At 39.2% G+C, this 72,089-nt stretch overlaps 1 protein-coding gene across 1 annotated transcript; it reads right to left on the bottom strand.

Annotated features, from left to right (window-relative positions):
• Positions 1-44,563: 44,563 nt before the first annotated feature.
• LOC104412394 (AF4/FMR2 family member 3-like) lies at positions 44,564-50,491 on the bottom strand (the record flags this gene model as incomplete). The annotated part of the gene is made up of 2 exons (XM_010023112.1): positions 44,564-45,367; positions 50,371-50,491. Coding segments are annotated over 2 exons (925 nt in total), but the record flags the coding sequence as incomplete, so codon positions are not given.
• Between the last annotated feature and the right edge of the window lie 21,598 nt (positions 50,492-72,089).

The raw sequence follows: 72,089 nt of genomic DNA, 5'->3' as shown, positions 1-72,089 counted from the left end.
AGATCTGAGCAAAGAGCACTAATAAATGCTCTTGGCTCTACTGAGCCAGTCAAGAGGCAGTATGGTATCCGCTGGCACTGTGTGCTTCATTTGGACCATGGGGGGATGGAGGGAGGTAGGAGGGTAGGATCCTTGTCACAAGGATCCTTGGATGAAGACTGCACAGGAAGCGTGGGAGGAAAACAAGGGAAGAAAGTCAGAAAGACAGGTCCAGTGCTGAGGCTCTTCACTCACTGCAAAAGTGGGGAAGGAGACACAAGAGCAGGAGGGTAGAGAAGACTTCTGTGGGGCTTCCTGAAGTCACCTCAATGAGCAAATGAGCATGGACAAAATCAGGACCCCAGCATCCAGTGTCTAACACTGCTGCTTGTCTTGTTAAGCATGTCTCTTTTATTTAGGCAGTTAAGAAAATAAAGCTGTTTTAGAAAAGATACTAGACATTTTCAGCCAGAAGCAATTATCCAAACCATGTCAAAAGTTGGTCTAGACTCAGTTACAGATGATCAAGGACAACATGGTACTTCACAAGTTCAAAAGCTTTGATTAATATTTGCAGCTACTATGCAGCTACAATGCAATACAAGTCTAGCCTTAGGGCTTTTGTGTTTCTTTAAAGCATTAGCCATTAATAGGCTAAGTTTACCACTGGGATATAGAGCACTGGCCCAGCAATGCAGCTCGAATGTATTTATTTTCCAATCTATGGTTTTCAAGTACAGTGTATCATTTCTACAAGGCTTTAACGAGAGCCAAGAGGTGTACATTATAAGTAACAAATTCTTATTTCTAAAGGAGCTCGGTTCAGATCATAGTGATTTATTAGCTTTCCTCAGCTCTTACTTGTATTTTGCTACAGAGATCAGAAATTTAGATTCAGACCTAAAATTCATAAGATAGCATCAAGAACCTTGTTTTCAAAGTTAAGATTTCTTAAATCTTAAATTTATGAATGTTCCATCCTGCTTAAGGTCAATCATTCTAAGACATAGTGAGTATCTGGCAGCCACTCTGGACTGCCTCATTAAAATGAAAGCATTTGACTTCTTCTAAAAGAAGAAAAAAAACCCCCACAACAAAACAAAAAAACACAACCAGTTTTAAGAGCACACATATTCAGTGAAAAAACAGAAGGAAAGACAATTGTCTAAATAAGCAACTCTTAGCAAGATGTTTATTGTCAGTAACAACACAAATAACAAGAACGTAGTATTTGTTGCCAGTCAGTGGAACAGGGACTGTCCTTTCCAGCATAAGACTAACACAGTGTCCACCTATCTGTAACCCGTAAGTTGGATGTAAAGTATGACCAGTTCTAAGATCCATGAAGCTTCATGAGTAAGTCCAGTATGCTGAATCCCAACACAGCCAGCTTGCAAACATACAGAAAAGGCTGTCAGTTAGGGTTATGATAAATGGCCTAACATGATCACCAGATCATTTCAGAGATCAGTTCTTGTGCTGAATGGTACAGGACTGAAAGGTAGTAGAAAAATCAGAATAAAGAGGACAGAATATAGAAAGAACTGCCTACTATTTGAACAATTTACAAAGCAGATATTTTCTGGAGGTAGTATTGAAGAAGTCTTGTCACAGATAACAAAAATCATTATTTCTGACCTATAGAAGCACTATAAAAGAATATTTTTTAAAATAAAACACTTAAAACCAAAATTTGAATATTAGAAATATAATGCCAAAATGTGTTCTGAATATTAAAGCTGTGTTAAAAACCCTAAAAAACTTCCTTTTTTACCAAGTGAACTGAAAAAGAAAAAAAAATATTAAATTGAATAGAATACTAACAAATAGCGTATGTTGTTGTGACAGAAATATCAATATACTATTCACAAGTGTAATTTATTTTATCCTTGCCCGATCCATTTTTTGTGGTTGTTATGTTAGTATGGCTAGATTTTAACATGAAAAAATTAACTGAAACGTAGAGAGGGGCATTTTGAGCTTATGTCTCTTTCTACATCTCCTTGATAGAAGAGTCCATTTCTGCTTATTCATGGCTCTCTTCTCTCACATAGACCTGCTTGTTCTCGCTGGAAAAATCTGAGGACAGTAAGAGCAGAGTGACTCAAGTTCACATGATCTGATAATTTTTTTCTTCCTCTAATGGAAAAGACAGACATTAACTCATCCCTCTCTTTACATAGATTTATTATGTTCAATAATTGTCTGTTATTATTACTGTACATTGTAATCTATTTCTAATGAATCCCTCTTGGTTATGGTGAATCAAGTCTTGCATAATAAATTCTAATCTGTTAGTCATTACCTTTGTTAATATTTTACAGTCTACATTTATTACTAAGATTAAGAAATACAGTACAGTGCTTGGTATTTTTGCTATTTTTAAGTGCTATCTCTTCTAATTAGTGATCGCTTTGAATTTGCCTTTGCCTTCTAAAGATTAGTACCAACTACACTGGAAACATCAATGTTTTCAGTCTTTTTTTGGAGTCTTCTGCTGAGAAACACAAATTACAGAATTCCCATGTATTTTTTAGAATGGGTGTTTCTTCATGTGCCGTATCAGCTCATCTGATTGATGTTGCCGGGGTTCAAGCCTGCAAGCAGATGCATGGGACTGGAGCTGACAGGAGCAAAGTGGCTGCACACTATCACATCTGGGCATTCTCCAGTGATTTCTCTTTCTTAGTTCTGGAAGATAGAAATTTCTTTGGGGGAAGTAGTAAATCTTCTCCAGCTGTAAAGCTGCTTCCCGTCTACTAGTTAGAAGGTTTTGAAGTGCACTCTCCATTCCCCTATTTGTAATACGTTTTACAGTTACAAATGTCTTGGCATAGAGGTAATAACCGGGGAGCTATTATCAGGTCTTGTAATCTCATTACAAAACAGCCATTACTGGCTGGATGAGAGTTAGCCATGGAAGAATCCACACTCTGTGTTAAAACACTGAGGGATACAGTGCTCAGCTCCCATTTAATTAGATGCATGGTAAGAATTTGTTTAATGTCACGCCCGTGAGCATTACTGCAGTGAAGTGAGGGAAGGGGCCATTTCAGTTGGCTGAATAATTCCTGAACAGCACTATGTGCCTGAAGAATCCCCTCAAGTGCTTCATTGCACATCCTTATGTGGTGGTGAGCATCTCTGAACAAGCTGCTATGAGGGTTGCTTTTGGTAGAATAGACCAACAGTGCTTTTGCCAGAGCTGTTTATGCCTTCTGCAGTCTTTGTTCAGGCAAAAGGTTGAGGGTGGACAAGCAATGCCCACTTTTAGTCCCCCTAAAAATGCTTATTGGCATTTGGCAATTAGATTTGGCAATTAGAGCTGGTTGGTAAACTTTTGATGATAAGCGATGGAAAATGCTGATTTGTTCAAGCTTTTAATGGGAACATATTGGGTTCAATTAAGTGTTTTTGGAAAGGTTCCTTAGGGAACAATGGACTTGTGATAAAAAACTGTAAGCCTTTGCTGTAGATGAATAATGAGGTACTTATCCAAGGCCCAACTCTGCTTTATTGGGCAGAATCTGAAGTTTTATATATTGGGCAAATACCTGGTGTGATTTGATAATGTGTACTAGAGAAAGCATTCTGCCTCAAGGAAGGCAAGGATCTCTCTATCACAGAAATCTTCAAAAAGTCTCAATATGAATCTGTACCATCATCCTGCCATAGTATTTGAAGAACAGCATGAATGCTCCCTGTCCACCTCTAGGAGCGTTTTAATGATTCCTGTAGTCCATCCATAATTTCTGCTGGATACAATTTTGTGGCATTTGTCAATGCTTTTTATGCTGCTGGAAATAATGTTTTATTTATATTTTCCTAATCTTTCAGAAGAGAGAGTTTTAAGCAGTGTCCATTGCTCTATCTAATATACTGTGTAGAGCAGCTTTCCTTTCAGCAGTTCTAAAATGTTCTTTAATATGTGTTTAGTATATAAACTTTTCTATTATTCCCAGTGTGTTCTTCATAACTGCTGCCCAATGAGCTTTATTAAACCAGTGTGAGAAGGATTATATTGAATAGCTAACTCCTTAGCAGCATCTTCTCTGCTGGCGTGTGGAGTTTCTGTCCAAGTTTACATACTGCATTGCAAACATTCACAGCAAAGTGGAAGGAAGCAGGAATCATGAGCAGAGATAGCTGGGAAACACCAGATGTCTTTCAACATGCAAAATATCCATCCCCAAAATCTGACATGTCAACACTGGTTTACCATGGTATATCAATGAAGAGGAATTAATGAGTGAGATGACTCAGGCCCCTTCCTCCACTTCATTGGTGACTCTGACACCTGATTTATCTGCAAAATTCAATGTGGTGAACTTAATCATCACCAAAGGGAACAGAAAACACCTGGCAGAGGGATGACAACCTCAAGAAGTTGTGTGCAGCTGCCTTTTCCTGCAGTGTAGTATGGGCAAATATGCCAGAAAGGTTAGCTTTGAAAGCAGCACACAGGAAAATCTGCACTGCAGCCATTTAAGCTCCAAAACTCCTCCAGCTGAAGGAGTTTTCTGTTCTATGAATGTATGATACCCAGGTTATGAAGCTCCAAGACTGATTAAGGAGTCTGGATACTTCCATAACGTAAATGTTTACTTGGAAAAAAACAGTCACAGCTGCTGCACTAACGGAAAAAGATCAACCAAATAAACTAGGAAAAACCAAACAAGAAAGATAATAGATAGTAATGTGTGCATTACTGCCAACAGGTTTTCCCTAACTGTAGAGCCTTCTCTGAAACTTGAGAATCATTCATAAGGTCACAAGTCTCCCAGACTTGCTAAGAAACATGCTTGGTAATCGCAATTCAAATGGTGGTATCTTCTTTTAAGGACAGAAAATTCCAGTAAATGATTCCGCACTTGTTATCAGTTCTTTGGTGCTATCCTCATTTCACAGGAAAACTGACAAACATATGAAGGGCACAAAGATTCAATGACAATTCATAAATTAAAATGTATCAATTTTTGAAAGAGCAAATTAAATACAAATTTCATATTCATGAAGGGAGCATTAACAGAGAGACAGAACTCTATGGAGAAAGGGAGGGAGGAGGACAGAAGCACTACCCCAGTCAGAAAAAGTGAAAAAATATAAAATGCTAGAGCTGTATAGTTTCTGAGACAGGGTATACACCTGATTGAGAGTGGGATTTAGGAAAGAGACTTCAGAGGAAGACAGAGGCTTCCTCCTCCCTTTGAAGTGGGGAAGAAAGGCAGAAAAGGAAAGGGAGAAAGATTAGAGAAAATGAAAGAAAAATGAAGAAGTAGAGATCAGAACTAAAGACCAGCAAAATTCATTCCCAAGGAAAAGAGAAATAAAAGGAGAAGGAGGCAGAAAGCCAACAAAGAGGAGAAAGTGAAAATAAAGGAACAAGAGGGAAAAAGTCACTCATACATGTGCTTACTCAAAGCCATTGAAAATACAGTTCTAAAGTCATGAGAAATACCTACTAGGAGACATCAGATATGTGTCTCTGTAGGAGAAAATTGGGAGATTGGCTTGCAGTTGTGAGATGAGCATGAGGGATATCATTGATAGCCATGGGAAAGAGGACAGCATATACGTTTCTATAGTCTTCTGAGATGAGTCTCACATTTCGCCCTCTGTGAGAATAATGCACTCTCTGGCTGCATATATGGACATAAGAAGAGTATGCAGATGTGTGCACACATGCACACACAAAGTATAGCATTTAGAAATGCTTGGATTGGTTCCAAGATAGTTGAACAAAATGAGGCTAATAAAATATAATTAAACATTAATTACAGTAACTATCAAAAATAATTGACTTGTACAAAGCACAGCACTCCTATTAAAAAGGGACTTAAGGGTAATAAAAAACATATACTATTCTGTATAATAATTGCTATGAAGCCATTAAATTTATAGGCAACTGTTAAAATTCTTTTGTGACTATTTAAACGTGTGAGCACTAGACAAATTTGGTCCAAAATTGTCTACTATAAGGCAGTCTTGTTATTAATAAAGAGTAAACATTACCATTTAAAAATCAAACCAAAGGTGCACTGCTGCTTGAAGTAAATTTGAAGTAAAGCTGGCTGGAGCTGTCATAAAAATGCTGCTGCATATGTCCCAACAAGTCATCCTTCTTCCATCAGCTTTTCTTTCTGAAAATCTCTTGAGCATGCGAAAGCCAGATCTGGCAGATGACAGCAGGAGAGTTGAGATCTTCAGCTGGTGTGAAGCTGCATCACTTCCTTCCTCATGCTTTGCTGATTTTTAATAGTGAAGCAAAGAACTACCCTCAGAGCAGGCAGAACTGAGGGAGAGACACAGTCTGTTTGAACGAAGGTCACAGTAAGTGAAAGCAAACCTCAGTAGAAAGTAGAGCTTATTTCATCAGCAAGTGGGGCTGAAGAGGAGCAGTAGACTGAAATGGTTCATGCCAAGAACCTACCTACTTGCATTTCAGGGTGTTCCAGACTAGTGCTTAGTCTGTTCTTTAGAGTGCTCATTAGGGTCTGGAGTGCATTAGGTGTGTTTCTGGAATGAATTTTTGGGTTACTTTCATCTGAAAAGAATCTAGTTTGCACACTCTAACGCTGCTCTGCGAGGTGAACTGAACTCTGGTAAGTGGGGATGACCAAAAGATCGACTTCAGATGCAAGCCCTGATCCAAAATCAGGTACTAATGTTGATGCACCTGAAAAACAGCTTTATGATTTTTTTTTATTTTAACTTTTATTTTTAAGGTGCAGGATAGGTGTTTCATTCCCTTGTGAAGAGCTTGTTCTCCTAGCTTGCCTTCAAGAAAAATAAAAGTTGAGCATTTACACAGAGTCTTCTTGAGTTTGGGGCAGTGCTAATGGCAGGACACATTCAGAAAGAGCAACGATAATGATGAAGATTTCATGAGTCCATTTTGCAAATAAAAATAACAACAACACACTGCACAGTACTTCTGCGTGTTCTCACTCTGGGAATCCCTATTCACCCCATATGCATTGCCTTCTCTCCTCCTTTGCTCTGGCTGCAGCCAAAATGTACTAGTTATCTGGCTGTTCATTTCTCATCTTTCTCATATATTCTATTTACTTGGAAAAGTTTTGTTCTAGTCCACATAGAATAAAAAAGTTGGAATGGAAACAGATAAAATGCAGAGCACAAAATTTATTTTCCTGAACCTACCCTTAATCAAGGAAAGGATAATTGTTGAAAATTTTAGAAAAAGGAAAAGAATACATTTTATATGTTTCTTAGGCTCTACTTCTCTATTGTTAGTGTGTTGGCAACAGCTTGATAAGTTAGTGGTTTCACTCATTTTGAGAAAATGTTGGCATTCTTACATAAAATGACTACTAAAAAGGAGTCAAATTTTTAAGGCAGATGAAATATATCATTGTGAGTTGGTGGAGATGCCATGACATGAAACATATTTGGCATATGGAGCCTTCACAAGAAAAAAGTGTAGCAAGGTAAAGTCAATTGAAACTGGGATGGAAGGACACTGCCATCTAAGAAATTGTCATTACTTAAAGACATTATTGCTATGTTCAATTTACTAATTGATGCAATCAATTAACAATCAAACTTGTATCTACCAACCATCTCTGCTTTTAGGACATACATGTCATCCATTTATTCATTCAAAGAAAAATGCGCCATCCCAGGAACCAGGTGAAGGGGCTAAAAGGATCCTGGTTTCGATTTTGTCTCTTGGCCTTAGTGCTAAATCCTATCATATCATATCATGACAAGAAAGTAAAGTCTTTTTTATTTCAGCTATTCTCCCCAGATTGTCCATGTCATACTATGCTTTCTGGGTATATACCAGGTTGGGCTGCTCCTATGCTATAAATATTTCTCTTACATAACCAATTAATCAGCTAAAAAGTCAAAGAAAGCAACTATTTTTAGTATAATATTGCTAGTCATGCTTCTGGAGTGTTATTTTTTGCTTTTAAATAAAAGGACTTCTCCATTCTGCAGTTCTTTCCCATCAATGTGTGGGACTGTGCCAATTCAAGCAACATTTCTGTATAAAGAACACTGATTAATGATCCAAAATTCCAGGCAAGCTTTATTGTCTCAGTGCTGCTACTCAAATGGCTTGCAAAGTTTCTGCTAAAAGATTTAAGCTATTCATATATAATATCTGAAGTATTTTTCATCTTTTGACTCTTTCAGCCCAAAATGAATGAATCAAAGAATTTTGAAGAAAGATGATAATGTTAGGCAAACCCCCCTCATTTTAATTGAGAAATGCTTTAAAAGCAAATTTTTACCAGCTTTTATTCTTACTGGATACAGACTTGGCTTTTAAAATGTTTTCTGCCAACTAATCAGAGACAAGAACTATTTCAAAGTTGCCTATAAAGCCAATCCTCAATTAGTTTAATCTGGAATGATACAGTTTTGATTCAAATTGAGGCTTTAATTCTGAATTTTTAAAATAGTTTTCAACATTACAAATACAAAGTGTACCCCCAAATCCTGTATTTAAATCAAATCAATGTTGTGAATTCTGAACTCAAAAGCTGCAGGAACTAGCGTGTTTTCTTTGCTGATGGTGGGAAGACAGAGTGATAGAGCAAAACGAGTTTGAAAAATCTGAAACCCAGAACAACAAATTTAATGTTAGATGGCTTAAGTTCATGTAGTTCACCTAGTTTCAAAGCAGAACACTCCTCTTGAACATATTACATTTCTACCTAAAAAAAATCTTGTGGAGTTGCAATCTCTGGGCCAGTTAGTGCTGGATCTAGTTGACCACTAGTGGAGTCTGGTACTACCTGAGGACCCTGACATCCCTTCGCCTTCTGACTCTCATTCTAGATAAGCCTGAGCACTGTAGATTCTGTGTTATATCTGTGAGGGCACCTTGCTATCTTACATTTCAAATTGATTCAGGGATACCTCCATGGGAGTACATTTCACCCCACTGTAAGTGAACTTACGGATGTTCATAGCATGGAGCTGAGCATAGATAGAAAAGCTAAGCCCTGGATGACACAACAGGTCCCCTCTGGTCCCCAGAGTATGGGTTCTGAATCCAGGATCTTTTGGGTTTACACCAAAAATATAAGGGTGCTTCATACCTCTGGGAGACAGATGCTAACAGGAAGGATAAGAGCATTCTCTCTCTCCTTACAAAGGTGCACAGGACAGAACCCAACAAAACTAGCCCTACCAATGGGCAATATCTCCTCATTAATAATGTCCACATGTATTGAATCACCACAACATGAGCATTTTTTTTTCCCCCAAATTCAGTTGATTTGTCCTCTAGGATATAGATAATTCTTGAGCAAAGGTCTGTTTCTACAGAACATTGTGGTCCAGAAGTTATTGCAGCCTTTCTTCATTCAGTAAATGAGTCTCAGATTAAATGTGCACCTGTATCATTCCCAAAAGTTTATCTACCACGACTTCTGTTTTTTATTAAACATTGAGCAATATGGTTTAGTGCGAGGTGTCCCTGCCCATGGCAGGGGAGTTGGAACTGGATGATCTGAAGGTCCTGTCCAACCCTAACTGCTCTATGGTTCTATTATCATATACAACCAACTGAAGAGAATTTTTCTATTTTTATTTATATGTAAAACTGGATTTAGATAGGGGAGATTAAGTACACTGGGGAAAAAAGAACAATGGATGATGATGGTGATGACAAGGGCAAAATAATTGTTTGCAGCCACAGCACAGTATTTGAAAAGCAGGAGCTCACCAAAGGTAGCTTGCAGTTTTAAAGGATCAAATAGCTCCCGTTAGGTTAAGGGTAACTTTTATACAAAGCAAGATGTGAGTGGCAATGGATTGTTCTGTCTGGCTGCCAAGATTTATTGAAGATAAAGGCAGGAAGCTAAATCATTTTCAGGGGAAATCCACCTCAGGATCGGGGAAGTTCTTGCTGTGTCTGATGTGTTCTTTACATCAGAAGGACAAGAGACGAGCCGGTCTTTGAAGAAGAGAGCAGTCTGCACAATACCAAGGAAGACAAGCAGTGGGACACTATGATAGTCCTGTCAAAACCAGAGTTTTCCTGCTAATATAAATTCCATCTGGCATACTGGGCATGTATGGCCTCTCATCCTGCCACAACCACCTGAGGCAGCTCAAAGACTATCATGCCAGGCAATACACAATTTCGTAATTAGTTTTATGGAAAAACCCAACAATCAGAAATTCTCTGTCTCTTTGGTAGCAGTTGTGATTCTTTTCCCAGGAAACTAGAGACAAATATCACTTTCAGCTACATTAAATTCTTAAAAGAAGTGAGGAAACTCCACAGAGTGCAATGAAAATGTTTTCAAAATGCAAATAAGGGGTGACATACACAGAGAAGAAGGGGAAAGCTTTTTCCCAGGGAACATCAACTCCATTATTGAATGTAATCCCAACAATTTTATAATAAACCCATTTCCTTGAATAATTCCTCTTCTTTTTGAACGATCCTTTAAAAACAGCTATAGATCACAGAAGGGCTATATTAACAGTTAAATTCTCTATGTGATGAACCTATTTGTATTATTGAAATAAGTTTAAAATGTGTATACTTCCCACAAAAACAGGGCAATAATAAAAATCTGGTAATGTGAGCAAAGCCTTGTATATTTGTCTTAATCTCATCAAATTTAAGCCTGCTGAATACAAGTCCTTCTCTTCAAAAAACACAAAAAAAGCAAGGGAGGGTTTTTTAATTCCACTATTGACAAGAAAATTATTTCTTCAAAACTAATTTATATGACATTGCTGCTTATAGTGAGGCAAGATGAGTGCATGTTAAATTTCACCAGTGTGGTAAAAGTGATGTCAAGAAATAAGAAAAAATACCATCATCATGTTCACTTAATGGATAAAACATGAAGTGAGCAGCAGCGCGGAGAGAAGCACCCTGGAGGCTGTTTGGTTTGTCACAACGTGCACATGCAGTAATCCCTGACAGTCCTTCTTAGCAAAGAGTTGTGTTTTTCTTTTTTTTTCCCCTTGCTTTTTGCTAATGCAGGGCAAAGCTGTGGTGATTGCTGCTTACTAATGCATTAGACTTTTAACAGTGTAAACATGAAGGCAGTAATTCAGAGAACACTAAACTTGAAAGACGTAGCAGATGTGTAAAGTTAATTTGATTTACAGCATAATCAGGAGCAGAGTTCTCTTGCTTTTCCTTCCAATGTAAATCTAAGCCCAGAAAAATCAAATTTCTGCCTTCCCACAAACCCAGGCAGCTTCTACTCCCTTGTCTTTTGTGTAAAAAGAGCCAAATTTCACCCAGACCTTGATGTTCTTTGTGGGAATCAGTAATTTTTTTTCCCCAACTTTTCTACACTACACTGCCATTATCATTGTCTTCATTTGTTAACTTTGAGAGCATTTCAATATTTCAGGCATTTCCCAAACAAAAAGCAGATGCTACCTGGATTTGAGACTTAAAAATTGAAGGCAGAAAGACAAGAAGAGGTGAGGTAGCAGGTAACACAATATAAGCACACACTTGAAAAAAGCCAAAAATAATTTCATTCATGCTATAGCCACAATCAGTCAGCTCCTTTTCTCATGTCAGATGACATCATTACAATAAAGAGCTCTGATTCTGCTTCTTTCATGATTGTTGGTCATTTTCAAGCTTGATAGCTCAGGTGTCCTCCTCCTTTGCTACATGAGGTGGTCTCCATTCTCCACCCCAAACATTTCTCAATGGCGTCAGAAGGGCATAGATACTGCACGTGATTTTTACATTCAGAGGGTTGTGTTTGGCCTTCACAGAGGTTCAGGGTCTGGTGGGGTGGGATGGGATGTGGAGACTGAATAGAGAGAGGGAGAAATGCTTGAGGTGAGGCATGGAGACAGCCTCTTGTAGCAAAGGAAAAGGGGGCCTGAGCTATCCAGTTTGAATTTAGCTGACTGCTGTGAGGGCAAGCACTCACAGAGCTGCAAACTAAGGCTGAGTCTGAAGCATTTCCAAGGAGAAAATTTCAAAACCACTCAGCTCTTTCCCAGTATTCTGGAGAGAAGGCACGGGTGGAATATGTGGAGCTACCATGCATCCACCAAGGGGTGCCTGAAGCATATTGCCCAGGACGAGCCTTGTCTTGTTGGGTATGGATTGATCAAAAGACGAGCTGGTGCCACTGATCCTAGATAACATGAATCCAATGTCAACAGACAGCTGAAGGTCCTGAAATAAAAAAATCACTGCCTTTCCAATCTTCTGTAAAGCATGTACGATATAGAAATACATTGCCTGGCATTTCTGCTCTCCCCCTTCACTAACCCAATATGCCTTTGCCCCAGGTAAATTATCCACCTGCATTAATTTAAGCTTCTGTGAATCAGATAGCACAGGTACAGTGAGCATACTCACACACATCCCCTCAGATATTGCTGAGATTGTTTCAAGGGTCAGCTTCCAAAACTTCTACAGGCAACACTTTGTGACCATTCTCAGTACAAAACTTCACCCATCTTCTATTGCGCTTAATGCAAGAGGTATGCAGAAATAGAAATAAAGAAAAGAAAAATGTGCATCTGCACATGTGCCTGGTAATAATTAGACAGGTATCAAAAGGGCTAAGCCTGGAGGATTTTATCGCAGTCAGATGCTTACAATATGGCGTAGACCTCTCTCTACAAAATAAAAACACTCGACAGTGAAGACACTAAAATAGAAGGCTGCAAACCAGAATGTTTGTCTATTTCAGAAGCATCATCTTGGAGGACAATGACTGCTCCAAGGAGACTGTGAGGAGGACACTGCTGGCACCACCCCCCCAGAGAACATGAAGCCTACGCGGAGAGACAAGGGACTCAATTGAGATGCAAAAATAAAACAGTTCTGCATACATGCTCTCCATCCTGCTCTGTGCAACAGAGATGTGAACCTTTGAGAAAGCTGCTAGGCAAGGACTCCCAGCCTCTGAAATTAATTGATTACAGGAAGTCAAGGAGATGGCATGAGAAATGAGAAGATGACAGAGAGGTTCCGTGTGAAGAAGAGTCCCTGTCACAGGACTCAGGAGGAAGCATGAGCTGTTGGGCATGCTGGGCAGACGAAGGACAAGCACTTGCAAAAAAGACCATGCCCTCTGGCGAGAAAGGTTTGGTCTGTTAAGTGGTGAGATGACATGGCAGAACCTCTAGGCACTGCTTTTAAGACACCACGTGCCAAAACTGGAGCCAGAGACTTCCTAAATGAAACGCAGGAGCTCAGTGCAATGCTCATTAGGCTGTGACAGCGCAATCAACTTCAATGGCTCTCTGGGCCAACTACAAAACACTTCATTGACCTGCCAGGCACCTACCACCCTCTTCAGGAAGCTGTCTGGAGATCCTGGCCCACAGGCAGGTAGGACTGATGTGACTGAGCCCTCTACCTGGCTGTGGTGGGGTATCGCAAAAGGAGTCCACTCCCCTTGTCTGCACTGCCTAGGTGAACCATGGGACATTTGCCAGCCTGGGAGCCACATGCAAACTGCTCTGGAGCTGCATGCATCTCAGGGGCTGCAATCAGCTGACTGGGGTGACACAAAGCAGGAAGGTGAGTCCAAAACCTGACAGCAGGTATACCCTGTATCAACTCAGCTACAGAGAAACTGCCCCCGGTCGCTTAAATTGTCCAGCCCAGATGGTGACTGGTTAGGCCAGCAGGGTTTGCTCTGCCAGGCAATGGTGCTGTTGGGGATGGCTTGCAGCAAAGTGAGACCACCCCTCCTGCAGAAGGGGGATGGCAAGGCTGGGGATGTGCCACCCCATCCACATCATTCCAAGAGGAAGGCAAGCCTGACGCATAACGAGCTGCACCTTCTCACCACAGCTCCCAGGTATGCACAGCCATCCCAAGCGACAGACGGTTCCTTGCATGTGCACACTCACACACAGATGCACACAGAGGCACAATTACATGATTTCAGTGACTCATTTTCATTTCACTCATTTTCCAGCCCGAAGAGAAATGAGATCTCCTGCACTGCCGTAGATGTGGCATTTCATTTATCAGGGTTTTTTTTCCAAAAGGAAGACTTGTCATATAAACAAAATGAGTGTGTGTGTGTGTCATTTTACTGCTTCTGGATGCCTGGTGAGAGAAACACAGCAGAACGCACGCTATTTATCAAAGTCCTGATGGGGAGGAAGGTATTTTTGTTACATCCCCTAAATATCCTCCATTTCTGCAACTCAGTGACAGCAAACATTGTTTGACAGAGATCTTTCCCGTTTCTAATCTAGCCTTTTTCTAAAAAAAAACAAACCAAAAAACAACAAAGCCCCAAACCATGGGTGAGATTTTCAGGAGCCCTCTTGTTGAATTCAACCTCCCTCTGCTCACATTTGACTCAGTGGGAAATGAGGCCAGTGCTGAACCTTTTAAAACTCTTGCCATGTATTTACATTATTCTTTTACAGGTTTACTTTAAATAATCACCATATATAACACACACTGTATATATGCAAAGCACACTTGCCTTTCCTGGCACTGAACTTTACAGATAAATGATCCTCCAAAACACTTGCCTTTGTAAGCAGAGCAAATGTCTGATGCATGGGGATTGTCTCCATTTCATGAAGAAAGGAAGTAAAAGAAAGGAACTGGACAGAAACCACACTGTACTGTGGAAAAGGTGATGAGGAAATGAAACAGATGGTCTGAAGGGTATTGATGAATCTGGCTCATCTATAGCATACAATGTTTTTGGAAAACACTACGCAAACTAATATGCATTAGGAGTCTCAGTGAAATTACCTCTTTAAACCACAGGTATCTGACACAGACATAAGTATGTTTCAGATGACATTAGTTCACTTAAGAGGAAGCTGTTAGAAGTACATTCATATTTGATAATAACTATGGAGCCAGTTTTATACACAGCAGCTGGAACAAGGCAACTCAAATTAATAATGTACATACAGCTACAGCTCAGGGACTATCTGAAGAGGGTCCATGTTTTCATAGTTCTGAAAAGGAGCACAACAAATTTTTGAAATGTCAAAACTTACTGCAAACTGGAAACTCATGGTTTCACCCAGTGCTGCCTTCAACCAGATACACAAGTCTGGTACTTCAACTAGGTACACAGTCTGACTTGCAATGGGGATTTCGGCTGTGCTCTTGAGAAACGATTTGAGATTTCCAGACCTCCTTCTGCCAGTGCACTTAAGATATCACTCCTTAAAAGGCCAAGCTAATCACACCAATTGCAATGAACACAAATGCTGTCACGTAAGAAGTCAATAAGCCACCTGCAATTGCTTTGTTGCAACATATCAGTATACCTGTACCGTTATTCAGAAGTGGTAATGACTGTCATATCCGGCTTTAATATTATTACCAAAGTACACTCTTACACACACTGTAAAAAAAATCACATCAACTCTATGTCTGCCCAGAAAACGACCCAAAGAAAGATGTTCAGTTTGCAACCCCCTCAAGTTTCTTGACATACCTATATTTTTTGAACACTCTCAAGTTCCTTTGACCTTCAGATGCTGTATATTGATTGCTCAGTGAAGTTAAACCTGCTCCTCTCATCATCCTCCACCCATGCTCATCCCCTGGCAGAGCTTCTATCATCTCTTGTCATTAGCTACACGGGCAACTCTTGAAAGTAAACCCTCTCCTCTGTTGTGCAGCTTATCTCTACATTATTATTAACTGAATGCAAACATAGATAAAGAAGGGATTTTTATAGATGTCCTGTTAACAGAAGCTACTTATTCACTGAGTGCAAGCTTTCTTAAAACAAGCTCTGAAGGGATCATTTCCCTTACCTCTCTCTGCTGAAGTGCTGCTAATACTGCTAATTCTAACTAGATGATTTTACCATTGCTTGTCGTGGTTCAAACCCAGCCGGCAACTTGGAACCACGCAGCCGCTCGCTCACTCCCCCCCTTTTCCTTCCTCCCCCCGCTCCCGGAGGGACGGGGAGGAGAATCGAAGGAATGTAACTCCCACGAGTTGAGATAACAGCTCTCCAGTAACTAAGGTATAATACAAACCACTACTGCTACCAATAATAATGATAAGAGGAATAACAAGGGAAAAGGACACAACCGCTCACCACCCGCTGACCGATACCCAGCCCGACCCGAGCAGCGATCTGGGCCTTCCGGGTAACTCCCCCCAGTTTATATACTGGGCATGACGTGCTGTGGTATGGAATACCCCTTTGGCCAGTTTGGGTCAGGTGTCCTGCCTCTGCTTCCTCCTGGCTTCCCCTCCTCTCTGGCAAAGCATGAGACTGAGAAAGTCCTTGGTCAGAGTAAACATTACTTAGCAACAACTAAAAACATCGGTGTTATCAGCGTTGTTCCCAGACTGAAAGTCAAAAACACAGCACTGCACCAGCTACTAAGAAGGAGAAAAAATGACTGCTGTAGCTGAACCCAGGACATTGCTGAATCCAGCACAAGTCTCATCTACTTTTGCAGGGGGATTAAACAGGTTTAAAATTATGTTTAAAAGGCTTTCTCACAACTCTGCTCAGGGAAGGGTAGATTTTATCCACTTTGGTTTTTTTTCAGCCTTGTTTACGTATATATTCACAGGTTTGGATCTTGTCAAGGTTACTAGATAGCCTTCGACAATTTTGTAGCATTCACTCTTTCTGCAAAACATTACGTGGGGCAATATATCTTGCAAAGCCAGATGCTATCTCAATATTCTTCTCTCTGTCTTAATTTAAATGCAGTTTTGACTGAGGCTGGTCTACGTGTTATTAATTGTAAATAAACATTTTGTTCCCTCCTTTGGATTTTTTTTTTCTTTGAAACTAGATGCTTCTTTTGTTTTCTATTTATGAAACATTTTACAGAAAATGATTACTTCATGTATGAGTCTTCGGTGGCACATAGAGCTTCTGCAGATACTATTTTAATTAGGTTGCTTGGTTCCATTTCATTTTTAAATGGCTGTGGCAGGGACCTTGTGTTGTGATCTGCTGAATGGGAGGGAATGTCTGCTGAGGATTCTTCCCTTCTAGAAGTAGTGTATTAATGAGACATTTTCTTAATAAGAGCCTTGCGTCAAGTCCTGTAATCAGAACATGAGAGACAGCCAAACCTGCAGAAACATTCATTAATTCCAGAAGGCACCGTTTCTGCATTGCATTTAAATATTATTCCAAAACGAATTTAACCTTAGCAGTGTTTTGGGGTGAAAGGATGTTTATGCATTACAGTTGAGAGACACTGTTAGTCAAATTTATTGTGTCATACATGGATAGGGTTTCCTATCTATAAAGCTAGTCTTCAGAAGCAAAACCTCAAAACCTATTAGGATATAGGGATGCAGTGCCTTGGAGTAAAGAAGCAATTTAGTATAAGACTTTCAAATTGTTACCTGGTTATTCTTCAGTTTGCCTGAACCAACATCGAGAAATTAATTGGTGCCTGACTTTATACAATAGATTGAAATAATTCTAATTTAACACCTGTGAACTCATTATTAAGTCTTTCCAAGCAGAAGAAAAAGTGTGTTATTCAACACTTCTGACACAGTGGAGCAATATGATCACACCAGCTACAACCAAAATCTATGGGAGAAGAAGCCTAAAACATTAATTAAAACAAAACCCAGTCATATACCTCATCATACTAATGTAGCTGTAAGATAAAATCCTCCAGGGAGATCAAGAGACTGATCTAAAAACTATTAATGCTAGTTCTCCTTTCTATGTTCACTAACCAATTGTATGAACACCCCTTATAGAATTAAAAGCAAGCAAAGAATAGACAACTCCAAGAGGTACACCTGGGGGTTTGGATCTACATGCCATATGCGCAAAGCAAAAGAAGCAGGGTAACAGAAATATGTTATACTAGTGTTATAATTAGCATTGGTTTAGGTTACTGTATACAAATATGATATTTTTTATTAAGTACTAGCAATAGGTAAAGTACATGCAATAGGTAAAGTAAAAATTCCATTAATTTTCCCCAATATGTCATGAATGGGAGAAGAAAATTAGATTTTTGTCACCAGATTTCATAATTGTAATCTACTAGATTCTAATCCAAAATAATCACTGTAATAATTTTTTGCTTTTGTGAGCTCAGTTTTTCAAAATATTTACCATTTCGGATAATACCATTCACATTTGGCCTTATCGGATAAGTTGCTTCACTTAAATCCCTTAAGCCATCTTTAAGCCATGCACAAAAGTGAGTAAATATAGTTTACTACTGTTTTCTGAACAGGGATAAAGCCCTTGAAACACTGGTATGCTTGATGAGCTTTTTTATCAGTGACAGCAAGTGCTCTGGACTTGAGGCAACTACAAAGTGGTTTAAAAGACCACACTTTGGAACTAAGCACAGTATTTCCCAAAGTTTATGGATATCCACATACAAATATTGTGTGTTGAAGGCACCCAGTAATAAAAGCTTACTTAAGTACAGGTGTAGGTGTGTGCAAACCCACCAGTAAAATATGTTTCTCAGATGTACAGGCAAGGTGAGCAAGTCAGTCAACTGCAGAACGAAGACTTATTTTCTGCAAACCAAATACTCCCTGTCAGTCTCTCTTATGCTTCTCTGCAGCCATCAAGGTTCATTTGAACAATCTGATTTGTGCATGAGGCATTACAGATCAAATTTGCCAGTGGTACAGAGTCTTCTTTATTTATTCTTTACAGAATAGAATAACTACTGAAATGACCTAGAAGTTCCCCTTCTCTCACTCAAACAAAATTAATTTCTTGGGAATAATGGGCCTGATTCTCATTATCACTAAACCATACCTCTCCTCCTTCATCCTCACAATGAATCTCTTTACAATGAATGTAATGGATTTTAAATTGCAATATCTACACTAATTTTAGGGCTCCTTTATAAGGGAGATAAAAAGCAAGATAAAGGGGCCTTACCATAAATAAAAATAAGGCCATCTGTAGTTCATATTGACTTACCTACTTCCCACCTTTTTGGTGCACCATGCTTAGGAAAATTATTTAATGAATTATTATTTTTAAAGTCTCAGCCAGGACTTTCAAAATCAGACCCTCAAACTATGTGGGGTCTGGTGGTTTTTGGTTTCAAGCCTTGGCACTCAACAGCCCCCTGAGTTCCTTTCCACTTCAGCTGTGGCACTCCTTGGGCCAAGCTTCTTCAGTTCAAAATAGGAAGTCTCAGGCTGTGCTAGACCCACAAAATTGCCTCCAGCTTACAAGTAACTAAAGCAACAGCAAAAGCTACCCAATTAGCACAGAAATCAGCAGTCCCACACGCATTCCTCAGCATTTCCTCTCAGCATTTGCTGCTCTTCACAAAAACCTCAGAAAGTTTAGTTTCACATCAGCAGTGGTTACTGGGTGTGATGATGAATCGACAGAAGAACATCATATCAATGCCTATAGATAAGTATTCAGTTTCCCAGTTTTGGAAAAAGCTGAGCCTGGCTTTCAAATGTTAGTATCATTCAGCTACAAGAGCTGCCAGTATTGATGTCAGCCCACCAGGAGCACTGACACGGTCAGCAGCACTTCCCCTGTGTCTGCAGCTGGGCTGCCAGTGAGGACAGAAATAACTGTCTGAGTGGGATGTGGCTGGTCAGCAATGCAGTAGTTGACATTTGTTTCTTCAGTTGGTTTGTTTGTTTGCTTGCTTTAATCGCCCCTACCACTTTTTCCTGTTCTCCTTCTTCGCTTCCACCACTCCCTTAACAATACGTAAAGTGCACCGATGGATGCAATTTGTGAGGTCAAAATACTAGAACTTGATTTACTTTATTTATTCCACGGGACACTGCTGGCTGAAATAGAAGTTGTTTGAGTTTTTTCTAAGTAAGATTAAATATTAGGCTTCCCCTAAAACTTAACATCAGACTTACTGAAGTGTGACCAAATGCGTACACTTCTTTCATTCAGCTTGTAAACTGCTTGTCTTCAACATCTATAGGTTTATGTCTCCTCTGCCTGATGCAGCATTTAGGACTACTGTCCCCAAGAAGCAATGCTCCACCTTGGTAAGAGAAGGAGCCACTCCGATTCAGCTGGAGGACTCCAGAGCCGATGACTTCTGCAGCCCTTATCTCCACATTAAAGCAAAAGGCAATTACTGTCCACTCCATGAAATGCGAGTACTCTCCTAATGCTCCTGGAAAGATGTCAGTGGGTTCCCCCAAGGCAAAGTTGAGGCCTTTTGTATTAACTTGTTCTTTATACCTAACACCTATATTCGGGGTTTACTGCAACGCTTTCTCAGCAAATGCTCAAGAAATTAACCACTTTCCAAGTCTTCTGTTAATTATTTATTTTCATTGTCACTTTTTCTTTAGGAAAAAAATCGATGCATTAAAGAAGGGAATGTCTCATCAAATACACACAATGCAAAATTCAAACACAGAGACATGACTATGGGAGGACACAGATGGGAAATAATCAAGTAAGAGTCTAACAATGATATAAAGTTTAATTCTGCAAGATATCCTGTATTTCTGATGGGAATACTTCACAAATGAAAAAACTTTTCAATTTAAATTAAATTAAATTTCCAATTAAGTCACATAGAGCTTTACTCCAGCAGGAAAACCTACTAAAAATCACGTATTTCTTGGCCATGAATTAAACATTTAGTATAGTTCAGTCTACAGTGACCCAAGATAAGAAGGACAAAAAAATACCTTTCGCTCCCCTCCTCCCGCTCCCCATATGTTTTATAATGAAATGTTTTTGACATCAGTTTAAGCAAGACTTTCTTCATTATGCAGAGTTATATCTGTAAAGTTTACTTCAAAAAACAAATCTGATACTCAAGCTACTTTTGTCAGAGCTTGATACATTCATAAATATTTAAGATATTTTATGCAATATGCCCATCAAGTGACAGGCCAAAATAGTTCCTAAGACTTTACTATGAATTAAAAATGTGAAAATAATGGATTTTCTGGGTTGGTAGCTGAACTGAAAATTGTAAGAAAATCTGTTCTTGTTTGAGCTGAATATTTTTAGTTTGTTGTTTCTTCAAAAAGGAAAGAAGGAATAGAAAATGAATTATACTACATCAATCAAAACAATTTATTTCATTTGAAACCAAATAGTCTGACTATTTCCCTTGAAAAAGTAAGAAATGAAAGAAAAATTTGGAATGAGGGAATTCTTTTTCATTAAAAACTTGAAATGTTTGACCTAAAAATTTTGAAATTAAATATTTCAACATTTACCTTTTTTTTTTCCCCCTCCAGAAAAAAACATTTGGTTCTGTTAATCTCTGCATCAACTGCTTTGGAGAATCTACTATTAAAAAAAAAAAAAAAAAACGAAAACCACATTAATGTTGCTCTATCAAAAATATACCAAACTTTTTTTAAAAAACTCTTGAAGCTATGAGAAATTTACCTTTGCCTTCAATGGATCCAGGACTTCTCCTCTTGTCTTTATCTATACATCAAAGATAACGCACTTTTTCTAGAAAGGACTGAGAACAAACCCAGTATTCTGAATTTTTAAGCTACATCAATGTAGATTTTATGCATTGTGCACTTTTCTAAGATCTGTTATTTTTTGAACTGTAGCTCCAGGAGTCATGTAGTTGTGCGAGTCATCTCAGAGGGAGAAAAAAAACATGTTATCCAAGGAAAAAAAATCCTTACAAACATCTTGCAGTGGCAGTGGAGCTTACAAGATAATTGACATTGTAAGAATTAGCACATCCCACACAGAGTGGGATGCTGGAGGTAAGTTCCAGGGTGTTTCTGTGTGCACCTCCATCAGGGACACAGGGCTGTCTCCTTTACCCTTAAATGCGTTGTATTTGTGGAAATGTGGGCTGGAGAAGCAGGAGTGCAGCAAATGTCCCACTTTCCCGTCCCTAGCCCTGAGGGACTGTTACCAAGCTGCTACTCAGATCTGCAGGGACCGGGCATGTTTTCCTCTCCAAATTCCTGGCAGAATGCAATTCTTAATCACTTGGGTTTTGGGGTATTAAACAAAGCGCATCTTTTTCTCTTATCCTGGCTGACAGCCAGTAAGTTACTGGACAGCAGGAGGTGACATCTATAGTATGGTATGTCTTTAAATCTTTTCTCTACGTAAATAGGAAGACCATATTTCCCCTATTTTCACACCAAGTTGTCTAGGGGGATCAAAGATTTTGCTGCCTCAAGTGCTTTACAACCCCATGCATTCATCCAAACGCAGTATCAGACGATTGTTTTTATATGGAATATATTTGAAAACATTTGCCGACACAAAAGTAAATGCTTTTTTATGTAACAAGGAAAAGGCATAAAAAGTTGGAACAGACGGCGTCCCCTTGAAGATGCCTTTTAAAAAAATCTTGTCACTTTGAAGTGTGATTACTTGAAGTATTATTATAGTGTGATTTCACAGTGTAATTAGTATCACATGCACCTCTTCTATTAAAGTACCCTCTGTAACATATGCTGAAGTCATAAGTCATAATTCACTGTATTCCATTTTCAATTTACTGTGTCAGCAAATTTCAGTGACATAATGATACAGAGCAACATTTCTGTATATTTATTACTGTAATCATGATACTAAAGTGTGAAGACACCTTACTAGAACCTATAACCTCTTGTAAATGGTGCTTTTTTGAGGGAAAAAAAAATATCCAGTTAGTGAATAATATGCAATTCACAGCTACAGGATCAGTGACTACTATTCAAAACTACAGTAATTATCTAGGTATGCAACATGCTTGGCACAGCAGCAATAGAAAAGAGTCATGGAAAGCAAAGGATTTATTTGACTTACTGTAGACATCTACGTGTGAGATAACTGCTCTATGTTCACTTGCTGGTCGATGGAGAGGGTTACATACTTTTAAAGATTTATCTTATTCTAAATAGACATTTGGGAAGGTCAGATTAATTGCACCTAAAAATAGCTTATTTATTTCAACCAAGTTTAATTGGAGCCTTGAGTCACTGGTTCACGTGACCACATCTGTATTAGAAACATCTAATGGTAGGTCCACCCAGAAGATGAAATGGTCAAAATAAAAAGTCAGAGAAAAGACACATTTTAAGAGCAACTTCAGTGGAAAACTCAGACCTTCCTTACTTCTCCAGTAACTTCATTATGACTCTTGCTGCCCTCCCGATGTTCCTTCTCATGAAAACAAGCACATGACATAGAAACATGGTATAGACAAGAAGCCCCCAAAATCCTTTTTATATTCCAGTAGCAACAGCACTTGGGCTTCCTTGTAGGAGACAAAGTACTTTTCTGAAGGAAGTCATGGCTAAAGGAAAATATGGGGAACCAAGGAGATTCATGGCAGTGTTCTAACAGGCTAATGGCAACAATATATGCAGTTCAAAAGGCTAAAACTGGCCATGCACAGGCATCTTGGAAAACTCACAAAAATAAAATAAACTAGGAATTTGTAAATCGTAAGAACTGCCATTTATTCCAGGGACAATGCCCAGCAGTCACCCACCACAAAGGTGGTTGCACTAGCAGCAGAGAGGCAGTGGTACTCCAAGGTGAGCCCTACTGCAGTACACTTTACCTGTCACTGGATAGAGCACTGTAACTTACGGCCTATCCACTGTGTGTTTATACTATTCAGGTTGCTCACCACGGTATAATCCTTTTTTTCCCCTTCCTTTTTTTTTTTTCACTTTTTTTTTCTCTTTTTAAGTAAACAGCTTTTTGTAGGCAGTATTTCCTGACATCTGTTCCATCCTACCCATGCCCATACATCTATTCCCAGTATGACCATCCCCATGATATTTAAGAATATTCTTCTACTGAGACACAATCCATCAGTCAACTCATTTTATATTTACAAATTTATTACTTCAGATAGCTTAACTTTGAGATAACCTTAGTTTATAAGTAAGGCAAAGTTTACCTGAACCCTCTCATTTTCTCATGATCTTGAATTTCTTTTAGTTAAATGAAAGATTTAAAGGTCAAAAGAGAGAGTGGAGAAGTTGAATTGTAGAAGATAAAAGGAGAATCCTCTTAAGTGAAGAGTTCTACAATCCACTGAACTATTTCTGTTTGTGGAAGCTAAAGCAAATTTTTTCTCTCAATAAAGAATGTCAAATTTTGCACATTCTCTCAAGACCTCTACTGCTTTTACTCCATTTTGAGGCTGAATTTGTATTGTTTTCAGTGATGCAAGATAAGGCATCAAAAAGTTAACTGAAAACGAGCAGGGCTGAAATCTGTTTAAATTTAGTGTTGCCTAGATCAAAAAAAGAAAAAAACCCAAGGCATAAAATATTGGTGTGGAAACAATCCAGTGTGAAACAGACTATTAGTCAGTGATTGTAGACTGCAAATGTTTCATTCAGTAGGCTCTTAGCACAGAAGTTTTAGTATCAATAACTTATGTCTCCTTTTTATTTTGTTTTCATTTGCACTGCAATTTTTGGCCAATTTTTCATTATGCTATGAAACGTTCTTGGTTGTTTTCTGTGTTGATTTGCAACAGCATTGCCTCATTAACAAATTACCGTATGAGATCGTGTATTCAGAAAGGAGGTTTTATATCATCCTTTTATAATCTTCCCACTCTTTCTTTTCCTTCCTATTTTCAAAATATTGAGGAAATAGAGTATTAAACTGTCTGGCATTAACAAACTTCAGTAATCTACCAGGCTCATATATGGAAACAAAATAAATGAGGAAGGAAAAATAAGCTTCCAAAGTGTTTATCAATACATTATATTAATGCCATCTGTCCCACAGCTATGATGTCAGAAGTTTTTTTTCCTACTTTATTAAGGCATAGTTCGTTTACATGAACTGCTGCTTAAGATACTTGCTGGAACACTTAACTGCTCTCTCATTTGTTTGGTAGTTTTATAGGCCTCTTGTGCTGGAGCAGAGGTACAACAGCTTGCAATGCAGGAAAAGAAAAGATAAAACTACCCCGCTGTGCAGATTTAGTCAATTTTCACTGGCTCTTGCACAGAAAACAAATTGCAACCCCTCACAAAGAGTTCTCTCTCTGCACTGGCAGCCCTGACAAATGCAGACAAAAATGAGTAAATCAGGCAACTTCACATCAGGAGGAAAAAAATGGCTACTGCTCCAACAGCTGCTATCATAATTAAGAACAGATTTCATCACTAAACTCTTGCTGGTTGTGTCTGCAGCAAAACAAATACACAGATGTGGCACATTTGCATACTGAAAAATGTGTGCCATGTAACTGAAACAAATTTCCATTTTCAGCTCCTAAATATTCACTTTCTAATATGAAACAATGGGGGTAGTTTGCATGTTAATCCTCTGCCTTCACTCATCAAACTCATTCAGTCAGTATATGAAATATAATGCAACACTAATACCTAGTAAGACCACATTTCAATTGTGTAATCTAATACCAAAATTCGTCATGGTGTCCGATAATATACAATTTTCAATCACTTTCCGAACTGTCCTATAGCACTTCTATTTGTAAATGACATGTTTTAAAAAGAAGATAAAATGTGCAAGTGACTTCTTTAAATCATGACATGCACTAAATTTATTGCTGCTTCATTTATCCGCACATTTTAAAAGGTCACCTAGCATCATCTAGTAGAGAAGAAATGCAACCCTTTTAAAGCAGAAAGGGCATAACATCATGCCCTGTGAAAGCAGGGTGGGATTATTAATGCAACAGTGACTAAATCCTCACAACTGCAACATGTCCATCAGAAGTTGCATGGAGTATCTGGAAACCTCTCTCACAGCACAGAATTATTCTCTAGCTTCTCTTCTCCTCGCTCCAAAGATACATCCTTCTGAGCTATAGCTATTTCACAGCTAAATAACCAAGCTGGTTTTATGCAAACTCTCATAACAGCATTCTGGAATTGTTGCCTGTCTGTAAATCTGTGATAATTAAAGAAAGAACGTGATTATCAAGGTCCAGAGACTGTTTAAAGAACAAATCTGCAGATCTGCTGATAATTTGAAGAACAGTTTCACTTTAGATGTATTTTAAGCCATTCAGTCATGCCACTATGCTTTCCCTAGTGAATACATTTGTTCAATTTAAATTCCTCTGTAGAATTAATTTGTTTATTTTAAGTATTGTGCAGAACTAGATGATTAAGTTGGAGCACAGCTATTTTTTCAGATAGATGCGTGTCTGATCAAACAAACCTGAACATAGCTCTTACTGCAGGTACTCAAACCTCCATGTCCTCAGTCCTCCTCTTGTGGTACTCATTTCAGAAGCTGATACAATGGTTACAGGCAGTGGGATTTAAAGTCTGCATGTTTTAGTGATATGCACCTTTACACGGAGTGGTTGGGACTTGTAAGTATTCCTGTAGATATTTGCATGCATATCTTTGCATGCTTACAAAAGAAGGGTATTGCTTGAGAACTGGTTTCTGGACAGTGGACACCTTTATAAGACAAGTAATTAATGCCACTGCATCAGTGCTATTTCACAGAAGTATGTAACTATCTGCAAATGGTAAATGTCAGGATTTTAACGGCAAACCACTGTGCAAAGAATTCAAATGAAATCTCAGCTAATAACGAGGAGGCTACACAGCTAGGAAAGCAGAGTGGTGATGATATGTGTGCTTTTTTCCATGTACAGTTTGTCTTTGTTTGGCAGTAAGGGCCTCCAGATAATAAAAGATACTGCCTTTAACCTTCTTTAGAGTGACCGGCAGGTCAAAGGAGGTGATCCTGCCCCTCTACTCTGCTCTTGTGAGGCCTCACTTGGAGTATTGTGCCCAGTTCTGGTGTCCTCAACATAAAAAGGACATGGAGCTGTTGGAGCAAGTCCAGAGGAGGCCACGAGGATGGTAAGGGGGCTGGAGCACCTCCTGTATGAAGACAGGCTGAGAAAGTTGGGGCTGTTCGGCCTGGAGAAGAGAAGGCTGCGTGGAGACCTCACAGCAGCCTTCCAGTATCTGAAGGGGGCCTATAAGGATGTTGGGGAGGGACTCTTCATTAGGGACTCTAGTGGTAGGACAAGGGGTAATGGGTTTAAACTTAAACAGGGGAAATTTAGGTTAGATATAAGGAAGAAGTTCTTTACAGTGAGGGTGGTGAGGCACTGGAATGGGTTGCCCAAGGAAGTTGTGAATGCTCCAACCCTGGAGGTGTTCAAGGCCAGGTTGGACAGAGCCTTGGGCGACATAGTTTAGTGTGAGGTGTCCCTGCCCATGGCAGTGGGGTTGGAACTAGATGATCTTAAGGTCCTTTCCAATCCAAACCAGTCTATGATTCTACGATTCTAGCTGCCTCTACCATGCTCACTCAGTGTGGCAACACTAACTACGTAATTTGCGCAGCTCCAAGGATAGCAGCAGACCACTTTTTATTGCTGTTCTCTGGAAATACGGAGAGTTGGTCATACCCTCCACAGGCAGCGGGAGATACCCACCAGAAGATATCAGTACCAGAAGAGGAGCCCAGGGCTCCTGAACCTAACCAGCGCTGCAACTCAGTGTGCTCTTGCACTACATCGATCCTGCAGCATCTAGTCCTTTTCGTTCTTGTTTTACTTGCCCCTTCGGCAAGGGACTTGTGAGGTGCCATATTGTCTGGGTAATGTTATGCCATTAATGGTGTGCAAGGTACCAGACCTTACACATCAATAATCTGCCACTTAAAATAAGTGGGCATCAGAATTGATGCACAGGTGCACAAGAAGGTGATTCTTTATCTGTATCTTTGCATGTGTAGATAAAGACAGCCAAACTAGGACTTCTGCAATCAAGGCTGAATCTGTTCCACAAGCAAAACTCTTTGGCATTTTAAAATGAACCCTGTGTTTGAACCATGAAATACCTTTTCAATGAAACTTGTTGGCCTGATGTCTTGAGAAACACAGTTTTCCAGAGCTGTGCATAACTTTATTATTTGTTCTTTCATAACAATATTTTCATCTTGAAGAATGGCTCTTTAAAGCCAGTTCTTAAAGGGGCACAAAATACTTTAGATACAGTGAAGGGCCTTTCACATCTTAATGGCAGTCAAAGTGTAACAATAGGCTCCAAGATTTTGGGGAGTAAACAGTACCAAAAAGACCTGCTGTATGCATCAGCTATGGTTTTGCACGTCTCTCTAGATATGCAGTGCCAGTAATAAAGGAGAAACAACACGAAGCCCGTTTTTGTGCACATCTGGATTCTGTTTTGTTTATCAAGTCCTTATTCCTGTTTCTCTGGCAAATGTTGTGTGTACATTTTTAAGATGAGTTTGCAGAGATTTCTGAGGGAACTCAGGGTCATGGTTTCTTTATTTTCCAACTAGCCGGTGGCCCATCTTATCATAACAGTAGTATCAGTCAACTGTTCAAGCCTTTTGCAGTTGTTCTTTTTCTTTATTGTTTTCCTTTTTTTAGGGTGGAAAAAAAAGAGATAAAGAAGTAGCAAACAGTCAGACAGTGTAGAAAAGGCTATATAATCAGTGAATTTGCTTTCCTTTATGTATTTAAAATTATTAATTTCTTAGCAACAAGTAATCTCTGCAAAGCTATCTTCCCACAGTGCTTAAGTACAGTATTTTCCATTATATTAGAGAAAACAGGAGACTGGAAAAATTGGTGCATTGTTTTTAATATCAGAAATCAGATAACTAAGCTCAGCTCTAGGGTGCTTGTATGATTATTCCGTGGTGCATGCTGCATCAACAGCAGTCAGGGAATTGTTTTGCTTTTGAAAGACACAAGCTTTGGGAGTTGGGCTATGTACAGTCTAGATATGTTATTCCAGCGCTGACTTCGCATGAAAGTCAATGAAAACGTACTTCAAACGTAGCTTTACTCAACTTACGTATAAACTAAAATCCTCACGTTCTTAAAAATATTAATATCTCTAAACTAATCATCAGTGCAAAGTTTGTTTTTTTCCTTATACAAAGAATTAAAGACCAGGGTGGAGGTATGGGCTAGTCAAATCTGAACATTTTTGTCAAGCCTCATAATTTACAAGCATTTTGAAATTCGAAACAAATATTTGATTGCAAGTTACTGGGTTGGAGGTTGCCTTCAGTCACCAGGTACTGTTGTTATAATGGAAAAATGGTAGCATTAGTTTAATGTATTGTAATAGCACAGGGTAATGATCCTTAGCTCAGTAGTACTGAAATACCTTGACAACAGCAGTTGAAGTCAATGGGAGCATTGCAAGTGCATATAAAAGTGCAGTCTGCAGACCATTAGGCATAATTTCATCACATCTTTATTGGAATAAAAATTGCACTTAAGTTTCTGCTGTTGTGTTGGCAATTTAGAAATGCTGTGTCTGTGTACATGAATTTTACAAAGACAGTCTGCTAAACCAGAGATTAAACTACTGTTAGGGTGCATGGACACTAGGAATTTACTTGTGTGACTTCTATGCACCTAGTAAGAGACCAGCAATTAAAGAGATAAATCTTCAGTGTTGGTGACATGAGGCCAGTTTATACCTGTAGAGATTTTTTTCTTTATTTGTCCATGCTACATACAAACACAACACGTGAATATTTTGAGCTAGTCTAGATACTGACTTTCCAATCTCAGCACTGCCATGCTGACAGAGCAGAGACATTTATAAAAATCTGCCCATCCTCGAACAATTCCAGAGGTCTACTTATTAGGGGAGAAATGAGGTTTACATGCAAACAGCCCTCTTGCAAACCATGCCTCTAAGGGTACACTGTGTGCTTACCAATGTGCTCTGTGTTTTTGCACAAGTTTAAAAACAGGTACAACTCTGCTAAGAAAAGTCCCGAAGTCTCCAAGCTGGTCACATAATAGTTCACCACCGCCTAGACTTCAAAGGGAGCAAGACACCAGCTTATTAACAGCAGAGGTTGCAAGCATCCCTGGGAATTCCCAGCTGGGCACTGGGATGAATCTCAGCTCATCTCTGAGGGCGGGCTGTGGCAGCTGACAGACTTCCCTGCTCAGCCTTCCTAGCTGCAGAAACCAGTGTATGTGGTTGTGGGCTGATGTAGCCCTTGACCCAGCACTTAGCCTCCAAAAGCAACAAAAGCTCTGAAGTTCATCATCCCCTTCCTGGTGTTTATTGGAAATGCTTGTTTTACTGGAAGTAAAACAAGTCAGAAAAAAACCCACCTTTAAGTAATTTACCATTTTTCTGAAGCCTAGGGGGAAATAATGGCTGCTAATTTACTAGCTGACTTCTGTGAGAGGCAGCAAAGAGAACACCGCTCTAAAAAGTCTTAACAAAAAAATCAGTCTTCAGAAAAAAAATCCTTAACAAAATGATTACATTACCAGAAGCCAAGAAGGCAAAGGATATTCCTCTAGAAAATAGCCTTATGCCAATGTCAGAAGTCACGACAAGCCAGGAATAAAAGAAAATGAGAAAGTAAAAGGAAAAAGCTTAGCTTTGTGTGGTCTCTGGAGGATGCAGAAGATGATTGTCAACATCTTTATCATCTGGACACAGCTATTTCAACTATGCAAAAAAGAAAGGGCCCGGTGACCCCAGACTGAAATTAGCACAAGGCCATTATGCATGTCCCCATTGCTCAGTGGAACTATTTTCCATTTTTATCTTTCAGTAACACACTTGGGATTTTTAACACCTTGTGCCTTGAATCCCAGCCAAACAATGTGAGCAGCCAGGAGTCACTGCAGCCTGCGCAGCAATAGCACCTGTAGCACTGCCAGCCTCTGCCGACTCGCTGTAGGAAGTGAGCTGCCTTCCATGAGCATTTACAATTTCCAAGTCTGACATTAGCTCTGATACAGTTACATGCTTTGTGCAATGGGTAAATTTTATTTATGGGAAAAAAAACCCAACCTACACTGCACCCCTTCCTGGGTGATCTTGCCAAAATCAAAATAAATCCCCCAGGAAAGAATTGTCCAAGATCCTGAGCTGGCTGCAGAGCACTGCTGCAATTCTCTTGTCCCGTATATGAGGAGAAAAACAACAAAATGCTATCAGAGGGCTGCCAGCTCCATGCGCTGAAAGTCAGAAGTAGACTTGCTTACATACGGAGGCCTTGGTTTGTTCTCACATTCACAGTATGTCATACCAGTGGGGAAAAAATGGCAATTAGCGTGAGCTCCACATCATTTGGTTTAGCACAGCTTACTCAACACAAATGCCTTCATTTATTTCCTCCCCCTGTAATGCCTCTGGCTCACACTCCTCCTCACAGGAGGTTCCCCTCCTGTCTTACTCTGCACAGCTGCTATATTCCTTTCCACCAATCTCACACACATGTCCAAGCCATCCAGATTCCTTAAATGTCCTGCCCTTCTCTGGGATAAAAGTGATCTTTTGTCTCCAAAGAGTGTCCTTCATTATCATTAACAGGGAATGCAGTGAGTCCTAACTATTTTCTGCCCTTTTGGAGCTCTTTAATCAGTCTACCTTCTCCAGCAAGAGGAGTACCAAATGAACATTTCCCATATTAGCAGGGCTGCACTTTCAGCTTTACGACCTTCTTCTCATCATCTCCTTCTTCCTCCCAAGTGTGGTCTTTGCTCACCCTATTAAGACTTCCTCCTCCCAAACACCATCTATGTCTTTCCATTGGGTACTTCTCTCAGCATTGTCCCTATCTCCATTCTTCAGGTGCGTTAGGTTAATTTACTTTCCAGGATTCTGTTAACCTTTCCTCTGCCTTTCCAGGGCTGATAGTCTCTATCACAGGATAGCTCTTGCTGTGTGCTTGTACAGCACCTTGCATAATGAATCCTGACCTCAAGCTTTTCAAAAGCATTATCAGGAATTTAAGCTTCTTGTCAAACACAACAGAAAACTCTCCTGCTGTACATTTGCTGAAGAATATATGAGTAAGGAAGAATACACAGACCTGTCCTCCCAGCTCTTGGCACCATCCTGCAGTTTACCTCTATATCCTGTGCATTTAACCCTCAGTTGCAGTCCTGCATCTCAAAAGCCTACCCAAATGAAGGTGGTCCAATTTTTAATCTGAGCATATCACAGTTTAATCAATGATTTTTTGTGTGTGCCTACTACTTGCTACTTAATCTGTGAAATCCGGCCTATAAAACCTGTTGGTGTAAAGATAAGCACTTTATTTAATATCCAATTAAATGTGGTCACAGGAGAAATCACAGCTTATGCAACTTTATCAGAAAAAGATTAATCTATTTCAGGCTTAACCCAAAATGTCATAAAAGAACTCATGAATTTAGATAGGAATCCACTTATTATCCAAAGACATTTTCCTATTGAGTAAGAACAGCCTAAATTGCTGCCTATATTTATACTTGGTTCAATCAAATTTCTGTACTCAGTAGCTGTCATTGATTTTTAGGACAATTATCAAACAAAAATGATGAACAAACTGAAGGACCATTACAGAGTCTTTTCCAGCTCCACAGTAATCATTAGAAAATGCACAGCCTGCTCATTGATAACAGTTTAACTGCTTACAGGGTGACATCACCACATTTAAAAGATAGTCACACCTGGAAGGCAGAAGATTTTGTTTATTTTAGCACTAAAATTTGCCATTTTAAAGTTAATTGTATTTTGCATGCTGTTTCAAACCACACAGGCTGCACTGAAGTTACTTTGTTCATACGACGTGATCATGCCCCAAACCATGATTTTAAAATAAGAAGGCAAATAGTTGAATTTATTTATTTAAATTTAGCAGACTTTCTTGCCTGTCTAGAAACTGATACTCTTCAGTTCATTAGCTGAATTTCCCACAGGGCCTGCAAAGGCACATTCAATTTTATACTGTTTGATTTGTCTAGTTAATTTATTTTTTAAAATATTCTTTCTTAAAATTACTGAATAATAACTGTTTGTTTTCATCTTTCCACATTAATTACTATCTTTAATAGGATGTGCATTTCTCAGATAGTACAGAAAACTTGTTTAAGAGAAAAAGTGTACAGGCATTATCAGTAGTAGTAGCAGGGCAGCTACATTTGATTTCTGTCTGCCAGGTCAACCTAAGGCACAGGGTTCAAGTGCAGTGACTAAAAATCAGTATTAGGCAGTGATGTGTAATGGCCTACTTAAAATGAGTTCACTGATCCAACCCTATTCCACCTTGTGCAAAAATACCTACCTGTAGTCAGTGCATAAAATGTGCCATTTAAAAAAGCTGCAAGAGTGTAAGTCACACCTGGTTGCAACGCATTTGCTGAACTGTATGTCCCCCTCTAAGCTATAAATTTTTCCACAGTGTTTTACAAATATGGAGCTCATTTTCAAAGTTTGGCATGGATGTCAACTTAGTACAAGTTTTGCCAAAAATTTGGAGGATCATGTACATGGACACTATCTTCCTGTCACTGAATGGCAAACCTGAGCTTCACAGAAGAGGTAGTGGATCTCCATTAGCTAGATAAGCCCATGCTCTGAATACACAAAAGATCAGTCTAAGGAAAACAGTAGCTTTATTTTCGGGACCCAAGCTCATAGATGAGAAGATAGGAGCAGGAAATGTGATCCAGTCCATTTAAAGAGAAATAAATTAGGCCTGCATTTGGGTCTATTTTAGGACAGATGAAAAACCAGCCTGGGCACTGCACCTAGGCAGTGAAAAACTGAGAAGGTGGGAATTGCTCCCACACCTATACGCTGCCTACCCCACTTGCCTCTGATGCCAGCAGCAGCTCTTGGAGGCAGCAGAGCCCTGCCCCTGCCCCTGTCCCTGTCCCTGCTCCTGCCCCTGCCTGGCTGTGGCACTGGCCTGCACGGAGACTCTGGTCCTCCCTGCCTGAGCTCGCTAAGCTATAAAGGCTTCACTCAATGAAGCTTTGCCATGAAGCAGCAGCAGCAGGATTCACTCCTCTGTGGACCTTCAAAGATTTGTGGCAGGTACTTTTTAGTTGAACTTCCTCTGTGTCAGCTCTTCAGCCTGTGCTCTTTATATAGCAGCAATTAGCATATCTGAGAAATCCCCATTCGACGTGTTTTATGGTCTTTTCTCTGTGTATTGAGATAGTTCTGTAAGTTATGTGCAGGGATATGCCATAATTCCTAATTTACAACTGCCAGGAAATCATTCACGTAGATTTATTGACTGAAGAGTTGGTAGGGAAACTGATTCTGAACAGGGAGCTAGAAACTTCAGTTACAAGAGACTAAAAATGACTCAAGCACCTCACACTGGTCAAGAAGCTCCTTTGATGCTTCAAAGAAATGTCCTGAAGTTAATAGATTAATGCAGCATAGCATTTCTGAATTCAAATACCACCTCCTACCACTGATTGTTATTCTGTATTATTACTGCTGACTTTCTTCAAAGTAATAGCAATGTCAAAAGACAACCACAAATATTAGATCTCCATTTCTGGAACAAAACAAAGATTGAAGAAAAAAACTGTCTTCCCTCAAGCAATATCTTCTTGACCAAAGGAAGTTCATAGAACGTAGAAAAGAAATATTCATCCCTGTCAAAACCTGATCTTGCTACCACTGAATGCAATGACAAAACTCCTATTAATTTCTAGTGGAACATGTGCAATGAGTAACTCAGGTGGAAGTGGTAAACCATAAGTGACATAATCACTCAGGAACTGTCTCTGCCTCAACTGACCTAAATGAAAGGAAGAAATACACTGAGAAATATTAATTCAGAGTTTAGCAAGAAGCCTTTACTTATGCTTCAGTGTTAACTTCCATTTCCAGTGCAAAGGTATGGAAGACTTCCAGCCTCCACTCTGCTACACGGCAAGCTGCAGCACAGACATCAGAACACAGAACTGGGGCCTCAGTCTCTTCTGTTTTGCTCTCTGCTTTGACATCGATTTGCTCTGGCTGTGTTTGCTCTGAGCCTGTGGCCAGCCATGACTGTATTAACCTCAGTCTGGGAATGGGATAAGGTGCATGATCTGGGTCCACCATCCTGTCCTCTACCCCAGACTCCCACATAATTTTCCAGCTGTTCCCTCAGCCAAGATCACTGGCAAATGGGGCTGAGGGGAGCATGCCTGGTCTGTGGTGTGCCTGCTGGTGGTGGCATCGTTGAGAAAGGTGTCTCCATCTGCCTGCACCTCAGCTAACTCCTCTGTAACATATTCTTTTTAGAGTTGTCATTAATACTTATGAAGAGCTTTGAAACTCCTCTATAGAAGAGATTACTGTAATAAAAACCACAGTGGTTTTGGTTTATTGATGAGAATGCAACCAGGTATTATCAGAAGCTATAAACCCTGTTGTGCTTCAGAAGTTGTCAGCTCTGTTTAGAGGCAAACATTCTGCACATCCTGTGTGAGCGTGAAGTTTCACCTCTTCCACCTCCCACAGAAGATACGCCTACACCCAGGCCCAGCTTTGTGCATACTGCCATACTGCTTATGGAGGAGATGGATAATGCATTTTCTTCCCAGATCAGTGATATCACATCTGTGAAGAAGATGATGGCCACTGTCTGAGTTTTTGTCCTTGAGGGAGAGCACAAGCTTCTTCAGAAATAACTGCAATCGTGCAGTTCGTTTCTTTGTCAGGGGTGTCCTCTGGACATAGGTCCATTCCTATCTAGAAGTAGGAACTGCATGGGAAAGAAGGGTGCTCCCAAAGGCTTCCTCATGGGAACAAACACAGTGCAGCAAAGAACTTGAAGTTCTGGGGCCTGCTCAGCCATCTCTAAGCTCCTGAAAGACTTACCTAGTAGACTTTATCATAAATTATGACTGCTGCTTATGGTATTTTTCAAACTGTCCATCTCACACAGCATGGTCCTCTCATGAGGACAAAAATTTAGACTGTGACTAACCCCTCCTTTTTGGTGGGTTTCTCAAAGCATAATTTCATGCTTTTCTCTTTAGGCTCCCATGTAATTCTTTCCTCAGACTCCTTCACTCTTATGGGGACAGGCTCATTCTTACGGCCTCTCCATATATGTATGTTTAACTTTTCCTGCATGCTAAACATTCACAGTTTGGTGCAAGAAAGACATTCTTTATCTGCTCATGGTGGTTTTCAAACTGTCCCTCTCATATTGCATTGGTTCTCTATCCCATGCCTTTTTTCTAGACAGCATACTTCCATTCTGGACTGATACTTCCAGGAAATCAGAAATTAACAAGCTAATATGTTTTCTTGTATCAGATATCCCTGAGGTTGCAATTAAATTTGGAGAAGGCCTCTTAGAAAATAATGCATAACCACCAAATCATGGCTATTCTATATACTTTGTACTAATAACGGTTTTAACTGCATTTGTAATCAACAGTCTCGCAGCTGTCTTTCCCTTTTCTACTTCAGGTCTAGAAGTTGTAGCAGTCACATAAAGCTATACCTGCCTCTTCATCTGAATGCAGTTGTATAAGTAGCTTTAAATAAATGCAAAATTTGATTAACAATAGGTTAATGTTCTGGTATGTGAATATTAATAATCTCTAGCATGTGCAAGAAAAAACCCCATCATCTTCAACATCTCATTTCAAGCTAGTTACAAAGCAGAGTGAGTGTTTCAAATACCATCTCACCTTAAACATGAGTTAGTGATAAGAGTTAACAAGAAATACTCTGGGTTTTCCTCTCTTTCTAGCTACACAAGCTTCCCTTGCAGCCATTTGCAGTAAATGCAGAGGAATATGAACAGCAATTTTTGGTTCTGAAAGAAAATGCTGGATCTCAATATTCCTGACCCTATGGCTCACTGGCTTGAATGCTTTTTGTGTATTTATCTTCTGAATAAAGTGTGGTGTAAAGCCATTTCACACTGAGCCTTCATTGCCCAGAGAAACATGCTGGAGGGGAGGGAAGAGTGTGGGGCATGTATGAGGGAATTTGGAAAAATAAATGCTTATCCTAAATCATGTAAGAAGCAACCTCAGCCTTTCTGGCATGCTGGTTATTACTCATAAAGTAAAAAAGGTACCATATTTCATAACATGCAATTGTTACATACAAAATACAATTAAGAGATTTGGAACTACATGAATATGTAATGTACACATTTCTTTACAGATGCATTTTTCTCCAGACAGACCGGTGCCTGCTTTAATTTGGAAGCTATCCATTTTCATACAAAGTTAACCAAGAGTGACAGGAAATCAGACGCCTCCGTTATTTATCTTTTCTGAACTTAAAAAAAAAAAAAAAAAAGGAAAAAAAATAAAAAAAGAAAAAAGCCTTCTGTTAATTACTTTTCTAGGAAGCTATTTTGTGATACCACTGGGACAGATCTTGCATATTCAAAACTGCTACGGAAATGACAACTTTACAATGCGCAGGGTGAATAAAGTATGTTACATGCAGATATTTAAGGGTATATTTGTCTTCATTTACTGTAGGTGAATATGTGACCAACAATTAAGAATTTAACTGCTTCTGGCCTGGCTGGATGCATTTACAACAATTACTGGAGGTCTGACCTTTTTAACCTTTTACAACAAGTGGCACATATACATTATTTATTTAGCTGGAATTAACAGTGATCTGTGAAGCTCGCTGTATTTTCTTTTGGTTCCCTTGCTCATCAGTCATAACTGACCCCTATAAGTATGTTCAGTGGTGACAGTTTCATTTCACTCTCATTCCTGAAAGACTGGGGAAACTACAGAACAAACCAGTAAAATATTTTTCATGCATATTAAAAAAAAAAGTATTCCAAACCATCTTTCCATCCTACATGATCCCTTGCAGATTGCTGTGAAGACAAAGAGTAGACAGAAATGCTCTACCCTGCTATAATTATTAGAAAGGAGGATGTGAGTTGGCATTAATAAGTGGTCTGCAGGAGCAACAAGGGCTTGGACTCCACACCTGACTGCTCACTGATACAACGCTCTAGTGTTGTGCAATGTAAGGTCTGAGAGGCAGACTGCATTTAAGTATTTCACTGGTAATCTGAATTCCAAAGCAAGCCCACCCTCGTTCTCTGTCTGGACCCTAACCTTTTCTAAGCACTCCTTTGTTTAAGGAGACATGAAGCAGATGGGGAGATGCTCAGCCGAAACCTCACACTGAGGACAGCTTCTTGAGCTTGCAGGACTGCTGTGCCGCAGTGCACAGCTCCTGCAGCCACATAGAGAAAAGGACAGCTTTCTCCAGCTGCTGAATACCCTTACAGGCCTGAGAGCAATCCATGTTAATGGGGCCAAAGGTGGAAAAGTGATAGCGATGCCATGTATCTTCTGAGGTGCATTTCACAAAGGAGGTCTATTAGACTACTTTGTTTCTGGTAGGGAGGACTTTTATTACATGCAGTTATCATCATCATAAGCACTAAAATGGATTCAGAAAAAATCAGACAAAATGTGCAATTAAACCCTGCTTTTTTGTAGCTCTAGAACTCTTCTTTCCTTCATCGATAACTTTAGTGCTTACCAAAAGGAACTAAAGAAGCAATTATACAGGGTTGTGGACATTTTTATGCATGCACTTTTGTATCAACTCCAGAGCTGACTGATAAAGCAAACCATCCACTCCAGGGTGGGGATGGGCAGAGGGAAAGGCAAGAGGAATACACTTTTCTCATAGTGAACCATATTCTTATAACCAATGAGCAATCCTTACCCCAGAAGTGGTTGCGTTTCAAACTTTTGAAAAGATGGAAAAGAACAGTTTTATAAAGGGAGGACCTGACTTAAGAGAGACTCTGACAAACTGTTCAAAATAATTTTCTTCAATAGTTAGAAAAGAACAACAGTGACGAAAATTTGCGAAAAGGCAGGTGCATACATTAAGGAATTCCCTGGACAATCATAAGTCTAAGTCCAGTTTCAAGAGATTTTCGTCTGATGATAGTCATCCTACCAGTGCAAAACAGTGAGGAACAAGAGATTCACCATAGCAACAAACGCATAGCATATACCATATGGTAATCAGTCCATAAGAAAACTTTAGGATCTATGTAAATAAATTCTTTATTTTCCAAAACCTATTGATACATTTAGCTAGTGCTTTCCCGGAAAAAGATTTTTATATTTAATTCAAAAGGGAAAAGAAACTTGTTTCACTGAGGGGGAAAAGAGTAAAACTAGAGAGCTCTAAAAGTCAAGTAAAGGTATCTAAGCAGTATTTTCCTTCTACAAAAGCTGCCATGCAAGAATAAGCAGAGAGATTAGGCCCATTGTGTTCAATGAAACTGTCGGCACACACAGTCGCAGTGTGCCTTGGCGACTGCAGAATGCAAGAAAGGCAGAGGCTTGTGTCACGATTTGAAAACTATACCAAAAATCCATCTTTGTGCATTGTGGTCTCTGCTATATTTGTTAAAAGTGGTTCAAGCACCACTCTATTTAATACACTCTGTCTTTGCAGTCCTAGTCTGTTGAACAATCCTGTATAAAAACAGGCAGTAATGCACAGCCCTCCCACAGGCACACTCGAAGATTCTAAATAACCCATGAGTAGCAGGGATCTTTGCACCACACTGTTCTTGTTGTCCAGTTCTTCCTGTTTAACGTGTGAAAACATCCTTTATTTGTGGGGAAGGTCAGTGGTACTATTACAGGGATCAGTTGAGCTGTGTCTTCTTGTTAATGCAGCTTGCTAACTTGTTTCCATGAACATCTGGGAAAGAAAACATCTACAACTGGTTAATACCTACAGTACTTACAGTACTCTAGTGCTGTGATTGCTAACCGGCTTCTCAAGCACTGCAATTCTTCCATAAAATTGATAAATGATAAAGGAGAATCAATGCACTTAATTCTGCCCTAGCATCTCCAACCTCTTTGGGCACGTTCTAGAATAGCGCCGGAAGAAATCTGGACCTTTTTGCTAATGCGTTCAATCTCTCCCTTCCTTTTTGTCTAAAAGCATCTTCAACTGCAACTCTATTCTCATTTCTGCATTTCTGGGACAGAACCGAACACCCTGGGAAGGAGAGAAGAAAAACCTGGATTCAAGTCTTAGTACTGCAACAGTTCAACAGGCTCTGCTGTAGCAATGGAAAGGTGGCATCATGCCTCTGAGGAAAAGCACTTACTCAGATTCCCTCTAAACCATTTTCCTTCCTCATGAGACACTGTGTCCCCTCTATTTTCCTGTAGATCCAGAATGCACTGATCATGACCATCTTCCCAATTTAGTCTACACTGGAGCTTTGGTTGTCAAATGAGATGTAGCTGCACTTGTTTTTTACATATGAACTTCCACCTTCAATTTTAAACTGGAATGGAACTACTTATACATGCTTACACACTAAAGCTCTCCCTAAAAGAGTCTGTTGTTAAACACATTGCAGACAGTAAGTCCATATTTGGGAGGGTTTTTTCAGAGGGAGCAAAGAAAAGGAGGAAAGAGTTGTGGGGTTTTTTTGCTTTCCATTTATATATGGGGATAGAACTGATGATAGGTGAAAAAAAGATCACAGATTTAAAGAACACTTGCTGGTGCTTGTGCCAGATGCTGATAGCTATAAATAGCCACTCAAAAAAGAATGACTGCAGGGAGTATCTTATCCAGGCAAATAGGAATTTGCCTGAGTAAGATCAGGGCAAAAAGGAAAAAAAAAAAAAAAAAAAAGGAAAAAAATCAACATTGTGCATTACTTCTGCTGCAGAAGAAGTTGTGTAAGTACTCCATGAAGTGGAATAAGAACATGTCCTCATGATGACCTTATGTAAATGATGTAAATGTCACCTAAATGCGTTACCAAATTTAACAGAACAAAATCTATCCTTTTTACCATTAGATTGCTAGTCATTCTTAAATATAACCTCAATTTCCTTGCTCCAAAACCCTTGGAGAAGTAAGCAAAGGACACTATATAAGGCTTCCTCAATGTAATAATAAAGCAGCATGCAACCCATGAGGTAAAATTCAAAAACAGAACTCAGATATAAAAAACATTATTTGCTATCTTACATTTTTCTTACTGCCTCACTCAACAAAATTTTCTAAAAGAAAGGCACTTGACTTTCCTGCCTCTTTTGCCTGGTATACCCTGGTATCAAACTTCTCTTCCCTTATATCCACTGCAGTGGGGTTTCACCTACAGCAATATAATTCCTAAGTAGCTCAAAATATGAAATAGCAGTACTTGAGATGACAAGCTATCATTTCTATAGAGCAGAATGGCAAATCTGGAAGGACCAGGAGGTTGGATGTGGATTCTAATTAACATGGATGAACCTGGCTCCTAAGGACTGAATTCCCAAATGAGTAACCGTTACCTTTCTACACACAGGTCTATGCAAGTTACTCTCATTCAAACAATTAAAAAAAAAAAAAAAAAAGATAAGATTCAGTGTGTGTCAAGATATCGAAGGCTTTCAAAAACTGATTAAAAATATTAAATGAGGTATTGAACTACATTAAAAATCAACCTTCTTCATGTATTGAAATGTAATGGTCTATAATTTGTATTCAAGTGGTTTTATTTCCAGTGAATAATAACTGTACCGCAGCCAACTTTGTGCCCTGTTTCTCTGAAAACCTCAAGGGATGCACAGAAGAGGATTTTGTACCCTGCTGAAGACACACACACTTTGTGTGACACTGCTTCTTCAGTTTTTACAGGATGAAACTTTGTTTCATCATGTGTTTATTTTTCCACTGATGGAAAAACTGGCAAACACAAATGAAACTGCATAGGTATTAGCTATACTGGTAGACTCTAGAAAGTCCTGTAACCTAAATGCAAGTGCATGGGAACAGAGGACTCAGCTTGAAGGCATTAGTAGGTGGACTTGCATATCAGGAGATCTATAACAATGTATTCTTTTTTCCTGGTTTTCTCTGTGGAACTTGAAGTTGCCCATAGTCACATGATGTTCAGAATGAAACTGAAAAGCACACAGAAATGCTCACCATTTCATGTGCCCCAAATCTGCAGGAGCTGGGGAAACGATCATTTCTCACTACTGTCAGCTGGGGCTGACTGGCTGGCTGTGAGCTCTTCAGGGAAGGAGCTGGGGGTCCTGGTAGACAACAAGCTGACCCTGAGCCAGTAACACCTCACACTGCTGCCTACACTAACCCCCAGAGCACACTTACTGCCCTACCTAGCCCATCTCAGCCACACACCTTTTATTTCAGCAGACACAAAGCTTCATTCCACCACTTGCACTCCAGACACCCTATTCCCAAGCTCTCTGTCCCTCTCCTGCTTCTTATATTTTCCTGGCTGCTCTTCGGCAGCTTTTCTGCCACTCTCATTCTTATTTCCATATAGCTTCCCAGACACTGTTGTACCTTACTTGTCAGCCTGCTTTCCTTCATAATCATTCTATATGGCATCTCTACTCTTCCCACGGCCACTAGGTATACAAGATTGTTCTTGGCCATCACCTTTAGCCCCACTCTGAACAAGAGAGACCTCATTTGCTTGCAGATGTTCACAGGACCATAACAGCTTTTCAGCTGAGAGCAATGTAAAACTTCCATCCCGGATACGGAACAGTGAACATTTGATGCAAGGGAGAAGTTTTATGAGTTTGAAAGAAGAAAATTAAAAATCTCCACATGGAATTTCTTACAAAGCTGTACAAGGAGATGTATGATACAAATAACAAGAATGGAAAAACATTTTGAAATAAAAAGAAGTATGACTGAAAATTAAAGGGAGGGTAGATTAGGCAACGCTGACTGAGAAAACCTTCAGTCTTGGTCAATATTTATCCCTGTGGCACTAGCAGTGGGATACCAGTTTCATCTTGTGCCACTGGGGATGGAAAATGTTAGAACAAAGGAAATGTCAGGATAAAGGAAAAAAAAAGCTGTGCACTTTATCACCAGGACTCTCAGTCCTCCAACATGAGATCTAAACATTGTCTTTCATTAACTCCAGTTTCAAACCCCAACACCTATAATACCTACTATTTTTCTTCTGAGTAATTTGTCCATCTTTTTTTTTTTCATTGCTTAGCTTTTTGTAACCTACCAGAAAATAGTTTTTGTCCACCTCCTTCAACTTCAGTTAAATGTTTATATTATGTTATCATATACTGTTTCATTAATACTGCATCCCATAAAATCTGTGAGAAGCTGGTGAACCTTTCAGTAGCTACTCTGCAGTTCACTCTCTCCTACCACAGCCTACATTGCCATCAGTATCTAAGCAAGCTAGTTTCATAAAATCTCAAGAACATTTATACTACATGTCTAGAAATTGTAGTATAAATTTAGCCATATGCATTGGCATGGATTACATGCAACAAATGAAAGTTTTCTTTCCTGAGGTAGGCAAATTTGGAATGCAAATGGTAAATCCTGAATTTCAGACAAACAAATGATCGCCTATCAAAACTCCTTTCCAAACTAGTCCTTAGAGTATTTCATACCTGTAAAGGTGGAAAATCTGAAAGATCCAGACAGTTGCCACAGGCATCTTTAGTTGTCATGATACTTCCCACTTGCAGATAGAAACACAAGAAAGAGGTAATAATAGCTAAATGGATATTAGTATCTGCCATTACCTGATCTACCTGCACAATTACAGCAGTTTGTAAATGCTAAATTTGCTTATCAAATCTAGCTTAAGAGCCTAAACCAACCCCTTTTCAGGAACAACATGTCACCTATGTGTTGTTTCGAACCGATGGAACTTTCCCATAGAGAGAAACCACATGGGTATAATGCTTAAAAGAGCTGAGAGAAGTAATTGCTTCCAGAGAGATCTCCTTCCCAAGCCGAACCAAAGGTGGAATACAACAGTCAACACCATTTCTGAAAAACAGACATTAAGAGGCCACAGAACTCGACCAAAATTACATTTTTCTTCTCCTTTAACAATACCAAAACCAGAACCATCTAAAAAAAAAGACTAAAAGCATCTCAAGACACATCACAGTTGTCAAAGTAGAGTAAACAATCATTGTCTCTGCTCTGAGAAACTCGCAGTGATTCAGCTGCATAGAGCCGTTTAGTTCTATTAATACTATAAATTGTTTAAGTCATGGGAGCTGTACTGATTTGCACAAGGCGATGATGTGACTATCTTTGTATTAGCAAACAGGCCTCTGAGTGCACCCCAGAAAAAATTAAAAATCACCTTTTATTCTGCCAAAACCAACCATTTCATCCCCATCTAAAAGGATCAAACAAAAAATCACAGACTATATAAGTGATAAAGCAAGGTGTCCTACTGGCATAAATGGAATGTGAAATAAATGAACATAAAATAAGTCCAAGCAGAAACCTTTCATATCTACTGCTGATAACAGAAATTTTACCTAGAAGCTTTTTCAGACATGTTCTCGTACTTGTAGCATGGCTACAATTTTCTACAGATGGTGATTCTTCAGAGGCAAACTTCAATCTTTTCAGAAATTGGTTTGAAACAGAAACAGATACTATGAACTAAAAGCAGAGTCACATTCTGTATTTTCATCTATTCCACAAATTTCATATTGTTTAAGTAATTTATTTAGATTGCAAAATTATTCTGACCTCATGAGGGTAGCAGAACTACTTCTGATCACAAGCACTTCATTTAATCATCGCCAAAGAGAAGGAAGTTAAAGAAATATGAACAGATAGAAGTAATACACCTGCTTAGCAACAAAACAAAAAAGGTAATTAAAAATATCCGGACTTTACATGTAGACACTCAGGAAAAACTCAGTGAAATAATATATACTATTAGATACAGAAAATGTGCCATTATAGGAATTTTTATGGTCCTGAAGACAGCAGGCATTTCTCTGTTGAGACACCTTTACAGTACCGTGAGGCTGCTATTTGCATTAAGCTACGTCAATGTTTAAACAAGAAATTCAACATGCAAACCAGTATGTTAAAAATGTCTAAAGAGACAGATGCAATTTGCAGGTGTAAAGCATCATCCGTCCATCCAAGGGGGTAAGTCACAGAAAGCATAAAACCACTTACCTCTTCCTGCTTAGGAATGCTGAACTTGGCTATCTTTGACTTGGTCCTGGCTGAATCAGGCTTGTTAGAAGGCACTCCCCTATATGACTTGGTTGTCTCTGCTGGTAACTTCAGCTTTGGAGACTCGTCAGGAGCCTGATCTTGACCGTCCATTGGCCTTACATAAGCTGTTGGTTTCTGCTGAACAAGACTGGGCTTTGAAGCAAGAGAGGGTGGGAAGTTTTGGACGCAGTGGCTGCCACCATGCTTTGCTGGCCTCTCTTGTGCTTGAGCTCCTCCTTCTGAGCTACAACTGAGCTTTGCTGGCTGCTGCAACCTGTTGACGTTGTCTCCTATTGTGGCCCTCAGTGAGCTTTGCTGGGAAGCACTGGAGGTGGAGGAAGAGGAAGTGGGACTCGATGCATAGCGTTTTAGTTTATCCAGACTGGATTTTTGGTTTGCAAGTTTGAAGTCACCCTTGTGTGACTCCAGCGACAGGTGCCCATGCTTGCTTGTTCTCTGCTGGCCATCTGAAGGGGCATTGTGCCCAGTCTTCTGCCAACCCATTGTGGTGCTTTTGCTTTGCTGGGCAGATAGGACTGCTGGTGTGGAAGAAGTAGTGCTGGAAATGTGAGGAGGAGGCAGTGGTCTTGAGTCTGCAATAAGATGTTCATCGGGCTTGGGAAGAGACATCTGAGGAACCCCAGGTTTTGGAACCCCAACAAGGTGGCTCTGGTTTGAACGGTCAGTTAACAAGTCTTTCATTTCATCATAGTTGCCCAGTGTATTCTGGATGCGATTTGAGAGCTCATCCCCCTTGTTAGTCTGCAAAACAAGAAGCAAGTGTTCTGCAACAGTCAACGTAAGAAAACCAAAATTCCCTGCATGCTTTTGCTCAAATCCTTACTGAAGTAGCACTGCCTTATTCAGCAGCAGCGTTGTGGGATGAAATCGAAAATCCTTATTGTCTCTGAAGACACTTGTCAACATCTTAAATCTACCCTGAACTGGAAAAGCTATAAAGGGCCTTAGAGTATATAAAAAAAGAAATCTATCGCTGGTATCATGCTGTAGTTAAAGTATATTACCTGGAAACTAGGAAATTTATTATTGCAACTACACAGAATGGTTTGGATTAAACCTGACCATGATAAAACTTTTCCTACAGCCCAGTGCAAGCTCTCCTTCAGCCATGAATGAAAATACTGCATTCCCAATTTCCTTCTCTGCTTGCCTAAGTTTTCACATGGCATCCAGGAAGCCACACAACATCCAGTGTAAACACTGAATGAACTTACCAGTCTAAGCCAACCAAATATTCTGAGGTGACTTGAGGACAGCTCATGGGACAATGGGAAAACTACAGATGATTATGCCCTTCTTTGAAAATACGCTGACAGGATGTCTCCAGGGCACTCTTTTTTAAAAATAGAGGTGAACAGAACTCCCCGAATTCTTCACATTGCTCAGCACTTTCTATGTGCAGCAGGGGGAACACAGCCACCCTCCTGCCCCTTGAAGAATAATCATTATCTTTAAAATCACCCATCCTGAATGAAAAGGCAGAAGCTCAAGAAAGAAATAAAACAAGCAAACAAAACATACTGGAAAAGATTGAAAACTCTTGCTCTAAAAAGCCACTGTAAGCAAAAGGGTGCATCATTAGTATTTATGCAGCAGAGATTTTTCTGAACCCTGCCAAGATTCAGGTGTGTGATGTTCTTTGCTTTATGTTTTCAGACAAAGACAGTAAAGAGACAGTGGTATTCTCCTTTCTCTCTTCCAGACATGGGGTCTGGAAAGGAAAACTCCCATTGGCTTCAGAAGACAAAGCTTTCATCTCAAGACTTGCTGTTTTAGAGGAAAACAGAAAGGAGAAAGAAGGGAGTAAACGGAGTGGAGAAGACTCCCTTAAAGTTATATAAAGAATATGAAAGATGTAGCAGCAACATCAGTTACTCTGGAAAACTGTAGTATGTTTGGTTTTTTTCAAATAACACTGAGTCACTCAAACAAAAATATAAGGCAAACTCCTTTGGTTCACAATCTTTTTTTTTAGGGTTTCCTATAAAAAAACCCCAACTGAATCCAAGCAAAAATGCCCTGTCAATGAGTGCAGTGATTATCACATGCTAACTTTCAGAGGACTACAGGTGAAGCATTCCTAAGTCAGACAGTAGAAGCAGTCCTGTCTTGCTTGAAACTTGTCCCCCTAAATTTCAAGGACACTACCTTGCAAATACATAAAATTCACTGCAGCTAGGTTTCTGATATGCATTTGTTACAATGCTAACAGAGTTGAATATGTTTCAATAATGTGTATTGAAGGTATGCGGAAAGGGAAAAGCTCAGAAGTGTTGCATCTGAAACACTGCTTTGCAAACTTGGAATAAGTTGGCTTAACTACTACAGCCTGATCTTCTTTCTGCATATGCAGCTGATGTTTTCACAAGGACAATAACCTGCTATGAAAAGAAATACGAAACATTAATTCACAGACAGCAAGTAGCTTTAAAAAAGGGTGTTCCTTCACTTCACAGGAATCACATTGATGTCCTAAAGAAGAAACTTAAAAATGCTTCAAAAGTGGGAAGCATCACATACATCTGAAAACAAAGAAGGTGGGAGATACACTCTTGTGTCTCCTGGGATCAGTGAAATGGCTTCTACACTTGGGCATATCTTTAACCAGCAGACTTATTTTCCAGAAGGCACAGAAAAATTTCATTTTAGCCAGTGGATCTCTTCTATGCTTCTGGTGGATCCTCAAACTTGTAGAGAGATACTTTTCCGGTTTCCTTCTATGGAGGGAAATCTGCCCTTGGGCACCCTGTTTGATTCAGCAAGCATGTGTATGAGGTTTCTTTCCCTGCCAGGAGCATGGTGACAAGGACTACCAAATTGAACGGTGCCCCCTACAAGTCTCCTACAGCACAGATAGTTTGTAGGGCAGTTCTCCACCCAGGAGCTTCTAGGTCCATGAACGTAAAAGAATTTATGTGCTAGTTTTGCCCCTAGGAAGTCCAACTTCCCTAATAGAAGACCCATTCTTTCTGATGGCTGCTATTTGGATGGGAAGGATATAAAAGCCTAATGGCAGATTATCTGTAGGCTATCACTAGCTCAGAAAAGTCAGCAGATTTTCTTCTATATGGTTGTGATATGAAGGTCACACAGAGACACCTCATACTGGCAGATCTCAGATAACCACAAGCAGCAAACTGATCTAATGCTGGTACCACAGCACATGTTGACAACTGGTTGGTGGTGTTTATTCCTTCTGGATACACTGGGGACAACTTGAGGTGAGAAGATTTTGTATTGAGCTGATCTCATCCAGAATTCACCTACCTCCTCATGGGAACAAGACAGAATCTGAGGTAACTAGTTATAAGCTTCAGATGTAACAGTTTGTCATATTATTTGCTCTGAAATATTGCTGGCCTTATTCGATCATTCACTTAGGGAAAACATGATCACACAATGAGTAAGTAAGAAAAGCATTTTGTGCAAACATTTCTAACTTACAGTGCTCTGATATTCTTCTGCAATGCAAGATGAACCCATGCATTTGAAGACTGAAAGATCCAACACTTCTAAAAATAAACCTGATGGTAGCATGGAAGGCCATCAGGGTTTTTTTTCTTCTTTAAAAATATTGATATGGTTAATGAAGCAAGGTATTCTGTCCAGGAAATATCCAGACCAAATTCCCTACTTTTTCACCCCTGTAAAAGTCATTTTAAGTGAAAGATATGGGATTTCCTGTAATCCTTCATAAAAGGTTGCTATGGATACTTTGAATAGGATAAGGGGCAACCCAAAGAGTCAGGATTTTTCAGAAAATCTGATGTTACAGGAGTAGTGATACATGTCAAGGTGAGAGAGGACATCAGATTTAAGAGATTTCCAGTACGCCTTTGATTTTGAGATATGGCCTTCTGAATGGCAAATCCTTTGGCTTTACCTAACTTTCTCAAGTTGTGCAGAGGAACACTGAATTTAATCAGAGCTTGCAGTGAATGTCTGCTGTAACTTCATTCCCTTCTGGAAAAACCCAAAACCTGAACATGACCTTTAAAGACAGTAAAAGTGTGTTTCAGTTTTGCTTTTGCAGAAAGGTTTCCTCTTCTGCAGTTAGCCTCTCTCCATGGTAAGATAAAAATGTCCATGTCACAGCTCTGTACCCCCACACTGAAGGTTCACAAATGTTTGGGTAAGTTCAAACAGCCCAATGGTCCATTGCCAGTGTAGACATGACATTCAGTATCCACTTTCCTTCTAGAGATGGTAATGATTTTTCATCCACTCCTATTAAAGATGATGGAATTATACTCTGGTTCCATAGAGGTGCCTTCAGACACCATTGCTCAGAAACTGTTGGTGTGTCTATGATACATGAAGTCTGTGCCATGACAGGCAGTAGACTGGCACACAGGTAATAATCAAAGTGCACAAAATATTCCAACTATACCACTTTTATAAGTGATTTGAGTTTCAGTATTACCAGTTGAGGTACCACAGACATGACAGTATTGGGGACCCAGCAAAACTCTTTTTTGAGAGGTCTATTTGATTGGACCTACCAAATGGAAAACTGTTAAATCCCCACTGCAGCAGAGCCCTCACAAAATGACAAGATATAACTGACTTAAGCTTTTCAAGCTTTTTTCCATTGATTAGCCCTAAACTAGTCTCACAGTAGACTTTTTCAAGTAAAGCCTTGAAGAGTTCAAGACATTTGACATGGTTTCTAAATGCCTTTGTAATGAATCTGAAATTCGGGCAGCTGGAGGTCAGCTTCGTGACATACAGACCTGTCTTCCATCAAGGGACATCAATGGTTTGAAAGTGGTAGATCTTTCTTTTTTATTAGGGACTAGAAAAAAACAACCTGGAAGAACAGCAAGCTAAAAGATGACCCTGGAGCACAGGCAGAAACTCAGAAGCATGGAAGTCTGGTGCAGAAGCCAAGTGCCAGATCCCAAATAGGACTCCTGGAAAGAGGCACTAGAACTCCCACAGCATCAAGAAGTGATGTTGCATGGAGAGAAGGGCTTCACAACATGGTGGTTTTAACAGTAACTTGGGCATTCCTAGAAGGGTACAGCACATGATACATGATGATGCTTTGACGCATGCAGGTAAATGCACTGTATTAGCTGGGGAGGGGAGTAGCCCCCATAGGATACCTTTTCACAAAGGCTTGGTTGGCAGGTTTCTGCAAAGAGCAGAAGATCCTGTTTGACCCTTCTAACAGGGAGTGGGGAGAGATAGTTGTGCCTCATCACATTGCTGTTACCATGAGCAATAAAACAGGGAGTTGGGACTCATAAGTTACTTCCACCTTTGGTGAGGGGAAAATATGTCTAGCAGACAAATTTTGTTGGTAATATTTATAGGGAAAAAAAAAAAAAAAGAAAAGGCAAACACCAAGATATTTCACTGCATTAACCTTGGCCAGAGCATAATGCTTACTGTATTGCTGACCTTCACACAGAATTTAAACACAATTGTTTTCTTCAAAGTGTTGCAAAAACAGGGCACCGTCACCTTCACCTCCTTGTTTTAATTCCATTTCAAATATTGTTAGGATATTTATAGTTTATTTCATTCTCATGTGCTGCTGAACATTCTAAGTTTATATATATCTGTACACACACACAAACAATCCGGTTCTCAATGAACCATAAATGTTCTCTGTGAATTTTGTCAGGCTAGCACTTGTGGGACAGTGCTGAAACTTGGACAATGCCTTCTGCAGGCTGCAGTTTTGTACTGTGGAATAAATGAATAAACAAAGAGCCACCCAGCTGGGAAGCATCTACCTTGTATGGTTCACTGAAGAGGGAGTAACTTGTGTTAAATGCGCCATCCTCCTGCTGGGCCTCCTGATTTCTCCTTTCCCATTCTTTCCTTCGCAGCACGTTTCTATCTGGCTCATAGACACTGCAGCAAAAGAGAGGAATAGCTTTTTAAGAGTTAAAAATTATTGGGCTACATATATAAAAGCATGAATTTAAAAGTGAAGAACTCTGATTTGAAGACAGATGGCAAAAATAAGTAAGAACATGAATCAGATGAATGCCAGTCCAAGCAGGCTGGGGAGGCTCAGGTCTCTGGGAATGCTGGTGCTTTCTTCACACAGAGAATAGATAATTAAATTCTTACAGAAGAATAAGAAAGAAATCACAGGGCAGGATCTAGCCTGTGCAGAAATGTGACAAAGGAAATATCTAAGCAACTTTGACAAAGACTGAAGGTACTCTTAAGGCAGATGGTAATTACAGCTATGAGTAAATAGAAATTATGAACATATTTCCACTTATGACATATCCTCTGAGTGTTGTATGAGAATGCTCCTTTTTTCACATGGATGTGTTTCTGTAGTGATTCTTTCATTAACTAGCTCCCTAAAGAGCTGTTAAAACTACATGCTGTAGTGGTTTCCACAGTTAGGCTGCTTCTTCTGATCTCTGTTAATCAGCCAAGTCGTGAAACTACTACTGAAACAATTCCTCTTTCTGATGGATTTGACACTATCACAATGTCAGAGCATGAATAAATGAATACTGGCATTATAGTGTATGTATGGCTGGTAGAGTGTAGCTGGAGAAAGAATAAAATCACTGCTTTACACAGTGGTATTAATTTTCAGAAATTAACTAGTTTGGCTCCAATATAGACATCCAGAATAAAAAAAAACACCTTCTTTTTTCCCCACCCCCAGAATTCTAGTTTAATGCATGACAACATAAACCAGAGAATCCTTGCCATGAATTTACACAGAACAACACAGGTTTGTACATTTCAGTCTGTTATATTTTATTCTCCTCACAAAGGAAACCAATGTATCTAATCAGGTTTACATGTTATTTCAGGACAGTATGACGAGTATGCTGATTGCCTATTTTGCTTAGCTTAGCTAATGTCTTTCTTCTGGCACTGCAAATCTGTAAAGTAGAAATATATATTAATGTCATGTAAGTGCACCATGTGTTAATAAGAAAAAGGTTCTCTTGCTAACCAGCTTCCCAGATAGTAAAACATATGTTGCATCAGCTACCCATGTGACGTTACCTAGTATGCCTCAGGCAAGGCAGTCAAAAGGCCAGCAGCTATCTGATTCTAATTCAAGACTTGAGAGAGCTGAAGATACATAGGATATGTTAGATATTATTAGTACTTAAAAACAATGCCTTAAAGCCAAACGAACACAAAATCTTGTTTATTTGTTTGTGCTGCTAACTCGAACTGGACTGTGGAGTATCCTTCTGATGGGTCTGAGGGCATCTAAAGGCAGATGCCAAATACGAAACAGGGCTCTTAAACTTGGAGGTTTATTGTGAAACTCAGGGTTTCAGAACAGCATGCTGGAGGCAGCTTCCAACCACTAGTTTCTTTATTCCACTTACCGGTGGTTGAGTTTTTTTGGGGGTTTATCCCATCTTGTTATTCACATGTTATGCATGTTATTTACACCACCACCTCACTTTGAAAAATGATGTAATGAGGAGACGATTGAAGGGGAGGAGTTTTGGGCATGGAAAATGCCTTTCTCCATGAAGAAGGGGATAGGAAAGGCCTCTCCATAGGGTTCCAGTGAGTGGACATCATCTGCTGCGCACACTGCAGAGGCCAGAGGAAGAGCAGTTGTCATTTACTACTATGAGTGCAATGGTCTTCAGTTACTACATCATGCTACCTGAGGATACTCCCATCAACTTAGTCAGGGTAAAAGACTTCCTAATATCAATCTCTGTGTCTAAAGTAGACTTTCTGCCATGCTAAATAGCCATTATTTGGTTGGGGTTTTCGGAAGTTGCAGGGACCAGGCTGTAACTTCATCCTCAGCCATGTTTCCTTATCCAGAATCTCTTGACTCTTTGAGATGCTTTGAATTTGGACTCTAGCCTGCAGACAAAGAGAAACGGGCAGCTCCCCTGAGATTAATTATAATATAATGATCTCTACCTGGTTTCTAGGAAGTAAACAAATGCAGCATTCTTCACTAGACCTCATGCAAGTTTGAAAATGCACTGGTGTGATACTTCTAAAGTGGAAGGACATTTTAAACCCTTTATCTGGTGGAGACATATTTGATGAAGACATACAAGTCATCAGATCTCTGAACCCCCTTCCCAAATGAGAAGTTCACTGTTGGTAATGCAATGCACAACCTGCAATAATTCAGAATGATTATGCAAATGGAAAAAATGTGTGACAATCTCTAATATGCCATCTATAAGCAGTAAGTTAGAAAGAGCTACAAGTCGAGAGTTGTATTCCTGTGCTAATACCAGATGGCAAAATCTCTAACATTTGTAAGGCTGCTCCTTATTTGCATGAACACTGCAACAATCACATTTCCTTGAACGTATGTCACCAAATGTATTTATTTATTTTAGTTCAAGGAGAATACTGCCAACTGCTATAATTGTCTTTGTTGCAAACACTTCAGTTAATGGAAAATGATTCTTTTTAATAGCTTTCTTCTTTTTTTTTTTTTTTAATTTGTAAATCAAAACAATCCCAAAAGTATATATACCTTCTTAATCACTTACAGTGTGTGTCTTTGTCATAGCTAAGCCTTCAAGAACAAGTTCATGAAAACTTAAGGATTTTTTTTTGCTTCACTGGGTTATGTGGGTGGGTGACCATGTGAGTGACGTATTCATATATGTTATACGATTGTTCACACATCAATTTATTGATGATAAGTTCTCCTGGTATGGATGTAAATGTTGAAGCAGTTTAGCAAGATATAGAAACCAAAGAACATGCAACCATTCATCTCTCAAAAGTCAGTGTCATTTATACTTGTTTCATACAGGTCAGACTCCAAAAAGATTAATTTAAATAGTTTTTCAATGGTATATTTTTATTTTTAGGATGCTGCATCTGTTTCAAATTCATGCTTAAAGGACATGAACTGAAGCACGAGTAACAAGTCAAACACTTGCAAAAGTTACATTATGAGTAAATGTTGTATTATAAAAATTACACTATATTGAATTTAGCACACTGCTTTAAAACCACACTCTGATTTATTTCACCCCTAAGATTTTCCAAGAGACATACTGGTTTTATCAATATACTATGTCTAAATACCAGTGTCACAGGCTCACAGCACTTTCAGCACGCCATCACTACCACGCAGTCACAGCAGCCCTACCTTCTCTGCTTCTTCTAGGGTACTTTGAATAATGTTACTTTCAGGCATTTTACAGATCAGAATACCAATGGATTGCCAAACTTCTCAGGGTAGATATGTTTAATAAATTTCAATCTGTTGCAGTGCCTATTGGAAGATTACCTTGATAGGTACACACTCTTTGGCTATATGCTACCTAAGCTTGGTTCCCTATGAGACAAGCCTGAAGAAGTGCATTGGATTTGGCTGGCATGGATTTAATTTTCTTCATAGTAGCTGGTATGAGGCTATGTTTTGGATTTGTGCTGGAAACAATGTTGATAACACAGGGATGTTTTTGTTATTCCTGAGCCTGCTTACACAGAGTCAAGGCCTTGTCTGCTCCTCACACCATCCCACCAGTGAGTAGGCTGGGGATGCACAAGGAGCTGGGAGAGGACACTATCAATATACTATGTCTAAATACCAGTGTCACAGGCTCACAGCACTTTCAGCACGCCATCACTACCACGCAGTCACAGCAGCCCTACCTTCTCTGCTTCTTCTAGGGTACTTTGAATAATGTTACTTTCAGGCATTTTACAGATCAGAATACCAATGGATTGCCAAACTTCTCAGGGTAGATATGTTTAATAAATTTCAATCTGTTGCAGTGCCTATTGGAAGATTACCTTGATAGGTACACACTCTTTGGCTATATGCTACCTAAGCTTGGTTCCCTATGAGACAAGCCTGAAGAAGTGCATTGGATTTGGCTGGCATGGATTTAATTTTCTTCATAGTAGCTGGTATGAGGCTATGTTTTGGATTTGTGCTGGAAACAATGTTGATAACACAGGGATGTTTTTGTTATTCCTGAGCCTGCTTACACAGAGTCAAGGCCTTGTCTGCTCCTCACACCATCCCACCAGTGAGTAGGCTGGGGATGCACAAGGAGCTGGGAGAGGACACAGCTGGGACAGCTGACCCCAACTGACCAGAGCAACATCCCATACCATATGGCATTATCCTCAGCATATAAAGCTGCATGAAGAAGGAAGGGGGGGACGTTTGGAAGTATGGTGTTTGTCTTCCCAAGTAACTGTTACACGTGACAGAACCTTGCTGTCCTGGAGATGGCTGAACCTGCCTGCAATATGAAGAAGGGAATGAATTCCTTGTTTTGCTCTGCTTGCATGCGTGGCTTTTGCTTTACCTGTTAATCTATCTTAATCTCAACTCACGAGTTTTTGCATTTTTACTCTTCCAATTCTCTCCCCCAGCCCACTGGGGGAAGGGAGTGAGCAAGCAGCTGTGTAAGGCTTAGCTGGAAGTTAGGGTTAAAACCACAACAAGAGGACAGTCCAGGCATGCTGGTGTCTGATGGGAGGGTGGCTGCAACACCAGCTTCCCCACAGTACTGACAGAAATACTTATAGCTTTCTTCACTCCTGACATCAGAAGGAACCATTTCCTTCAGTCCTTAATTAGAAATAGAAGGAGACGGCTCAGGAGGCAGCATAGGAGCAGAGCAATAACCTTACCTGAAAAACCTGGGACTGGATTTAATCTCCTACAAAGTCCAGAGTTTTGGTGTCTTGGGCTAGGCTGAAAGCAATCATATAAAAAGCCTAATGTTTTAAGTGTTGAAAAGTCTCCTTTTCTTACTTGCTTTTTTTTTTTTTTTTAAAAGCATACTGTTTCTGACTCAATTTACTCCCCACAGACATCACTATTTGGGACAACTCAAATAAAAAGGTCTAATCTTCATGACGAACTGGGTGGAGACAAAGTACCAACCTATTCTCCTGTCCTTCAGTTTTAGAGAACACCCAAGTGTGGCATTCAGAGGAGGGTGTCCTTTTCCCCAAACTAAAGCTCTGCAGCTTCACTGAGGAATTACACACCTTTGCAGATGTATGGTGTGCATTAATGATGCTGCTCGACCTTTTCAGAAACCACAGAATTACCACATCACTTAGGGGAGACTCAGGAAGGGTATTGCTGTTTTGCTACGAGATCACCATTCTTGCAACATCTTTGAGGCTGTAAAAGGCACGGCAGGTAAATTGAGGGTAAGATCGTTGGTGCTCCTCTTGCATCGCATCTATTTATTTTCTGGCAAAGGAAGAGGGTAGTGACTCAGGCTGCCCTGCCAGCACGACAGAGAAAGCATTACCGCGTATACACACACACCTGGTGACAATTACTGAACTCGTTATAGTCTGCACTAACCTGCAATCTCGGCTCTGCCTTTCCAGACCTTCCAATATCATTTTCCAGTCCAAAGATTTAGTTCATTATTTTCTGAATTGTGAAGGCTTTGCAACACCACCACCCCCCCCACACACACCTTCCTTCTACCCACGCATGTCAATATTGTGATACAGATTTAGCAGGAGTAGCTTGTTTATTTGCAGTTAATGTTTCTGACCCAGGAGGCTGATCTCCTTCACCCCAGCAGCTATGTTCCCACAAAACATTTAGAACCTGAAGTCTAGACATACTAGTAACAAAAGCAGAGCTGACACTTCATGCTAACACACCAGGATATCTTAAATTGGCAAAACCACAGTTCCCATGGGCTCCTGGCAGAGCTTTGCTGGGGAAGACCTAGATCCCATTTGCAAGGGCTGAGCTGCTTTCCCAGATTTTGTCGTCCTCCCTATTTGTGCCCAGACTGACCCTTCTTCTTCCATAATCAGTTTAAGAGGCTCCATACAAAGCAGTTAGACCACAACTCCCACTCCCAACATCATGGAAATGATACCGTCCCCAAGCTGCCAGGTGCAGTCCCTGAATATCTCCTGGGACTGTACAGAGCTGATCATGTTCCAAAAAACCAACCAAATAAGAAAAAAACCCTCAAAATACAACCCACACCATAAGTGACTAAAAGATACATGTGTTTCAAGACTAAAACTAGACCCGTGAACAAGTTTTCTGTGAGGACACATATATCTTTGAAATTAAATTTTAGCAACCGGTCATTTCTGAATTATGAACAAAGTTGGAACCGCTTCAAAACCGTGAAAAACAGGCAATATTTCAAGAAAATAAATTTTAAATGGTTTACTGATTATTCTCAACATTTCCCCACAAAGTGTAATCTGGCACACAAGTCGATATACTAAATTTCAGGCTGAAGTGAGGCCATTTTCTTAAATATTTAATAGTCTAATTCTCCCCTGAATTACCACATTTATGCCAAAGTAGCTAAGTAGAGTAACTCGAGGGAAAAACTTATATAACACTATAAAAAAACAGTCCAACCCTGATGCAGGACAGTGATTATGAAAGCGAATTCAGAATGGAAATTGGGTTCTGAATTTAAATGTGCCATCATTCCTGTATCTCTACAATAATTTAAAACACAAAAGGTCTAACCAGCCTGGGACCTTGTAAAACCAATAGCCCCAAACACTTTTTAGAAAAGAGTCTTAATTTTGACAATTTAATTACAACAATTCAGGTCATTTTGCTTGCTGAATTGCTGTGCTTAACATGGAAGTGCTATCATTTAATGCCTGTTTTCTAGTTCACTGTTTGTGTCCATGATTTTTGCTGGCCAATTTCTTGGTAAGAGTTCCATTTCCAGCTAAGTATAAATGTTGCCTGTTTGGGAACTCATTGCTAATGGGTTATGGGGAGCTCTTAGAGATGGCAACCTTACATTTTTGAGCATTTAATGTTTTCGCTAATGACATTTGAACTACCAGTTCGATTATAACAAAGGGGTTGCCTCTGATGAGCAAGTGGCATAATCAATAAAATACCTTCCCAGGTTGCAACCAATTTTTTTAGACTTTTTATCTGGCTTAAACAGCAGAAGTTAATTTGAGGATTTTTACAGTATTTTTTCCCATTTACATTGTAAAGCAATTACTCTGATTTACTGTTTTCACTTTGATTGAACATAAAGATGTAGCAGGGTCTCAAAAAAGCAGTAACTTAACAAACTGTGCTCCTATCCACAGACAGATAAAGTACCTACTTTGCTATTTCAAAGAGTTTACCTCCAGGCAGCAGCACAGAGCAAACATCAATCAATGACATGTGTCTAAGATGAGATTGATGTTTACTCTCACAGCTTTTCATCTTACATCCAATAAATTATTTTTCCTTCACCAAAGTGCCTGGTTAAATTTCATTTTTCACTTTGCAGTATCAGTTTTAAAAGTTTAGCTTCCAGCAATTTTAAAGCTAGGATTCATTGACGCTTCAGCTTTTACAGCCTGTTTATGATTTGTATTAGCCATGAAACACTACCGTCCAAACATGAATATGATCGGGGGAGCTAAGCTGGGCCGGTTGCTTGCGCAGTGGCAGCTGTGGGCTGGAAGGTGTGAGATTGCTTTAATTATCTGTCTGGAAATTCTGAGTCCAAAATGGGGAGCTATATTTTCAGGGGCAGATATATTGCATCCACCAAACGAATGCATATATATATATACATATATATATATGTGTGTATATATACATACACATATATACACGTACATATCCTATCTGCAAAATCAGCATCTGAGAGTTCAAGACAGGTCTGAGGGCTCATGCTGGGCAACTGGAAGGAAGCAAGGAAAGAGTAACTGTGGGTGCAGTTATTATCTTATAGGCACTCATACCTGACATTCACAGAATGCAAATGCTTTGCATGCAACTTGACTGAATTTTAAGTAAGTTCTGAAATACTGAGAAAACCTGGGGCTGCAATTGAGACTGGGATCTAGGTTGTTGAGTCAGAGCAGTAAACATCACAACAGAGGAACATTAAAAAAAATCCAATTTAGTTCAACACCTGCTTGTACAAGAGCACCTCTTCCAGCCCTATCACAGATAAAACATGCACATTTTCACATTTTCTTCCCTTAGTGAAGTTTTTCTTTATGAGGAAATTCAGATATAATTCAAAAATTTTTTTGTTTCAGGAAAAATAACTTCATCATATGATAAAAATCTACCAGTCCATACCAACAATATCCGTAGATACCAAAAAATTGACCATTCAGTATTAATGGGTAATCCTATAATCAACGCCTTAGTATTTTCTTTTTGCTATTAAGTGCTGCAGCTTTCTTTTTATAATCCTAAAATTGCTAGCAAAAATACCAAAGGTGGAAGAAGATCTAATGATGGTGATAAGCCAAGCTAGAAACACAACATTACTCTTACTGTTAATTTTGTGCTGCTGTAACAATGTATTATTTGAAAGTATATTTGCAAGTTAAAAATTCACCACTATTTATAATCTTACACCTGGAATAAGTATTTCTTTCTTTCCACAATCCAAAACAGTATTTAAAACCTTCAGAAATGAAATGGAGATCTTAGCTGTCAAGAAACAGATAATGTAGATGCGACAGAGGAAATCATTCCTTTTGTATCCTTATCCATATTTTCCAGGGGGAAAGAAAAAAAAATCAAACTTGAAGAGCACAAACAAGACAAAGCATAGTGAAGCCCTTTCATTTGATTTTGTTAATGTTACTTTTATGTTGTAATTCAAAAATACAACAGCTGAGGAGATCAATGCAGGGATCTTTTTTTCTGCCTAACCGAACATTGCTGAATTCCCTGGGCTGTTACACAAAGCCCTACCTAACTTGGTGATGCCTATATCTGACCGAGTTTCTTCTTAACATTGCTTCCCTGCCAGAGATATCAGACACAACGCCCCACTTGTCTGTTTTTCTCCACAATGATTTCTGCTCTCCATGGCATCCTTCTGCATGGGAAACTGTTCCAGTTATCATCTGCCAAGCCAGTGTGGCTTTTTTTTAACTTGAAACTTCTTCTTTAGGCTCCTTACAGTCATAATTAGTCAAATAAATGATAGTATTTTTTTTATGATCATCCTTCCAGCTCATTTCTGTAAAGGAACTGCACACACAGGCAAATAATTCACATAGTCTTGGGGCATATCCTGAAGAGTTTACAGACCAAATGTTGCAATAAACTGAATTTAATCCTATCACTGCGTGATTCCTAGGGATGTTCTGCACATTTTAAATGTAATGAAAAAAATCTGGCCTTTTAAAAATCTATTTGACATTTTGCAGCAAGTGTTTTACACTTTATTCAAAATGTTTGTTGAGCTTCTTATTGATGTGTTTGCTGAAAACTGGATTTCAGTCAATAAAGATTTCCAGTGCTAGTTTCAGAAGTAAAACAATTTAAAGTAAGTATCCTGAAAATTGTGGAAAATTATGTTTCGCCTCTATGATATTTTTCTTGAAAAATAAGGTCTTCTTCAGAAAAAAAAAAAAAAACCAAAACACACACACACAAAAAGAAAAAACCCTAAACACTGCCTTGCTTCTATTTTTCTCTAGCAACTTAAATAGCCTATTCTTTCCATGGGGCTCTCGACAGTGATCCATCTGCCCACAGCTAATTGCAGGACTGAGAAGCACACTGAGGTATACTTCACATAGCACACAAAAATTGAAAGCTCTGTAACTGGTAGGAAAATGGTATCATGCAATTCACCCTGGTGCAACTTGACTTAAAGCAGCAAAAGCAAAGATTATAATGAATCACTAAGGCCAGACCTAAGAGCACTTTGCCCCTGCAGAGATAACAGTTTCTATTAGAAAACATTCCTGTCACAGTAGCAAAAGGAGCAAAACTGTACAGACTTCCATGGATGACAAAGACAAGTAGTTTTAATTTAAGATGCTAAATGATTTTGGTGCCCCTAAGAATCCCTATGAAATGTGAGTGAGAGACACACTGAGATTCAGTACCTAAATGCAGGGTTGTGAAAATTCTTGCCTATATTTATACCCTGTGCATTTGATTTTAGATCAATGTTCAAAATTATCTGATGTCCAAAGTGCACCAAAGTACAGCACTGAAGTACACGACACAGGCCTGCAGCCTTACGTAGTATTGTACTTGCACGGAATGCCAAAGTACAGTATTTCATTATGAATGTGTCAGCTGTTAATAACCATCAAATCTATGACTCATGAAAACGTCTATACATGTTTTATTAACAAAGCAACATTTCCAATCTACTCTTACTATAATGGATAATGACTGAAGGTTCATCAGGGTTAATCAAGAAAATGATGTAAATTTTATATTGTATTATGTTTCTCTTGGCTTAAAATGGATCTTGGGCGACAATCTTTTTTATGTGTTTAATCATGATTTACAGCATTATGGAACCACACAACAGCCCAGCTGTGAAAAAAATTATTAACAAGTCAGTGCATAAGTCATCAGATTTTACATATTGACAGAAAATCACTTCTTGCGATCTTCAGCAAACAGTCACTGAGTTTGTTTTCTGTAGAAATAGAAGAAATCGAATTCATATGTTTTGAGATGTCTTGTTTTAATTTATCTTTCTTTCACATTTTATAGATAGATGGAGACCTCACTATAGCATTTTATATATTATAGAGAAACTATCGCTACAGACAGGTATGGTTGAACTGAGTTTTAAACAGATGTGTGTTAGCATGTCTACATGATAAAAATAAATTTGGATGATGTTAGTAACTGTACATACAGATAAAGGAGCAACCAAAGTAGCTAAACCCTACTACAACAGATAAAAAAAAAAAAAAAACACCCCCCCCCCCCCGCCACTGTAAACACCCAAATAATAAATCCACTAAAAACTGTGCTTTTGTTTATATGAACAGCTGAAATGTAGCATACTATACAAAGAAATTATGATTGTTCTTAGCAAAAGTTTGTTTGTATCAGATTCTGTAAGCATAAGATAATGTTATTATGGGGAATTATGAGGTTTCAACTTAATTCTGCACAAATGATGTAGAACAATAGAAATATATATATACATATATATAAAAACCTAAATCTAATCTATCTACCTACCTAGCACCTACATAAACAGCTTGATTTCACAGAAAAAAAGGACCATTGTAAGAAGTCTGGGTTCAAGAACCTAAGAAAGTTGTGGCTCATATATAACTTTAAGCTACAGACCGTGAAAAAACGCTTATATAGAGGATATTTCACTCTAATTTCACAAGAAACTAGTACTAGCTAAACATATTTCATTGTTCCATACAGTTAACTAGCTTCTCTAAAAGACATTGTATACATTTAAACTACAGCAAAATGCAAATTTCTCCCCAGTTCTTTCTTCTGAAAATGGAGAACTAGACCTGAGGTTTGTGCTTGACCAAATAACAATATCTTTGGAACCTGCACAAGAAAAGTGCACTGTACACAAACCATATGACTCTTAATTTCTTATTCATTACATCTTGCTTGCCCAGTGTGGCTCTGTCATATTTTGATGTGTAGCCCCAAGGGATATGCAATCAAAATTAGGAAGAGAAGTTAACCGAAACCAGCATACCCATGCCAAAACCAGCAAAACCATGCATACCAGCATAAAAGAGTAATTTATGTTCATACATGAATAAAAATGCATGCATGTTAAAATTATGAAAAAGTTAAAACATTTATACCCCATGACTGGTGTAATTCATATAAACTTCCCACTCATGCTAGTCTCAATTCATTCTGCCTACAGAGGTGGCTGTATCATAACTCATGCTGCTCACTATCAGGGCTGCACAGAGAAGCACCCATGCGCTCCCTTCCTTAAGTGACATGCAATGGAGAGTGAGGTAGTTTGTCTCTCTTTATAGAAAAATACCCCAAACATTTGAACCAACCATATCTTATTGTTGTTTGTGCCTCTCTTGACACTGCTTCTGCTTAAGAGTGGTGACACGGCCATGCTACAAATCCAAACCAAATGTATCATATCAGGAATACAAACTCCTAAACATAATAAAGTGCAAAATAAGCTCCTGTATTTTAACTCACAGAAACAACCTTACTGTTTGAGTGCTTCACTTTAAAGCGGGTTAAAAATGTTTTAAATATTTCCAAACCTGAAGGAAATGACACAAAAGATTACCCAGAAGCTGTAATGGTTGACATAGACACAGAAGCCATTCTAGAGATGCCTGTGCAGGGACTGTGCCAGAGAGGTAGATGCTGTCTGTTAGAGGGGATCAGCCTGGTTCCAGTCCAAAGTGGGAAAGTCTGGTCCAACCTGATGAAGTTGGATATATCATCCCCTCACTCTTAAATGGCTGCCTCACCCTGACTACTTTTTCTCAGCAAATTTTAGCTTTAGCAACAACAAAAGCTTATGAGAGAAATGTATGCTTTTTACTGTATATCTTATTCGAAGTCTGAGTTCATAAATGCATATTCTGTCACAGTAAATAAGGATATCATTAACCTGTATAGTGTAAGGTGTATAATTACTCAGTGCTTCATTCTGAAAGAGGTAAGAGGTATCTAAATTTTATATATTGTTGTAAAAGCATGAGGAGGTATCTAAATTGTATGTATTATTCTAAAAGCACGGTTCTGGGAGATGTCTATAACATTTCTATTTGAATCTTCCATAGCCAAGATCCCCTTTTATTGTGCTAGGAAGGTTAGAAATCTCTGAGTCATTTTTCCTGCAAATTATTTAAATGATTCAAAAGACTGGGCTTCAGTTTGACCTTCTCTCATTCCAGCATTCAAGAACATCAAACATATGTGTCTTCCAAGGAAGCCCACTGAAGGTGGTTTCACGGGAACAACTTAGGAGGACTAAAATCCTTCTCTTGAGAGGTTGTCCATAAAAAAGGCCAGAATTTAATTTTCTGGGACAGGATTGGAATGGATAGGATTTTAAAGACAGGGCAAGTTCTGCCCTTACCACTACCCATGAAGTTCGCTGAAACTCATGTTCACATTGCTAAAAATCCAGCACTCAGAAGAACGCTAATCATGCAGTTTGGATTTAGCTGCTCACATACTCTCAGGCTCTCTAGTCTTAAAAGTGATGACAATCAAAATCCCCACAGTAGATACCCACATTCTTTTTAAGATGTAGCATTTGCACCTTGTGAAAGGTTTTTAACATTTTAAAGACACAGGATGACTCTGGGAGATCTAACAGCACATTTTTTTCCCACCAAAAGCTGGCACACCTCTGCTTGTTGGAGAGGTGGTGTTCCTGGAGTGGGCTGTATGACAAGTGAATGGTGGCGTTACTCCATCAGTGCTACTTGCTGGCAGAAACCTGAAATAACGCTGAACAGAAAGGTGAAAGAGCTGCTTGCTGTCCCCTGCCAACCCTGCTGGATGGGCCTACTGTGGGGAAAAATTACATGGATGAGGGTGGGAGAGAGCATGAAACTAGACCACTGCCGGTGAACTTGATTTTCATTTGAATCCAAACAAAGCACAGTACAGTTCACACTTAGTAACTGGAATACCCCAGTGCAAAAAATAAACAGAAGCTGTTATTAGCAAGAGAATATTTTGCTGCTAGCATGCCGTGTTAACCAGAAAACTGCTACTACATTTAGCCTTTCTTAAAATTTGCTAAGCAGCAATACTGATAAAGCTTCTCAGTAAAAAAGGAGATGGAAGAGAATTATTTCCTTCTAGGTAATGGAAAGCAAAAGGTTTATGTAAAGGTATTGCATTGGTGATTTTTTGGTTGGGTTTTGGTTTGGGTTGGCTTCATTTGTTTGGGTTTTTTTAATACAAATAAAAGAAAATGAGATCAGTAAAATAGTTCAGATTTAAATTTGGGACTGTTTCTTGGAAAAGTCTGAAATATTTTAATACCCATGTTCTATTTTGCTGTGAACCAAACTAATATTTGAGTAACTCAGTGACAAAGGTTTGTCAAAGATTTCTGAGCTTTTACATAATTCAAAAGAATATTTTGATGTTCCTGATGTGGTTATACCTAGCCTACCTAATTTGATACTAATGACATACCATAAGGAAAAAAAATAAAAGAGAAAACATTATTAAAATCTCACAAAAGAAACCATGAAAGGAATAATGTAGTAAATTAAAAGGAATTGATTAGTTGGGTAGATACAGGTATCAAGCTGAAGATAATATTATTTAAACTTTTTAATTTCAAGTTAATCTGTTCTCTAACAATTAAAAAGCCTAGGCTTACCATCTTATGACATATCTCATTCTATACACACAACGCAGAAGAACCGTACTGCTTCGTGTGTCTCCCCAGGGCCAAATGAAACAAAACAGAAATTCCATAACTTCATCTCCCCTAATGAATCTATTCTGCTCAAATGCTTGTGAAAGGGTATGACCCTAAAAAGTTATCTGATTGTCTGAAACCAAAGAGGAAAGCACTTTCGAGAGTCAACAGCCTCCCACTTCCAATGTGGGAACCACTGTATTGCATAGCCTACTTGATATCCATTGTCATGAAAGCTTGTAAGGGGGAGCAATCTCTCTATGATGCAGCTTCAAAGCCACACAACTTACAGCTGAAGTGCAACAGGCATGTAAAGCTACATCAGTCTTTGGGAGGAGATATAAGGCAGTAGGTTCCCCAAACCTGGTACGATCCAGAAAGTATCCTGCAGCAGAAGAACCAGATGAATGATTCATGGTCCCATTTCGGTTCCATTTTAGCAACCCAAGCTACAAACCACAACCCAACACAAAACATCTCCTATCCTCCAGGTCTTCCTTTCACTCTTTTCCTCTTGTCTCTGTATCTTTCATAACAAATTTCATCACAAACTGACTGGCAGCTGGGCATTGAGAAAATGCACACATTGGCCTGGGGAATCTCTGCTGTAGGAAAGAGGTGGTGTAGCCCAGAAGAGAAAAGACAGATGGATAAAGGAGTGAGGTATGAAAAAGGACAAATTGGGTTTGTCTGGTTTAAAAAAGAGAAGACTACAAGACATGTGATAATGATCTTCCCACCTATAAAAACTTGTTGCTGAACAGACAGTGATGAATTGTGCTCTCTGTCTGCTAGGTCACACGACTTAATTTGCAGCAGAGCAGATTTAGATATGATTTTAGAAATTCTATCTAACTTAAAAAGGAAAGGCTGGAAAAGCCTGGCTCCACAGCCTCTGTCATAGATTCTTTATTTCTGATCAGGTTAGTCCACCCCCTGATCCTGTCCCCACCAGCAGACAGCTATTGTTAAGTTTGTTACTTCTCAGGCAGGTTTCGCGCACAAAATAAAAAAGAATAGGGTATTTTCATCCACCAAACTAAGTAACACTCGTCCCTTCTTCCAGATGAGCAACAGTGCCTCTTTACGCTATTGGATGGGATGCCCCTCCTCCACAAGTACCTGCCTGTTAGCATGTACCAACGATTAGTTCTGCCCTACAATGAAGATACCTTTCTGAGAGGAACATACATCAAATACTGATTACTTCTGGGTGAGGCACCTATGGAACTCCCTATGCAGCCGCTCTGCTACCTTGAGGGACTTATACGTGCTATAAAGACTAGACTCCTACCTATGAAGCTGCCCTAGGCTACAGAGACATGTGGGTCATACAAAGGGACACGTGCAAAAAAAAAACAACCCAAAAACAAACAAATAGAGCTTTTCTAAAATATCTTGCATTGGTGATCAGAGCTTAAAACAATCTCTGACACTAAAAATTCCAGAAAGGGTGCTACTCACAGCAGCTTAAATTTGCTATTAGAAATTTATTTTTGATCCCTCAAACTCTGTGGTGCACAAAAAGATCTGAGCCCTCTTTTACAACAGGAAAAGCAAGGGGTGAGCAAGATCATTTTGTTATCAAACATCATGACTGTGCTCTCAGTCACCAAACTCAGACTCCTAACATCTTCAGGTGATGTGAGTGGCATAACTCTACACTTCAAGGCTTCTATTTTAATTTATTCTGCATAAGACTGGAAAAAGAACTTAATTATGCCCAACTGTATATATATATAAAAAGCCAAACTCTAAGCATCAGCCATACAGACCCAACTCAACAAGATTCTCATCAGCGTGATCTTTGGGGCTATCTGGATTATGTGGTTGAAAACAATGGCTGGAAAGAAGCTAACTGCCTCAAAAGCTGAGCTTTGGAGTTAACTTCACTGAAGACTGTACACTAAATGGACTATTTTTTCACTTTCAGGATTTGCAACTATGAATCTAACAAATTCACTTTTGGAATACAAAGTCGTGATATTTGAATTCTCCTAGTGTATGTTGCAATCTATGACCCTATACAAAAAAAAAATTAAACAATGATGATTTTCTTTCAATAGGCAAACTAAAAAAAAAAATTACAAGTCGCTTTGACCCCTTCCTGGAAAATCTTTTTTTACTCTTACAGGTTTAGACAAAAATCAATAAAGAGGAAAACAATATGTCTCTATAGTGCAGATATATTATACTCTATTTTGGGGTCTGATGAGCCATTTTCTATAATGTGAAAATTATATCTTTTGTCACAAATTAAGTTAAACATTTTTTCTTTTTTTTTTTTTTTTTTTTTTACTGGTTTCAGTATTTTTTGTTACCTATTCATCACATTCTATTAAGTCCATAATAAAAAGAAAATACTGTTGGCAATATTTACCCTAGAGACAACATCAATGATAAGCACTTAGTAGTACATTATGGGGTTTTTTGAGGATGTATTTGGGGGAATCAAAGTATTTTATTGTACAATAGATATTATTCTGTTTGTGCTTGCATTCCTCCAGACTTAAACCATTCACAATAGGGTTTTTTTCTAAGCATACATAACACTGACTGGGGTGATATTGTTACGTATTCCTGCATATCACTTACAAAAAGAATGTCTTTGGCTAAATACCTTCACTTTTTCTTTTTCTTTGCCTTTTCTTTGTTGGTGCCTTTATATGACATGTTGTTGGGAAAATGAACTACATTTGCTCCATTTACTGTTTAACAAAAATAAAGCATGAAAAATGCTATAAGCTATAAATAAAATCATCTAGTATTTGTATTGCACTAATTTGTCAGGGGTTGAATAAATGTTAATTATACAGCTTTTTAAAAATCAGACTTGTTAACGTCATTTTTAATTTAGAATGTTACATTGTAAATGTTTTCTATTGTGTTAATTTACACCTGTTATTACAGCCTCCATTATTAGGTTTACACTGGAACAGCTACTTTGTGCCACTGAAATTTGCTTAAAACAGCAGAAACAATCACTAATTAGAAGGGCATGTTTACTTTAATTATATTTGTTTCCAAGTCTAGTTTTATATGTAGCGCACTATGAAAGTGCATGATTCAATTAGCCAAACACATTTATCTTAGGCAATTCCTCAAATGAGCATTGCTTAGAAAGACAGCAAATTCTTTCAGCACTACTTTGCCTCATAAATTTCATAGGTGACACTAATAAATACATATGGTGGCTGGGTATCACTTTCTATGTGACCTCACTGCTTTCTCACATTTTTGCTAATGCTTACTCAGTAATTGCAGATTACCAGAATGGCATTTTATTTAAACAATGAGCCCAACTGTTTTAATCAAAGATTTTAAACCAGTGACATGGAGAATTGTCTTTAGCATTTATAAAATCAGAATCAAAATAAAATAAGCGTTCAGCTCATTCAGTTATCCACACAATGTGAATCTACCTCTGATACTCATCCACTGATATCCAGAGCTAGTCTTATGTATTACACAGTGCTTTATAAATTTGCAAATCAAGTGCAATTTAAACTTCTTAGGAACAAAAAGTTAATGTCTTTATCCTTTACAAATACGGCTCTTTGAGTAGTTTTTCCAGTGAAAGTTGTATTATCTATCCATTCTCACAGATTAAAAAGAACAAGAGCCACAAAAAAATCTTTACAAATTACTTCCCTGAAGCTCATGCCTAGTATTATGTTCACAACCTGAAGTGAGAATTAAAAAAAACAAACACAAAAACCCAAAAGAGTTACATTTCTAATTGATAGTTGCTGCTCCTAATCTATGGAAATTACATTGGCAGGTAGTACAACATGCTGTTGCTTTTGAATAACATAATTTCAGTATTTATAACAAAATTCAGTACTCTGAAAAATAAATCTGAAGACAAAACTGTACAAGCCAGGGGGAAACCCCAATGAGTTCTAAACTGCAAGGCACTCTGCATCATTCAGCCATCAAGGTTAATGTACTTACACTACCTCACTGTCATTGCATGGGCGTAACAGTTGAGTGACACACCAAGAGTGCAGCTGATGCTGTTAAAGTGGCTACAACAGGGCTATAGCTTCCCAAACAGGGGCAAATGTTGTCTGTGGAATCATGTGCAACAGCTCTGTGTATTAGCAATGCTACCTATTGTGACCAAATACATGAATTTATATCACCACACTTCTTACTGCTTGAGCCGCATTTTATACCTTCCACCATGAAGGAAATTCATTCCTAGTTAAATTTCTCTTTAGCACATGGAGTGTAACAAGAATGATGAAAACCTAAACTTCTAATAAGAATTAAGCCAGCATCTTGTGTGGCCGAAGATCACAGACCTATCTTCTCCTAATCCACTGCAACGCAGAAAAGAAACCAGTGTATAAACAGAAAGAGTGATGTAATTCAGGAAAAGCTGCTATTAAAAAGTCAGCATTTTAAAAAAGCTAACAGCGACATATCTCAGCTGAAGCAATTATTTTGTGGGTTAAGAGGAGAGAAATACTGCTGCAATTGAAGACTTGTCTTCACAGGGGTTCTCAGGAAAGTCAAAGGCAAATCAACTGAGGGAATGAAGTCAGTTCCCAGTCAGATGAACATATATTATGGCAGCTTATCCTTCCTCCAAGAGGGAAAGGGATCAACTGTACTGATGTAAGATCACTTTGAGGATGCACCAAGCATGTTCATGTACGGGTTTAACACTCTTTAAGGTATACAGACTGACTTCACGTATTTACTGCCTCCCCTGTTCTGGCATTGCCTTTATCCACCCTGTGTGGGTGCTGATAACAGAGGCTGACTTAATGGACCCCATCTCTGACCTTTCACTAATAGCACCTTCTCTTCTATTTACATGCGGGGTGCAGGGAAAGGGAGGTTATATGAAATGCACTGACAATTTCTAATAGCTAACTATCTTTAATAATGAAGTGTAGGATAACAAATCAAGTCTGAGTCATAACTAATTAAAAGAAATGGGAATTGAAAATGAATGCAATTAGTCAAAATTTCTGAGCAGTGCCTTTATTATAAAGTCAATAATTAAAATGGAGAAATTAGTGTTTTGTAACATAATCAAGCCCATACACAAGCAACTTCTGGCCTTTCCTCAAGTGTCTTGGCTTTGATTATCTCTGCTTTCTGAAAACTTTGATTACTATAAATGTTGGGGTTTTTTTTTTCCAGATAAGAAACTGGTGAGACTGACTTAGTTATGGATTCTCTGAAAGGGGGTTGCTTATGTGCAACAATTGACTAAGAGCAATGATACTGCTTTTCCAACCAAATATGCATCCTGATCTAATTATTTTTGCTCCATCACAACATATTTTGACACAAAAAAACCCATAGAAAAGCCTGGTATTGTCTTCGATGCTTGCAATGCTGGCCCAGATCAGAGTTTTTTGATTGCTTTTAGCCCACATCCACCAGGTAATTTTACTCAGGCTCAGTTAATGGGGAGCAGTGCATCAGCCCCAGCTCTGCCCAGCCAGCCAGGCAGTCTGCTTTGCTGGTACAGCTGGGAAACAGATGGATATATTCCACTGCATTTACACTCTTCTTCTCTTCCTCCTCTTGCCCCTAAACAATGAAGATTGAGATGTGACTGCCTTTTCCAAAAGAAGAAAGGGATAACCCAAAGGTATTGCATCCAGCAGAAACCCACCACTGCAAACAGCCAGATAAAATATTACACAGTCATATGTTCTTTATTACTCCTAGTAGAAAGTAGTAATATTTTAACCCAGTGTCCCAGGCACCGAGAGTGAAAGGGAAATGCACTCATCCTCAATTCAGGGCTGATGGATAAGCGACAACTCCATTAAGCTGTGCCTGTGATCTGACAGTCTCTGAAAGGCAGGGCTGCTGCCCAGGAAGCCTGCCTGGTGCTTGCTCCTGCTGCTGTTGTGCAAAAGGCTTCAATTAGTACTGACCTCAGCATGGGAATATTTCTCCCTGGGCGGAAAAGGATGTATCACAGACCTAAAGCCCTTCTCTCTCTGAGACTAGGGTGAAACTCTGCATGCTGCATTCACCTCCCCACAGGGATCATGAAAGCCGAAAGAAATGGCAATGAAAAAGAAAAAAAAGGGAGTAGGGGGAATCTTTGAAAAATGGATGCATTCAAATATTCCCTACCCAAACAATTTTTTTAGTAAAACTATTACATTATCTTCTGAAGAGCTAACACTTCAAAAACGCAGATCTGGGTGCTACTGTAGTGATAAAGAAGCTACTGAAACGTAGCATTCAGAACACCTTAGTCCAGTGGACTTTATTCCTGACTCACACAGAAAAAAGAGGCAAAACATTCTTGCACACAATTGGAGGCCACATTAAAATAGGTATATGTGCCCATCTTAAAACCATTAACAAATCTATCTACCACAGGATTCTGGCTTAGCATGGTAAACTGGGCAAGCACCGTGGACTCAAATGATCAATAATGCATGAATTCCTGCAAATAAAAGGTAAAGCAAGCAAAAATTACAAGCAGAAGGAGAAAGCACCTTAAAAAAATTAGCAGAGATCTAGTTTTGGATTTAAAGGCAACACCAAGCCTGCCAACTTCTCAAAGAGGCTGCCAAGAAGCCAGATGCCATAACTGGAAGGATATTATCCAGAGTTTTGCATCTGAGCCTCGTGAGTGCCTTTGAAAAAGGACAAAAAAATGGATCCTGGCAAGAACTCAACTGTTTAATTTCTATCCCCACCCTAAATATTTATTTAAAAGTTAAATTGAAACCATTGCAAAAATTAAAGACAGGATGTGTAAATACAATGTCGAGTATTTACAATGACCCACAAGGGCGAGCTAGCCCTACCAAAGTACTGGAAAATTCTCTGGGAACATGAATTAAACACCCGAGGTCATCCCAAACTCCTTGTTTGAGCTGAGCTTCAGAGGGCACATAGAGTCCCCAAGGAAGGACTTGTGATGACTGAGTTTATAGAAGTGGTGCCAGCCCCTGCAGCCAGGGTGGGCGCAGGAGGACTCTATGCAGTTTGTCACCCACCAAGTACAGCAGGTACATGGCTCATCCCCATCACCCGACCTGCTGCATTGTGGGTCCTACACGTGCCACAGTCCAAGAAAGCTCAGCCCGTTATAGCATCTGTCACACAAGAATGACGCCTTTGTTTTGGCTACACTGGCAGCATGCTTGATCACATCATGGAGGAGATGCTGACCACCCTTGAGACAGAAGCCAGCTGCAGACCATCAGAACAGTTTAGATGATCTGTAGCTTTCTCTATTCTCTTACCTGAAGAAGTCAATGCAATAAGGTAGGTAAACAGCCTGCAAGTAACAAGTTGCTAAAAAAGGGAGCTGAAGAATCTCTTACCAGTGGACAGACCAAAGGTTTATTACCTCTGCTCTGCAGCAACATCCTGTAAAGCATGAGGTAGCCCTGACAAAT

Source organism: Nestor notabilis, unplaced genomic scaffold, assembly GCF_000696875.1.
Source record: "Nestor notabilis isolate BGI_N333 unplaced genomic scaffold, ASM69687v1 scaffold5251, whole genome shotgun sequence".
NCBI lineage: Eukaryota > Metazoa > Chordata > Aves > Psittaciformes > Psittacidae > Nestor > Nestor notabilis.
Note: the sequence above shows the minus strand (reverse complement) of the source record. Positions and strands in the feature narration are given on the sequence as shown.